At 54.6% G+C, this 55962-nt stretch overlaps 4 protein-coding genes across 10 annotated transcripts in view; 2 read left to right on the top strand and 2 right to left on the bottom strand.

Moving 5' to 3' along the window:
• Window positions 1–20957: 20957 nt before the first annotated feature.
• TBX2 (T-box transcription factor 2) lies at window positions 20958–31344 on the bottom strand. Its single transcript, XM_056506762.1, has 7 exons — window positions 30261–31344; window positions 29333–29600; window positions 26758–26904; window positions 25565–25641; window positions 25314–25483; window positions 23460–24073; window positions 20958–22616 (listed from the first exon to the last, which is right to left on the bottom strand). Exons 1-7 carry the CDS (start codon window positions 30623–30625, stop codon window positions 22170–22172), a joined length of 2088 nt encoding a protein of 695 aa, XP_056362737.1. The 5' UTR covers window positions 30626–31344; the 3' UTR covers window positions 20958–22169.
• LOC130261094 (translation initiation factor IF-2-like) lies at window positions 30674–36052 on the top strand. Its single transcript, XM_056507002.1, has 4 exons — window positions 30674–30679; window positions 31539–31920; window positions 33332–33635; window positions 33796–36052. The coding sequence occupies exons 1-4, from the start codon at window positions 30674–30676 to the stop codon at window positions 33800–33802; spliced, it is 699 nt and encodes a 232-aa protein (XP_056362977.1). The 3' UTR covers window positions 33803–36052.
• A 97-nt stretch (window positions 36053–36149) lies between these two features.
• Window positions 36150–39366, top strand: LOC130260722 (uncharacterized). Its single transcript, XM_056506362.1, has 3 exons — window positions 36150–36515; window positions 36960–37149; window positions 37871–39366. The coding sequence occupies exons 1-3, from the start codon at window positions 36384–36386 to the stop codon at window positions 38335–38337; spliced, it is 789 nt and encodes a 262-aa protein (XP_056362337.1). The 5' UTR covers window positions 36150–36383; the 3' UTR covers window positions 38338–39366.
• A 4676-nt stretch (window positions 39367–44042) lies between these two features.
• Window positions 44043–55962, bottom strand: part of BCAS3 (BCAS3 microtubule associated cell migration factor) — a 292590-nt gene continuing 280670 nt past the window's right edge. For 5 of the 7 annotated variants that reach the window (XM_056506355.1, XM_056506359.1, XM_056506353.1 and 2 more), the window contains one exon: window positions 44043–44894. In XM_056506355.1, coding sequence (XP_056362330.1) covers window positions 44871–44894 — 24 coding nt within the window. In that variant the 3' untranslated portion in view covers window positions 44043–44870. The remainder of the gene's footprint in view (window positions 44895–55962) is intronic. The other 2 variants (XR_008841832.1, XM_056506356.1) reach the window with 1 other exon arrangement.

Here is a 55962-nt window from a genome sequence, read left to right as displayed (position 1 = left end):
GATCACCCAGGGCAGGTTTAGGGGTGTGAGGCTTTCAGAGCCGGGATTTCAAAGGGCAGAGGGGAGCAGGGAGCAATCGGCCAGAGAGCAGAGGCTGGAGCAGAGCACAAACACTCATCCGGATGTGGAGCTGCTGGGGAGGAGGCGGCACAACGGGATGGAGGAAGGTGAGAGGCAGACGAGAGCAGAGAGGAAGGGAGCTGTGGGGGTCTGGGAAGCAGGAGGTTGGGGGAAAGGGGCCACCCTGGGGAAGGGTTTTGCTTCCAAGGGCAGCACACACCACCAGCCAGCTCTGGGATGTGGCAGCTCAATCTCTGCTCAGTCACATCCCTCCCATGCCTCCATCCCACTCCCTGGACACTGATGTGAAACACATTCCTTGGGCTGCAGTGGGGCAGGGCCAGGCCTGGGATAAATGCTCTTCTCCATTTTGGGGATTTTCCTCCCTGCTTGAAAGCAGGACTCAACCTCAGGGGTGCCATTGCCCCCCCCCCCAGTGAAGGGACAAGATCTTCAAAAAGGCCCCACATTCCCATTTCTGTGGAAGGTTCTCAACAGAAGCAAACAGGAAGGGAAATGATAGCCAAATAGGATAGAGCCAAAAGCTGGGAATTTCCTTCTCCAGGGACATGACTTGCTGTGGGACCCCAAATTTGCTGCAGGTAGAACGAGGAAAACTGGAGAGAGGGAAGGGATAAAATGTTGGAGCAGCATCTGCCCCTGGCTCCAGCAAGGAGAGAAAGGATGGCTGAGATTCATTAAATAAAGAGACAGGAAAACCTTGCTTAAGGAGCTGTCTGGGAAAGGGGCCATTTCAGGCCTGCTGTATACAAGTGCCAGTGATTTGGGGCCAGAACAGACAATTGCTAAAATTTCCTCCAGGCTCTGCTGTGCAAGGCGCTGCTCTCAAGCAAAGCAGTTACAGAAACTCCTGGGGAGCTTTCTGGTGCTTCTCTGCTTGTGTTGAGGGACCAAGCTGGCTCCATCAGGGGGAGACAAGGAAAAAGATCTCTCAAATTAGGAATTTTTTCCTCACACACAACAGCTGAGAGCACTGACCTGGAGGTGCAGAGAAGACGAGGCAGCTCCTGCTGGAGGAAGGACACAAGTGTCTCAGCATGCACTGGGAACAGAGAGAGGGATGGAAAAGGGATTTTGTGGTCCTCAGCATCAGTCTGCACCTGTTACAAACCAACAGGGTGAAATTTGGGAAGAAGCAGGAGCAGTGGGGGCAGCAGGAGATGCTCCCACTGAGGTTTGCACCACTGAACTTCAGCACAGCCACAGCTACAGAGGGAGTGCCCCAGGTGATGAGGCTGCTGCAGGTCTGCCAGCTGGTCACAGGGCTGGCCTGGCTGATCTGGGACATCCTCAAGATCATTCCCCACCTCTTCCACATGATGTTCATCCATTTCCATGCTGGTAAATGGCTGGGAAATGCTTGCCTGGGTTGGGAACATGGACCTGAGGAAGCACCTTGGCCAGTGGGGTCCAGCACTGGCCAGGGAGCCTCAGGGACTGTGGGGACAGCAGGCACAGAGCCAGCAGCAGGATGGTCCTCTCTGATCCTGACACAAAAAACAGGAGCTAGGGCAGGGTCCATCCCCTCTCTTCTGTTTTGCCATGTTCCTGTTTCGAGTTGAACCTAGAAAGTGTAAAAAATATGAGTAAGAAATGCTGGTCAGTGCCTTCCATACCAGCATCCTTCATGTACAACACATCCTCAGCACTTCCAGCCAAGGAGAATGCTGTGGTTTTGTCTCTGTGGTGGTGCCACCGACAAAGTGCAGAAAAGCCTCAGAGCTGGAGATAAATGCCCTGAACCAGATGAAATCAGCCGGGAACACCTGATCCTCATTCCCACAAGGTTATGGTTAAGGTTGCGAAACGAAGGAAGTGCTGCACTGGCATGCTGGCAGCAAATCAAAGCAAATGACATTAATTAAAGCATATGTTAGGAATAGGAAATTAAGCTAAAGCAACATTTCATCTGCAGCGTCTTCTCTGGGCACTTTAGAAAGGGTATAAGTTTACTGTAGAGAAAGAGAAATGAGGAGGCTGGTGCAGAGGATAGATGTGCGGGAAGTTAAAAGAATTAGAGGAGAGTTTTAAAAGCTTTAGACTATACACTCAAGGTCATGTTCACTCTCTGTATTTATTTTGAGTTGTGAGTGAGGGGGAAGGCTGAGAGTGCTGGCTGGCACTGTGAGAAGACTCAGGCTAACATGGACCAATCCTTGACAAGGGGGCTCTGTCCCAAAATTGGGACCCTCCACACTCCTCCCTGCATGGCTGCACCAAGCACTGATGGACCTTGGCATAGGTTTTGAAAAAATAATTTCCGAATTTTGCTTTTCTCACTTCACCCTGTAATTTACCAAAGCTGAGGGCGTTTCTCTGTGCAGCTGGGGACAAGGGCACCACCGTCCCCTGCACAGAGGGGAAACTGAGGCACGGCACGATTTACAGTTCTGGAGCACAGAGCGCGCACAGGGCTGGGAGCGCTGAGCAGAGCTGCACTCCAAGCCCGTGAGGAGCCATGAGAAGCCCCTCAGAGCCTGTCCCACGGTCTCTGTCAGCCGGGGGCCCTTCCTCCCGCTCCGGCCCTCGGCGCTGGCGGCGATGCTGCACTCCCGACCCATCGGGGGCGTTGCTGGGGCTGCGCTGCCGCGCCCGTGTCATCCCAGGTCACGCAGCTTTTTCCAATCAGGGCCACATGTCTGCGCTGGGGCCGTGGCCACTTCCACGTGGCCTCTGTGCCAGCTCACACGGGGCACGTAGATGGCACCGGGGCTGTGTCCCCGTGGGCAGGGGTGACATCCCCGCTGTGCCATGAGCAGGGCAGGTTTTCCCCGTGGGCTCCTCGCCCTGCCCTGAACCTTTGCCGTACCCTGGGGTGACCATGGCATGCACAGGAGCGCAGTCAAGGTGTGAGCGAAAGGAGCTGGGCAGGCTCCTCGCCGCGCTGCTCTGCTCCCGGACCGGCTGCCGCCTTTCCCCTGGAGCCATAAATTGCTGGCCGGGCCCAGCCCGGGCTCCCCACGGCGGTGTCTCCGCGATGAGTTACGAGGAGCGAGCGGCGCAGCCAGGGCTCCGCTCCAGGGCGGCTCCCTCCTCCCGCACACCCTGAGCCCTTCCCTCCTCTCCCACCCTGAGCTCCTTTTCTCCTCTCCCACCCTCCCCACGCTGTGCCCGTCTGGGGTTCACCCCACGGGACCCCCGAGCTTCCCTCTTTTCCGAGCGGGGCTGGCTGGAGCGCGGTGTTTACCCACGGCTTGCTGACAGCTTCAGGAACACCTTGTAGCAGTTGCGGTGATTCCCGAGATCCGTTGCTTCCCATTTCAATTCACACATCATGATTTCTAAACCTCAGCTTGTACCTTCCCAGCAGAGCTCCCCACCTCCAGCCTGGCTGCACGCAGTTGCTACCGGCTCGGGAATGACGGGGAAGGGGATCCTGTGGCAGCAGCAGCCACCCTGACACTGCCTAGGGCAAGCCCCTTAACCTGCCAAAGAAAGGGCCACAAGCAGCACAGAGGCTGGAAATTACTCTGAGGATGTAAGCACTTCTTAGGGATGAAGAATTATTTTCCCATCCCCTACCCCAGCTGAATAATTGTTGTAAATGTATGGACAGAAAACAGTGTAGTGGTCTGAAGTTGGATGTGTGAGTCTCCTACTTTTGGTGTGGAGCATCTGCACTTGGGATGAGTCCCTGCTGTGGACCAGCACTGTCCCCACTGGGCTGTGGGAGCCCCTGGTGCTGTTTGGGAGCTGCTCACAGAGGCAAAACTGAAGCTGGGACTGAGCTTGGCCATGGAGGCTCCTATAGACAGCAAAAAGTTTGGTCAGCAGGAGGCTCACACCCAGCTTCCCCACCTGGAATGGCTGCTGGCCCCCACTTTTCCTCGAGGAATTGCTTTCTGGGCCTGGTTGTGGGGACCTTTGTGCCCCCACTGAATTCCCCAAGCAGGTGTGAACCAGAGCATCTCGCACTTGTGTGCATTCCCCTGCCCTCCTCGTGCTGCTGTGGCAGAGCCTTGGCCTCAGGGTGACCAAAGGAGTATGTTTTTCCAATTAAAAGAGCCAAATGTGTTTTCCTGCCAGTATTTAGTCCAGCCTAACATGCAATGTCTACATTTTAACCTTGAAGAAGCCTCTGGAGACGCTGCAAAATAAATCAATACTAGTCCATGTGCTGGAAAACAGAACCAATAAATAACTTCAGAGCAGTTTTTCTGTTTACCCTGTGAAATTCCCACTCTTGGCCGTGCACTTCAAAACAGCATCTCAAAATAAAATAGAAAAGAAAAACAACCCCCTGAACCCTTCATTAGTGGCTCAGCATGAGGCTCTCCAGCCAGGCAGAGCTGGTTTCAGGTTGCAGGTGCAGGGCCAATTCTCCACTGACCTCTGGGCTGGGATTTGGGATTGAGGTTTCCTGTGCAATGGTTTAAAAATATTAAATAAAACATTAAAATATATATATATATATGCTGCATGGTTTGTTATGGCATGGAAGGTGCTGGAGGAAAACAAGCACCTGGGTTCTTGGATATGAGAGTCCCCAGTCTGGTTCCTGAGCCTGATCCACAGCTCCTGCAGCCAGAGTCCATCCCAGGCGTGGGGATCTGCACCCCATCAGCAGCCCAAGGTTGTTACCTGGTGTCATTGCTGTGTCCCCAAAAGATGAATGATAACCATGGCCCTCAATCTTCTCCCTCTGCTCTTCCCAGTTCACCTGGTTTGGGGCCAGTCAGGAATTCACCAGCTCTTCCTCCTTTCTGATGATAATAAACGTGTCTTTGGCTGTAGCATAAAATAAGATTTACAGGAGCTATTAAAGGCAACTTAAAGGCATTGTTCTGCATCCTGCTGAGGAAAGGTCTCATGTGGGAGGCAGGTGGGGACACACAGGGATGTGTGGGGCCCCACCTGAGCAGCACTGGGGTGAGTCCCAACAGCCGGGGCCGGTGGCACCAGCGGTGACATGAACACACAGCAGGGTCAGGATGCTCAGGGACATCCCCTGCACAGGGCAGACCCCACAGAAAGTGACCCTGTGCTGCCCTGGGATGGACAGACGGACACGCAGCTCCAGGAAGGGCGGCAGGAGGCAAGTCCAGCTCCCGAGCCTCCCACCGAGCAGGGATGTTCCACAGGGAAAGCCCATCCGCTGGCCAGGGGACAAATGGAAGCGATTTCCCTGCCGCCCCTGTCTTTGTGCTCGCCTGCCCTGAGGCTCGCTGTTGTCAGCGTGCATTATGCAGGCAGGACAGCTCTGTTAGTCATGCCTTAAGGACTGGAAAAACCCACGGAGCAGCCGGGATCAGCAGGGCTCGGCCGCACACGCACGATCCCACCGGGAGAACCAGCCCTGGGGCTCGGGGCGACCTGCTGGAAAAGCATCCGAGGGAATCAACCTCAGAAAGAAGCAGAAGTTTGTTTATGTGGTGATTCAAGAGCAAAATCCCTGCTGTCCATCCCCACTCGGGGCTGCTCCTCCTGCAGTGGGATGTGTGATTCCTGGGGGGCAGAAGCAGCTGACTCCCAAAGCACTGACCACATCCCAGGAACTCCAAATCTCCTTTCCTGAGAACGAGCAGGGAGGAGCAGGACCAGGAGTTACTCATGTTTGAAAAGTTTAACTTCTCACTGGTTTGGCACCCACCCCTGTGGCCTCAATTTTCACTGAGGCACTGGAAGTGTCCGAACTCTCAGGGACCAGCAGCTCCAAAAAGTTTCATGCTCCAAAGCATCCACCAGGAGAAAGTGGAGAGCACCTGAAATCACAGCACTGCACCCGCCTGCAGGGATTTATCCCCAAAACCAAGGTCAGCAGGACATCATCAGCTGGAGTACAGAGCAGCAGGACACATCCCCACCGTGGAGACAAAAGTGGAAAAACTTCAGGCTCTTGCACCCAGAAAGGTCCCTGTCCCTGCAGTGACCATGGCAGAGGATCTGAGCATGGGGTGGGTGTGAGCCTTGCTTTGAGCAGTCTCCAGGAGTTCTGTGGGAAATGGGATGGAGGCAGTGTTGGCTTTTTACAGTTGGACATTGAGGGTAATGCAGGGGAGAAGGGATGCACAAACCTGCAGCTCATACAAGGCAAACACTGAGTGCATCCCAGACTGCAGATCACACATCCACATCCCTGTCCTGCTTTGGTGCAGCCCCAGGTCCTGGTGGCACCACTGCCACCCCTCTGCTCCTGTCCCTGTCCTGGACCCTTGCAGGGTGTGTGTCACACTCATCACTCCCTGTAAAACATGCTGTGGGTATAAACTGTCAGATTTAGCCACTGTGGGGCCTTCTGTTCTTCCTTACATCTCTGGACCATTTCCCCACCCCTTAAATGCTTTACATTATTTATTACATTTCATTTAACCCCAGCCACGTCCTCCAAATAAAATTTATTTTGCAGCTGTCATTCAGGTTTACTCCGGCCTTAACCCCATAATCCTATTGATTCCCTCATTATTCTCAGAGCTTGGGATTGATTTCATGCCTTCTGTGTTATGGAGAAACCTTTGCTCATTAATCTCACACACATTTACAAACATCCCTCCTGCTCATTCATTATTTTCTCATTCCTTGACTCACAAGGTTCTCAGCTTGTCTGCTTTGCCTGCTGATTTTGGGGTGTGGATGGAGAGGGAATGTAATCCCTCTCCTAAAGGGCATCCTTCCTGCATCCTCCCAGCCTGGATCTCCATGCCCAGAGGCACAGGGTGATGGGCTCCCAGGCAGGGAATCTCCAGAAAATCCCCCAGACTCGTGCTGTGCATCACCTCTGGGACATGTCCTGCTCAGGAAACCAGTGAAACCAACTGGGCTGGGAAAAGCAGAGATCCAGAACAAATCCAGCTCAGCAAGATCTCCAGATGAATGTCCTGCACACCCCAAGGAGAACCCCACAGCCAGGCCAGGCTGCTCAGGACCCTGCAGGGCTTTGGGCAGGTACAGGCAGTACCTGTTGCTGCAGTTTGCTGATGCACACACGTGTGCATGCCCCCAAACACACCAGAAGTGTGTTTATAGGCTGTGATTAATCATCCTGAGCATTTAATAGAGCCCCATCACTGTGCACAGCACTGTACAGTGTATGGAGGAAGACATGACCCCTGTCATAGAGGCTTAGAATAAAAAATAGGCAGACACTATAGTTCAGACACGTAATAAATCCCCCAGAAGGGCCAATCTCAAATATTTCAGCTCTTTCTTCCTCCCTCCCATAATATATAATTGTCTTTGTTGGATCAATACAGAGGGGCTTTGTGGAAGGAGCACGTTTTGAGGGAAGATTAATGTAGTGAATTATATATGCAGCAAGGAAGAATTCTAATATTCAACTTCCAGGAGGAGGAGGAAGGTCTGTGGGATCAAATCCTCCTTCCAGGGTGGGAGCTGTGGACCAAGGTCCTGCTGCTGTGGGATGGTGGCAGGAGCCTTCCTGAAGGGGTAGGTGGATCTGGCCAGGGTGGGTGATTCCATAGGTGGGATTTCAGCACAAACCAGCGTGGCTGGGCTGCATCCCTCAGCCCCACCTGGGGTCTGGGGCAGGGTTTGTGCCACTCTGGTGAGCAGCCCCAGCAAGGTGTGCATCCTGTGAAGCACAGGGCTATCATATGGAATAAATTTAACTGAATCAAGTTTTGATTAAATGCCATAAACATGATTGATTTGCTTACATACCCTCTGTATGACGGTCTCTTTAATTTATTTTTTCATTCTGAGAAGGGATGTTGCATTGATCCCAAACATTAGCTTTGACTGCCACCATAAATTCCCATTTTAGGGCGACCTGCAGCAGCCTTATTAATATTTTTACACTTACCCAGCAGTTGGTTAACCCTTCCACAACATGCCCAAATTGTGCAGTGCTGTGGGAGCAGAGGGGTGACCCCAACCAGAGCCAGGGGCTGCAGCCAGCAGGGGAAAATCACCTGTTTTAAAAACCCTGAGGCAGCATCTCCACAAACCCTTTGGCAATGAAATTGTGCCCCATAGATTGTCCAGAGTGGGCTGTTTGCTTTCTGAAACCCCACAAAACCCAGCACACCTCTCACCCTCCTCACCACACCATCCTCTACACCAACACCACCACAAATTTCCTCACAACATCTTCTATATCTTTCTTTTTATCAAGGGTGGGGGGAAAAAACCTGCCCAAATATTTTTTATATTGGTAATAAATTGGAAGAATGCTTTATGTTTTCAATATATTTTCAATTTACTGCCATGGTCAGTATCTTGGTTGCTATGTGTATTTTATAAGCAGTGTCAATGATAACCAGATTTAGCTGTTGGTTTCTCCATAAATACTGTGTTATCCACCAAAAGTGATCTCTGGTAACACAGTGTCATTAAAAATAATGCTGAAAAGCATCAGGGAAACACCAAGAGCAAAAAGAATAAATCACTTCCAAGCACATCTTGGAGATACTGGAATTTTTGAGGGTTTATTTGGAAGATAAGCTGATTTTTAACACATATTTTAGACAGATCCTGCAATCCCAGTATCCACAAAACCCTCAAGTAACACATGAGCTCATTGCAGGCTCTCCCTGCCCAAAGCAGAAAGGGTTTCTATGCATTTGCACTCAAGACAGAGGCAAAGGAAACTTTGAGCCTGCCCAGGTCTCATCCTGGGGCTCCATCAGCTGGAACCTACTTGACATCATTCCTCTCTCCTGTGTGCTTTTGTGTCATTCCTTTCATTAAATCCCATGATGGTTTGGGTTGGAAGGGACCTTAAAGATCATCTCCTTCCACCTTCCACCATCCCAGGCTGTCCAAGCCCCATCCAAGGATCTGAAGAGCTGAGCAGGGCCTGCATGTGAGGGTATCTCTAAATACTGAATTATTCAGCAGAAATCAAGCTGTATTTAACTGCAAAGCACATCCCCCTCATTGTCATATAACAGTGGGATCTGAGAGCTGGGTTGGTGATTCTTAGGGAAAAGTCAGATGCAAAAACTACTTTTGTTAGAATTAAGAATTTTTCCTACAAGAGTACAGCCCAAAAAGGGGTAGAGCCAATGGAGTGACCTGACCTCAGGGAGCAAAGCTGCAAAAGTGATGCTTTGTCCAGGCTGGGGCTTTGTGCAGGAACAGATCCAACACACTGACACCTTCCTTCTTTCTGGAGGAGAACAGCACAAATTCACCCAAACCCACCCAAACCCACACATCCCCATCAGCCAATTTTAGCCTTGTTGCAGGCAGATCTCTCACTCACCTCAGCTCTCTTTTATGGGCTGGACAGTTTGTTCTCTCAGAAGTCAAGTCCATCTTTCCAGGGTGCTCTGCAGTCAGGGAGGTGGAGGGAAAACATCCAAACCACTCATCAAATGACCCAGCACAGCCTGAACCAACAGAGCTCCATGGCACCTCAAATGCCAACAGCCCTCAGCTCTCCCAGCCAGCACCTGCAGTGGGGCTATAGACTTTTAATTAATGAATTAATGAATGATGTGTGGTAAATCCACGAATTAGGAGTGCCAAGCTTCCCAGGACCCTGCAACAATCACATAGAAGATAAATCATCACATCACCAGCCACCAGATACACAGAGGGATGGGTGCTGGCACCCTGTAAGTCCAGTGAACCATGAGCTACAGCCCTGGAAACACAAAAACCAACACAAAGTCATGGCAGCACAAGGGTTTGTCTCCCTTCACCCTTGGAGAAGCCAGGAAAACCTCAACTCAAGTATTTTCCCATGGTATTTTGGCTTAGGAAAAAAAAATATATATTTAAAGGTTTCATAGCCTCTTTTCATCTAATATTTAACGTGCAAGAGTTTCTGCATGCCTAGGTTAGGTAAACATTAGAGAAGATTGTTTATAGAAATTATATACAGAGCGGTGCTGGTTTAATTTATCAAAAAAGGTTTTGTTGAAATAAATTCATTTTACAGTGAAACCCACTTAAACCTGTTAGAGGAGTGACCTCGTTGCAGTGAACCTGTTTGTGCTTCACCTCCAGGGACAGCTCGAGCTGCACCACGATAGCATCTTCAGTGTAAATATTCCCTGCTCTCCCAGAGTGTGGGACAGGGAGGCACAGAAAGTGTGTGACACACAGAGGAGAGGAGTGCCAGGTGCCACAGGGGATGGCAGGATGTGGTCCCAGACCTCACAGGGAAATTTGGCCACCACTGCAGTGGTTTGATAGTGCATCCACCCTGCTCGGGGGTGACAGGCAGTGGCAGCAGGATTCTAGGGCTGCACCGGGATGGTGCAGGAGAAATGCAGGAGAAATGCAGGAGAAATGAAGGGGAAGTGCAGAGGAAATGCAGGAGAAATGCAGGAGAAATGCAGGAGAAATGCAGAAGTGCAGGAGAAATGCAGGAAAAATCCAGGAGAAATGCAGGATACATGCAGGAGAAATGCAGAGGAAATGCAGAGGAAAAGCAGGAGAAATCCAAGACAAATCCAGGAGAAATGCAGGATACATGCAGGAGAAATGCAGAAGTGCAGCTCTCAGCAGGGATAAAGGATGGGGAAACCCTCCAGCCTCTTCCTGCCCCTCAGCTTGATCTGCCCCTGCTGCTTTGCCATGGCATGGATTGCTATCAGCACCACTGCTGTTATCAGCTCGGCCTCGCTGCTCTTGTTTTGGGAAATGACCAGAAATAACCCAGTAGCCATTTTTCCCTTTCCCCTGAAATTAATTGCAAAGTGGAGAAAGGCAGAATCTCTGCTCTCTCCTCCCCTCTGCTGGCTCCAGCAGCACTTGGCTCGTGGCTGGGTTTGCTCCTCTGCTTTCAAAGGACAAAGCAGGACTGCAGGGAATAGAGGAGGAAAAGCCCACCAGCATTCCTCCCTCGTGGCACGGGTCAGATTAATGGGGGAAATTAATGCTAGCAGGTTTAATGGAGATGAAATGCTTCAGGAATGAGCAGATGCATTAATTTGGAGCATGTGGCTTTAAGAGTTAATCTCAGTCCAGAGCAATACCGGGAAGCACATTCATTCATTCCTCCATTCAGGAGGCATCAGCCAGGTACAGGGCTTTGTGCAGTTCCCACAGTCTGGCCTAAAGGTATTTATAGTCTAGAGCTGGGGGAAAGAAAACACAGAAAAAAGGGATGGGATAAGGGAAACTGTGCTTTGGAAGCAGTCTATGCAAAATCCACCAAGGCAAAATTAATATTGTCTCGTTAACAGAGGGAGCAATTTCAAATTATATGGGAAAGGTGGATAAAACCTGGAAAGCATAAGAGCCAGCTCTGATTTCAAAGTCCATGGGAGCATTCCAAGGCAGGGCTTTAAAATTAGAAACAGCATGCAAAGTTACTTTTCCATTGAAATGTCATGTTTTCCTTGAAAAGAGCTTTTTCCATCTTGGGAACGCGTTTTGTCACCGAGCAGTAAGTGCACTTCCCACGACAGATCTGCTGAAGCAAAAAGTGGGAGAAAAATGGAGAATCACATCCGGGGGCTTGGCAAACAAATCAAAGCTGAGAGAAGAGGACACACATTTCCATCAGGGAGGTTTGCAGCTCATCCTGGGTTGCTGACACCACTTGGCCCCTCTGCTCTCTGCTGTCTGTCCTGGACCCAAACTCAGGTGCTGCCTCCAGCTCTGCCCAGAGCAGCAGTGGGGTGAAATCACTTGTGCATGGTCCAGGAAGGAGCAGATCCAATTCCCAGCTGTCACCTGGACACAGGAGAACCCCAGTGCTCCAAGCAATGGTCCCCTTGTGGTATGATCCACCAGCACCCTCCGAGCTGTGACAGCCACAGCCACAGCCCTGATGGCCAACACAGCCCCAGCTCTGATGGACACTGCTGTTCTCCAGGTGGTCCAAATGCCAAACCCCACAAACAGGCTCTGTGGGACCTCCTTGTGTCCCCACAACACTGGGTATGTGACGCTGGTGTCACCAGTCACTCCACGGAGAGACGCAGGGACGAAAGGAAATTTAGAAAAGTGGGAATGTAAAAAGTGGATGCAGAACTCCAAGAGGTCACTGATCCCTGGCTCAGCAGCGATCCCGCTGCAAGGCTGAGCTCTGCAGCTGGACAAAAAGGGTCTGGAGAAAGAACTCCTGTGCCATGTCCCCCACAAGGATCCCTGTCCCTCCCGGCTTCCCAGAGCGGCACGGACACACGGAGGGGACAGACCCGCAGTGCAGGGGGCTGCTGGAGGGCAGAGCCACCCGTGCCGGTGTCCCGGGGCTGGCAGTGCCGTGGGGACAGATCCTGTGCCCGTGTTCCGGGGCTGGCAGTGCCATGGGGACAGATCCTGCCCGTGTCCCGGCCCCAGGGCTGGCAGTGCTATGGGGACAGATCCTGCCCGTGTCCCGGCCCCAGGGCTGGCAGTGCCGTGGGGACAGATCCTGTGCCCGTGTCCCGGGGCTGGCAGTGCCGTGGGGACAGATCCTGTGCCCGTGTTCCGGGGCTGGCAGTGCCGTGGGGACAGATCCTGTGCCCGTGTTCCGGGGCTGGCAGTGCCGTGGGGACAGATCCTGCCCGTGCCCGTGTCCCGGGACTGGCAGTGCCGTGGGGACAGATCCTGTGCCCGTGTCCCGGGGCTGGCAGTGCCGTGGGGACAGATCCTGTGCCCGTGTTCCGGGGCTGGCAGTGCCGTGGGGACAGATCCTGTGCCCGTGTTCCGGGGCTGGCAGTGCCATGGGGACAGATCCTGTGTCCGTGTCCCAGGGCTGGCAGTGCCGTGGGGACAGACCCTGTGTCCGTGTCCCACAGCTGGCAGTGCCGTGGGGACAGATCCTGCCCGTGCCCGTGTCCCGGGACTGGCAGTGCCGTGGGGACAGATCCTGTGCCCGTGTCCCGGGGCTGGCAGTGCCGTGGGGACAGATCCTGCCCGTGCCCGTGTCCCTGAGCTGGCAGTGCCGTGGGGACAGATCCCGCCCGTGTCCCGGGGCTGGCAGTGCCGTGGGGACAGATCCTGCCCGTGCCCGTGTCCCGGGGCTGGCAGTGCCATGGGGACAGATCCTGTGCCCGTGTCCCGGGGCTGGCAGTGCCATGGGGACAGATCCTGCCCGTGTCCCGGCCCCAGGGCTGGCAGTGCTATGGGGACAGATCCTGCCCGTGCCCGTGTCCCAGCCCGTGGGGACCCAGCACAGGCGGCCCCGCTTTGAAGCCCTGCCGAGGCTGGCGGCTGCAATAAGATGGCTTTTAAACTCGCAGTGAGATGAAAAGCAGCCGGAAACGCATCTGAAGGGTGACTGGAGGGCTAAGCCTGCTTTTCTCATGCTCGCTTATCCCGGGCTGCTCCGCCAGAGACCGAGTCCCGCGGGAGCTGCTTTCTCAAGCTCTGCTGCCTGCCCCGGTCCTTTGCTGCTCACATCTCTCCTCTGCCGAGAGGTGAAGCAGCAGCAGACTTTCAGCTGAGATGTAAAAAACATTTTTCTTTTCATCATTAAAGGTCCTGTTGTTTCCTGCCACAAATCCCAGGAGCCCAAGCCTGGTCCTGAAGCAGCAGCCAAGGTGCTTCACCCCAGGAGCAGCTGTGGGTCTGGAATAAGGGAAACTCCTGTGCTGCTTCTTGGAGTGATTTGGGAGGAGAAATGGGAGACTGGAGGGTGGCACTGCCCAGGAGTGGGCAGCACTCAGTAGGCATGCACAGCACCAACAGGAGAAAAATAATTCCCTTCCCCAAAGCATTCCAGGCTAAATCTACTATTCCTATGTTTTCTAAACACTGACCACCTCCTCCACCACACCCCTAATGGAACAAGCGATAAACCTGTGCCCAGACAGCCCCATTCCCCATGGTGCCAGGCCTCCAGGCAGCCAAAAACAAGAGCCAAGGGAAAGCAGAGCTGTCTGGGGCACATCAGAGCAGGGAAATCACCCTGGGCCTGTTGCTCAACAGGAGAGACACCCCTGGGCATCATCAGCTGAATTATTGCTCTTACAGACCAGCCAAAACTTTAAATCAGGTTTAAAATACTCAAGGACCTTGAATGGCTTTTTACCTATTAGATTTCTGCTCTCCTGTACATTAAGTGTAATGGAAATGGTTCTGAGAAAAGCAAACCCAAAATGCCATGGCTCTTCCTTCTTGGAAAGAATTTCTTCTCTTGTCGCCCGCACAGAACCCCTGTGAGGGGCATTAGGAACACAGGAGGCCAGGAGAAGCACGGATCTAATGAGATTTGTACTAATTCATGTGATTGTTTATAAGAACTATGCTGCTCTAAGCTGTTAAGCCACTCTGGCTGCCCAGGACTATCCCAGCTCTGGGCTGGTCTGGCTGCACACCCTCCAAAGCCTGAGGTTTGCTCAGAGCAGCTGGGCACACGTTTTGCTTGGGAGAATACAGAGAAATCTTTGGCATTTCTCCTAAGCAGAGCCCTCAGAGCACTCTCAGAAAAAACCTCCCTCTGTTTTGATGAGGATGCTGCTGCTGCACAGCACCAGGCTCTGTGATCCAAGTGCTGCAGCCGTGTGAGCTCTGCATGTGCAGCCAGGACAGCAAAGCAGGAGCAGCCCCAGGGCTTTTCTGCATCCTGCAGCTGCCAATCCACCACCTCTGGCCTTCTCACTGGGTTCTCCATCAAGAAATTCCAGTACCAAATGGTTGTTGGAGAAGAACACAGGGACAAACCCTCCCAGTAACTCACTCCCTGCCCCAGATTACACAAACTGGGAGCATCTCAAAGCTGTGCCTGAATTTCCTCCCACCACCCTGCTGGAATAAACTGTAGTTGTTGTTTGTTCCCTTCTCTTTTTCTTTTTTTCTTTCCTTGACTGAAAATTGTCTGAACCTTCCTCTCTTCTCCCAGCCAAGCTAAAGGTTACCCCAGCAATCAGCCCCGTGGTGCCAAAGAGTCTGCACAGAGCTCAGCTCCAGCTCTGGGGGACCAGACATAAAGAGGGGTCTTTAATCTCAGACATGCTCGCTGATAATCTGCTCTGCAATTTGCAGATAGCATAGTCTGGGCTCTCCCAGGCTCCAGGGACATGCAGGGAGGGCAGGGGGAGGCAGGACCACGTCCCCTTCCAGGCCTTGAGCTGCTTTGTGCATCGTCCCTCCAAACCACCCACAGCTCGTGTGGCCACCAAGGCACCCGGACATGATCCTGTGCCCCCAGAAGTGGGAGTTTTGGCCTTGGATTTGGGAAATTATAAACAGCCTGTTCCCCTTCTAGAAGGATCACAAGCATTGGTGGAGTCTCACAGTGACTCGCAGAGGGGAGCAGTGAGTGGGGAGGGTGGGATCACCCTTCCTGTCCTGAAATGGGGTCCCAGCAAACCATCCCAGGCCACAGGGTGGGTGTGTGAGCTGCCAAAGGCATTTTTTGCCACAAGGAGCCACACTGGGGTATCCCAGGGTCAGGGATATCCAGCCAGGGTCAAGCACAATCCAGGGCTCCCCACGATGGGTGGGGACTTGGCTGCTTGTGCTGTGCCCCACACTTGACCAAGACCAGTCACAACACTCCCCAGTCATCCCAGTAAGAGGGATTTCTCCTTTTTGATAAAGCCAAAAGGAGGGAAACTTCCTCCTGTTTACATGGGACAGAACATACCAGCCAGGAAGAGCAGAATTTCCCCTCAAGGTACAGCACATGGCACTACGACAGCATGAGAACTCTTCCAGGAAAGCTGAGATTTCTGCCCACTTCTCCCCCATCCCAGGAAAACGGGCATTTCATGCAGGCAAAGGACTCAGACAGCCAGAGGGATGATCTGTGCTTTAAAACAACAGGGGAAAACCAAAACAATCCAGCTGGAATGAAAATCCCTGCAAACGCTCCCTCTCGTGGAGGCTGCCTGCTCTCCTGCTGCCTGGGAGACCTGGAGAGGTCTTATCCCAAAACTTTCCAAGGATGAGGGGCTCTGCAGGGACAAAGAGGGGCTGGTGACACCCTCCCCTCACAGCATCCTCATGGTGCCAGCCCTTGGTGCCCAGTGGGATCTCTGGAGTGAGTGGGACACGTCTGGGATGAGATGGGGTGAGCTCAGATCTGGGTCCATCATCCAGAGTCCTCGATGCCTTTGAGGCTTTAACAGCCAAATTATTTCCCCTTCTTGCTGATGTGTGCAGACAGGGGTGCAGGGGGAGCAGAGAGAAACCCCAGGATTACCCACATGGAACTGGCCTCTTTTAAACCATTTTGAGGGTGTCCCTGATGCTTGACATGGTCTGGAAGGGGAGGACAGCTCGAGCTGGCCCAGCACTGCGGTGTCTCCACCAGCTCATTATTTCCCAGCCTGGGGAATTATTTCCCAGAAGTCTTTAACTGATTCCCCCCAGCCACACAGGACTTTTGCACTGACAACACCTTTCTGCTGGGAACCCAGCCAGGATCTCCACAAGGTCATTTTGCAAAGACAATTAGGTAGTCCCTCGACAGCGCTGTCTCATTTTAATTAGATCTTATTTCCAAAGAATTACTGAGCGTGCCAGGCCCAGGGCTGGAGGCAAGGGCCATTTACAGGAATCAATGGGAAGCAAAGGACAGATGTACCTGTGCTCACGTCACCAGCTAGAGCAGCGCCAAAGGGAGAGGAGCCTTTCCTGCATGATTTCATCCATTAATTCCTCAGGCAATGTAAGACCTTCTGTGCAGAACACAGAGCATCACTGCTGCAGTGCTGGTTGGGGTTCAGGCGCCTCTGAGTGAGTATTCCCTGCGTTCTGGGAGGCTCTGGAGGTGTAGTAGGTACTTTTTTGGCAGAACTCACAAAACATGAATGATACCAGGTTCTTCACAATCCACTGGATGGCTGCTCACATAGACACATGAACAGAAAAAGTGAACAGACACCCACACAAACACCCTCAGAAAGGTGCAACGTGGCCATGCAGGCAGCAGGACACAGGGGGCAGATGGACTGGAGGGCGAGCACAACGTGGGGTACCTGCACAGATCCCGCACTCTGTGGTCTGTAGGGAGCCAAACCCCTGAGACCCCTGACAGTGCCACCCACAGGGGCTGCTGCCTTCGGGGAGCCCTCTGGGGACCCGCGAGAGCGGCTGCACCACCAGGGAATCCTCTGGGGATCCCCGGGACCCTCCTGGGATCCTCTGGGGACCCCCGGGGCCCTGCCGGGACCCTTCTGGGACCCTCCTGGGACCCCCCGGACCCCGTTCCCCCCCGGACCCCCGGCACGGCCGCGCCCCCGGGGCCGCCCCTCGGCGCGGCGCCGCTGCGCCACCTGGCGGCCGAGCCGGGCACAGCGCCGCGATCCCCCGGGTTTGGGCGCATCGCGGGCAGGGAAAACCCCGGCTTTGGGTTTGGGTTCGGGTTTGGGTTCGGGTTTGGGTTCGGGTTTGGGTTTTCCTGCGGCCCCACAACCAGCAGTGCCGTTCCCGGCACTGAGGTGCGGGATGGGAGCCGTGTGCCCCGCTAGGAGCCCAGCGAGGGGGCAGCTGAGCTCCCCCCGCCGGGAGGCTCCGCTCCATCCCGTCGGATGTCCCGAGCAGAGCCTCCTCCCTTCCCGGAGCGGCTCCGAGGAAAGCTTGGGAAAAGATCCGGGCGCCGAGGAGCGATGGACCTGGCTCTCCCTCGCCATCACCCGCCGTTGTAAACAACCGGAATAAACCGAGAGCCTCCCCTTTCCCCTTTCCCACCCTGCCTGAAGAGCAAGGACGGAGCAAACGGTGCCTGCGGCTAAGAACCGGCTCCGTATCAAAATAAACAGCTGCTTTTTCACTGATAAAGTTTTTAACCCCCCCTCCCCTCCACCACCCAGACACCCACACGGATCAAAGTGGCTCTGGGAACCTTGTGGCAGGGAACAGCCTGGATGGCGGGTCCTTCCCACAGCCCCGGCCCGGGACAGGGAGCGTGCCCCCCGGGGATACCGGGCCAGAACCGGATCGGGGGGCTGAGAAGCCTTTGAGATGCCGGTGCCCGAGGGAAGAACCCAGGCAGAGGCTCGGAGGGCTCAGCCCTGGAGCAGGCAGGGAGAACGATCACGGGCAGAGAGCGGCCGGACTCACACCGGGGGTCAGTCCCACAGCCCCAAAAATCCCGTCCGGCCGCAGGTGCGGAGCCGGAGCCGCGCATCCCGCAGGTGCGCGGGTGTGTCCGGCCGGGATGGGGGATGCGCAGGGAGCGGGGGCGGGTTCGTGCAGAGCCCCCCGGGGCCCCACGCTGCCCTTTGTCTATTGATCCGCCATCGGCAGCCGCAGACAGAGCGGCGGCCCCGCGGGTAATTGGGGCTCCGGGGCCGTGACCGCCCCTCGCCCCTGCGCTCCGCGGGGAGCGCGGCCCTAACGGGGAGCCGGGCCGGGGCTCGGGCAGCTCCGCTTTGTCGCGGGTGCGGGGCCAGGACGGAGCCAGCCCTACAGAAGGAGCTGCCGCCCTCCGCTGCCACCCCGTCACACCGGGACTCCCCTTCCCCGACGGCCGCACCCCGCGCTCGCACGGTCCGGACTGGCAGATACTCGTTGAAAAGTTCCACTGGGGGGATTTGATCCCTGTGATCAAAATTTGACCCTTTGATCAGGCCCTGGTCTGGGAATAACCCCTGATGTGGGGTAGGATCGGCATGCCCAGCTCCATGGCATCATTCTCAGACCCTCACCCCTTCTGCAACTTTCAGTATTTAAAGGGGGCTTATAAAAAATGGAGAGAGACTTTTTTAGACAGACAGGGCAAGGGAGATCATTTTAAACTAAAAGACGTGAGATTTAGATTAAATGTTGGTAGGAAATTCTGCCCTGTAAGAGTTGTGAGGCCATGGCACAAGTTGCCCAGAGAAACTGTGGCTATTCCATCCCCGGGAATATTCAAGGTCAGGTCGGACAGGGCTTGGAGCAATCTGGGATTGTGGAAAGTGTCCTTACGCACAGCAGAGGCTTGGAACAGGATGGGTTTTAAAATTTCTCCCAGCTATTCTTTGGTTCTCTTATTCTGCCCCACATCCATGACCCAAAATGCGCCGTGGCCCTGGGACAACACACGAACACAGCCCAGATGAGGGGTCCTGCAGAGCCCCCCTGGGCTGCACAAGAGCCGTGGCGGCGTTCCCCCTCTGCAGGGCTGCGAGATGCTCTGGCATGAGCTCATGTTCCTGTTTACAAACACCCGCCCATGGAGCCCTTCCAGCAGCGCTATTGTGCTGCACGGCAGCTCAGCGGCCAAGGCAGCCGGGTTTGTCCACCAGGCCCACGGAGCCCTCAGGGCAGCTCTGCTATTTTTAGTGTCTGGCCAAGCACCTCGCTCGTTTAGCTGAAGAAATTCAGAACTCACCACTAACCCTAGCGAAGACTTCGGTGTTTGAGGACCTCACAGCTCTTAGGTGGTAAAACACCAGCTCCAGACATCACCAGGACACCCAGAAGTTCATTTTGGTGGCTTGGCAGTGATCACAGTGGCATGGGCAAGCCAGGTTTTGCCAGGTGCAGAGCAGCAGAGCCATGGGGGTGCTGTGCCGGGTGTGCCCCCGCGGGGCCTCCCAGCGCCTTTTCACAGCTGAGGAAAAGAAATCCCAGCACAGTGCGTGACTAATCGGTAGCTGCTCATCGAGCTGCCTGAATAGGGTTTCTCAGAGCGGCCAGGGCAGGCGTGGAGCAGCTCGGCTCCTGCTGGAACAGCCTGGCTGGGGGGCCAGGCCCTGCTCCCTGCCCTCGGGCACTGCTCCTCAGGGTCACCGCCATGAACCCACAGAACATTTTTCCCCTCTCCATTGAAGAGTAGCTTTGTGCTCAGCGGGCAGGTTGGGATGTCCCGCTGGCCCCCAATCCAGGATGGGTGACAGGGCTGTCCCCGACCCACCAGGATGGCAGGAACCCATCATGAGGCTGCCCCAGCGTGTTCTGCAGCACCCCCACCATTACTGAGGTTTTCCCAACCACCTCAGCCTAAATCCAGCACGGCTGGATTGGAGGGAAAAGGGCCAGAGGAGCCCCCACAGTGGCACAGGTTGTGACCCCCTCACTAAAAATATAGCCCCTTAAATTGCTGCTCATCCTGAGTGATGTTGACTCAGAAACAACCCTGCAAGCCTAACTTTAGTCACCACACATCCCTCCTCCTGGTGGGAAGGATTCCCACCCAGCAGAAATATTCACAGAGGCAGCATCTCTCCCGCCGTCGAGGAACCCGGCCCCAGCCCCTCTCTCCAGACACGGTCCGGGGGTCCAGAGCCCGTTCCCTGCCCGCGGGAACGGGAGCGCGGGGAGGCGGAGGCGGGCCCGCCCCGTCGGGGCAGCGCCAGCGCCAGCAGAGGGCGCGCGGAGCCCGGAGCTGCGCCCGGCCCGCGGGGCCGCGATCCCGCACGGAGAGCGGGCACCGGGCAGGAACCGCGCTGCTGCTTCCTCCGTGGCCGCGCCCCGCGACACCCGAGCGGCTCCGGGCACCGGGAGAGACGGGGGGACTTAAAGCCCCGCGGCGGCCTCATCCCCGACGGTACCGGCGTGCCCAGGTCTCTCCATCCCCCTCCTGAACGGTACCGGCGTGCCCAGGTCACTCAATCACCTGAACGGTACCGGAGTGCTCAGGTCATCCCTTCCCCGTCGCCCTCTCGGGCGGTACCGGCGTGCCCGGGTCGCTCTGTCACCCTCCCGGGCGGTACCGGCGTGCCCGGGTGTCCCTTCCCCGCCACCCTTCCGCACGACCGACGGTGCCGCTCTGCCCCGCTCCCTCCATCCAGTGTGAGCAGCGCTCCCCTGTCCCCGCCGGTCCCGGGCGTGCCCGGTTCTGCAGCCCCGGTACCCGCGGAGGGTCCCGGTGCCGCACCCCCGCCGCACCTGCCGAACCCCGGCGGGTCGAGGGGAGGCCCGGGGGGCTCCGAACCCCGGCGGGTCCAGCCCTGTGCCCGTGACTTGTGCCCGTGACTTGTGCCCGTGCCCTGCGCCCGTGCCCTGCGCCCGTGCCCTGCGCGGGGCCGTTTCCCTCTTTGCCCATCAGCCACGGAGGAAGGGGCGGCTCCCCCCCAACGCTGCGCACCTGCGGAGCAGCGGCGGCCCCGACGGGGCGGAGCGGCCGCGGGAATGAAACAGGCGGGAGCCGGCCGGACCTCTCCGAGTAGATTTTTTTTTATTGAAAGATGTGAGAATTCATCAAAACTGAACAGACAAGATACCCGAGTAACCAGCACGTTGCAAATCATGTATCTTTTTATTTTAAAACAAATATAGAGCACAGTCCTGTGATATTTAAATTTATTATACTTTTTTTTTTTTTTTTTTTTTTTTTTTTTTTTGTTCTGGAGTGAAAAATAAAAACCTGAGGTTTATTCCTGCATTCTCTATACCCCGCACTGTAGCAATATTTTAGTTACGTTTTGGATTCGTTAGTTTATTTTTTTCTCTTGCAAAAGTCCGTTAAAGGATTGAAATCTTAGTTTAAATGACTCCAAAAATTGTTTTATCAGTGGCACATGATTGTCCTAGAGAACAGGCGGGATAAACAATATTTTAAAACACAGAGAAACCGATATCTCCTTCAATCACAAAGAGCTAAATAGTTTTCATTTACAATATATATGTTCATGTAAAATGAAACAAAAAAAAAAAAACAACGAAAAAAAACTTAAATGCGAGGAGTTAAACTCTAAATATTATGTACACACCAATGTACAACTCTGAATAAATTAATACCAATTTGCATATTCTGGGATCCTTATAGCTTATTTACACAAATTACCATTTATTTCATAAATATCTGCCCAGGTACCCACGAGGCTCCCCCCGCCGTGCCCGCTCTGCACAGCGGCAGCTGCCGAGGCGGTTTGGTTTCCATCTTCAGTTTCTTATCTCTATTTTCTTTCTTTCCTTTTTTATTTTTATTTTTAGATTTATTTTTTTCTTCCCCCTCCCCTTGCACAGATGAGGGTTTGGCCCCTCTCACTGCCCACCGAGGCAGGCGCTGGGGCCGCCCCGTCCATCAGGTGTCTCGGCACCAGCTCATCCCCCTCCCCCGAGCTGCCCAGTGCCCGGAGCGGGGAACTGGGGGGTCCTGGGGGGTCCTGGGGGTTCCGTGGCCTCGCTGGGGCGGGGGGAGCCGCTCCCAGCCCCGCAGCCAAAGGGGTGGGCAAGCCCAGCGCTCCAGCCGCTCCCTCCTGGCTCTGGGGAGGTGGGTCCGCTTGGCCGGTGGGCTCCGTCCCTCTGATGCAGCACCCCGCTCCCTGCCCGCTCCCAGCCCTCGCTCCACAATAAATATTTATACTGTGCTGTACAAAATACCAGTGCTTCTCCGCCCCGCCGGGAGGGCTCGCTGCCCGCCCCGCCGCTCACTTCGGGGACTCCCTGCCGGGTGACAGCTCCCGCTGGCTCTCCAGCCCGCTCACCAGTCTCTGGATGTTCTGCAGTTCATTGAGGGACTCCTTCAGGGAGCCCTTGGGGGAGGCAGCGGGGCGCTGGCTGCCCCCCTTGTGCAGGGGCACCTCGGGCAGGGGGCTGGACTCGCGGCTGCTGCCGGCCTTGGAGCCCTCGGAGGCGGGGTTGAGGCTGGCGGGGAGGCCGGTGGTCAGCAGGTTGGTGCTGGGCGGGATGGTGACCGGGAGCTGGTAGGGGCTGAAGCGCAGGCGGGGCCGGCTGCTGCCCAGGAAGGGGTTGCGGGACAGCGGCCCCGCGGCGGCAGCGCTGGTGGCCGGCATGGCCGAGGCGGCCGCCGCTGCCGCTGCCATGTAGGTGTAGGGGTAGGGGAAGAGTCCGCCGAAGGTGGGCATCGGGATTCCCTGTGGAGAGACAGAAAGGGAGGTCAGAGGGTCAGAGCTGTGCTGCTGCTCCGCTGCGTCCCCGCTCCTGCCCGCCCCACCCCGGCTGTGTTCCCAAAGGCAAAGATGAAACAGCACAGGGTCACCCTAAATCAGAATGTGGGGGTATCCATGTGGAAAAGGCTGAGGAAGGGGGTACAGCTCCATCTGCCCCATCCCAAGCCAGGCTGGTGACACTGAGCACAAATCCCTGTCTGAGATCTGTCCCCTCCCTGCACGCTGTGTGTCCTTGCCTGTGCAGCACCACAGCCCCTTAACCACATTAAAACACATTGTTAAGCAGGACGGATAAATTAGGGGAGTTCAAAGACGTCTCTATGTGTTCCATCAGAGGAGATGGGAAAGGCAACACCAGGGCAGGCGCTGTGGGAGAGCTTCAGAGCTGACAGGAAGACTGGATGGGGACAGCCAGGTCAGGCAGGGCCACAGCTCCTGACTCTGCCCTTGATTATGAAGGAGCCATAGCAGCTGCAAAAAAATCGAGATTCCTCCTCAAATCAACCCTTGAAGCCACCTTCAAAATGTCCCGTGTTCTGCCTGTGACACAGATGGTAACATGTCAGGGGTGTGTCACCCCCTTGTTCCTATGGGCTGCAGAGGGCCTGGGGGAGGCTGGGGGCACCAACAGCTCCTTCCCTGCAGTGGGGCCACCCTCCATGTCCCCACACTGGGGTGACACTGGCCAGGCCTGACCTGCATCCCCAAAGTGCTCCACTCGCTCAGGGAGCTTTTTGGTAGGACATGTAGAGGAGATTTCAGGGCCCAACTGCACAGCAGGGATAGCAGTGGGCACACGGGGCTTACCTGAGAGGCCAACATGTGCTGGGAGAGGTGGAAAGGGAAGGGGGTGGCCGTCCCTGCCGCGCCCGGGGCGGACGAGAGGGCTCCATTCTCCAGGCTGCCCCCGCCGGTCACCGAGGCCAGCAAGTGTCCCATGCCCATGGCAGAGAAGGCGCCGGGGGCCATGGCGAACTGTCCTGGGTGGATGAAGAGGGGCTGCCCGGCGCCCAGCGGGCTGAAGAACTGCTGCCCGTGGAGGCCGGAGAGCGCCAGGCTCTGCAGGTGGCCGGCGCTCAGGTGCGGGGGGCTGTCCGTGTGCACCATCAGCGGGGCGAAGGCCTCCTTGCCCAGCCCGCCGCCCTCCGTGTCCTTCTTGCCCGCCTCCGTCTCTTTCCTCCGTCCTTCCACCTTGTCCTTCTCCAGGCCCCGAGTGCCGAACAGGCTCTCGCCAGGGCCCTCCCGGGGGGATGCTCCATCCTTGGCTTTCTCCGGGCTGTGCCTCTCCTTGCTCCGCTCCTCCGGGCACCGGGGGCTGCCGCGGGGCGTCGCGTCCTCGGCGCTGGGGCTGGCTGCTGCCACCGGCCGCTCCTCGGGCACCTTCTCCACCTCCGTGTCGCTGTCGGCCCCCGGCTTCTCCTCTGCGAGGGGATGGAGGGCAGAGGGTCAGAGCAGAGCACCCAGGGGAGGCGGGGAAGGGGTCACTCACAAGAGCCCTGGTGTCAGGGAGAGGCTGCGATCGTTATTAATGGGAGAGAGTCATTTTGGGGGCAGAAACGGGCCCTCGTGCTATGGCCGCTCTGGGGAAAGGGGATTAACAGCAGCAAGTCCTGTGGCTGTGCCAAACAGGAAAAACATGTTTGATGGAGAACCAGAATCTATTCTGTAATAGATCCTCAGCTGCAGAGTCCAAGCGGGGATGAGGAGAGCGGGCAGTGGACAGAGCAGGAGGAAATGGTCCTGCGTATATTTAATTACATGGAGCTGATCGCCAGCGAGCTGTGGATTTATTCCAAATGTGCAGGTTGAGACAGGTTAAAGAGGCAGTTTTAAGGCTATGTGTATAGTACAGACTTCCCTAAAAAGGGTTTTAATTTAAAAAACCCCATTGAACTCTCCAGAGGAGGCAGGGGATGCGAGGCGAGGGGCTGGCGAGGGCGAGGGGAGCTGAGCCCCTGCCTGCACGGCTCCACTAAACGAGAAAAGCCTTTTGGTGCGGGTGAGGTGAAGCTCTGCAGGCTGGGGCAAATATTCGGGGAAGCCTTTGAAAGTGGAGAGGGGTGTAATAAACCCTCCCTCCAGCTCGGGGTGGGGGTTGCAGTTTTGATGAAGGTTTGCAGGGAATCGGGTTGGTGGAAAGTTTAAAGAGCAGATTGATAGTGCTGCAAGACAAAACCCAGCATCGAACCACTGCAGCGTGGGAGCTGCTGGCTTATTTTCATTTACCAGCTTGCAGCCTTGGAGTTACAACATTTTTTTTCCTCTTTCAAATGTATTAATTTTTTTTCTTTTCCCTTTTTTCTCTCTTTTTTTCGGGGAAGTGTGAGATTCCCATGGAAGGCAGGGCACACCGGGCGAACATGACAAGCACACAGGCTGCTTTGCCATTTCTTCTTGTATAATATAAATATAAGACATCAGGTGTATAGAGGATCAAATATATATTCAAAATAAAATACGCAAAGAGAAAAACGTTGCAACTCGTGAATACCATTCGCGTTTGCTCTGTTTTTGTCCTTTCAACCCCTGGGCTCCCCTGTACGCATCCTCATCTTTATTTTCCCTAGTGTTTTACCTCCCTGCCCACAGGAAATCAGCACGCAGCAGCCCCGAGGGAAAAGAACATTTGGGGACATTTTAGGACCGCGATTCCTGCGTTACCTCTGCCGCTGCCCTTGAGGCGCAGGGGGCTGGGGATGGCACCCACGGGCGAGTGCAGGGCATCACGGACGGCCGAGGGCTCGCAGGAGGAGGCGTCCGACTCGCCACCGTCGCGGTCGGGCTTGCAGGGCTCCTCGTACATCCGCAGGGACGGCAGCGAGAGCTGCTTCCTGCGGGGACACGCAGCGTCGGGCACCGCTCGTCCCCCCGCGGAGGGGGCGCGGAGCCGGGGGGACGGGCGCACCCCTTACCTCTTCTCCCTGCGGCCATTGCCCGTGTCCCGAAAGCCCTTGGCGAAGGGGTTGTTATCGATTTTCAGCTGCGTGATCTGCGAGGTGGGGAGAAGGAGAGAAGGGGCGGTGTGAAGCCCTGGCCGCTCCCCCCTCCCCGCCGCCGTCGGGGAGCGCGGGGTGCGGAACCCGCGTTAACACACCGCATGCTTTATTAAAAATGATGCTGAGGTTTGGCCTTGAATTATTAATAGCGTCTTAATGATAGGAAGTTATTTTTCACGGCCCCCCGGAGGGAAGATGGCGACTGAGCTGCGCGGCGCTGGTTAAAAGCTATTCTTATCCCTCCCTGCCACGGGCTGCCGGGGCCGGCGACATCAGGGCGCTCAATAATGCATGGCCCTGAAACACGGCCCCGAGAGGGGCTCTGGAAAAGGCCCGGCTGCCCGGCCCCGCCGCGACCCCCGGCCCGAGCATCCCCCGGCCCGAGCATCCCCCGCCCGACGGGGCCCACGGCCGGCGGCCGCCCCGCGCAGCTTGCGGCGGGCGAGCAGACAAAGTGCTCTTTAATCGATTGTGACTCTTCGCCATAAACTTTACGAGGGAAACAAGCCCACCAGGACCCTCAGACAGAGCTGTCAATTAGCATCAGCAGCCAGGGGTGGAGGTGGGGGTCAGCTTTTGGGTTAAAACACACACACAACTCTTGGAAGGGGACGGCAGAGGCTCTCTGCTCCCCACCGTGCTCTCCTGGCTCTGCCTGCTCACGGGGCAACACTTGCTAAATCACGAAAGCAACTAAAATTAGCTTATCTGCCTCTATTTTTTGGCTCCTCCAGAGCCCTGAGCACCTCCTCGGTGAGGCTGCCCAGGCCTGGTGCTGCTCTCCACAGCCTGGGCCTGCAGCAAAGACCCCACGGCCCAGAAAGGAGCTAAAAACTCCACGAGAGAATTATTAATAGTAATAATAGAAATACTGCCAACAGCATTAATATTAATACTAAAAATAGCGATAATAATGCAAGCAGTATGAGGGTGCATCCTACTCTGAGTGCTCAAGTTTTAACCTTTCTACTGCTGCTGCTTTTTGCCCTGAAATATCCTCACCAACACACAAAAATACACTGGTACAGGGACAGGGATGGGTGAGAACAGGGAGAGGGACAGGGATGGGCACAAGGAGAGGGACAGGGACAGGAGGTGCCCGGCCGTACCTTGTCGTTCTGGTAGGCAGTGACGGCGATGAAGTCGGTCTCGGGGAACACGTAGGTGCGGAAGGTGCTGTAGGGCAGCTTGAGGATGTCGTTGGCCCGGACGATGTGGAACCTGGGCTGGTACTTGTGCATGGAGTTCAGGATGGTCTGGGATGGGCGAGAGAGCACAGCCCGCGGCTGCCGTCAGCCCCACGCCTCCCTAAAAACCCCCTTTTCTCCCGAAAACAACCAAAAAATACACCCCTCAAATTCACCGTTAGGAAGGAATGCCGGCGGATGCCAGAGAAGGAGATTACTTTTAATTTCTTTTTCTTTTTCTTTTTTTTTTTTTCTTTCAAGATTTGTCCCCAAAGAAGGAGGTCAGGGAACGCAGGCAGAACAGCATCTTTGCGGGTGTTAAGCACGGCAATAAAGCAGCGAAAGGGATCTCCCACTTTTATTACAACCCTGCAAACGCGAGGCGACTTTTCCACACGTTTCTCACCGCTTTTCATATTTCCGTCCTTAAAAATAAATTACTATCCCTCACCACCACAAAAAAAAAATAATGTTAAAAGCCTCTGGGTGAGTGTCGGGGGCGGCAGGAGCCGGTGCCAGCCCCAGCCAGCGCCTGCGACCTGAAAGGAGCGTTTCACCACGAGCCATAGCAAATTTATGTCTCGGAGCAACGTTGCAGAAGGAACAGACTTTTTTTTTTTTTTTTTTTTTTTTCCAGCCAGGTGTCTGAAAGCCTCGCCAACACTCAAAACCGTTCTCTATCCTTTCGTTTTATTTTTTGAGTTTGATTTGCTGTTTTTTTTAAATATAAAACCCGAATTCCCCGCGATTTGGCTGAGGATTTTTGGAAGCGGCTGAACACCCCAAGCCGAGCCCCTGGGGCTGTTTCGACCCCTTGCCCCTCGCTGCCTGCTTTCCTGCCCGATGGCTTTTAAATAATTCCCCAACCTGCTGTGGTCGGACTGAAATGCAGAATTCACTGCCCAGAATTCGTAGAGGGATGGCGAAAGCTTGAGTAATTATTGTCAAATAACGTCGGCCAAATGGCTAAATAATTATCACTTCATTTCGGTTTAGAAGGTAATAAAAAATATCCCCCTCTTTTTTTTTTTAACCCAAGCAATAATCACCTGCTGATGAACTGTCAGATTGCTGTTATATTGATATAATCTAGACGGGATTTATCATGAAAATGGTGCAAAAAGTCTCATTCAGGCGTGCAAATCTGCATTCCTTAAAAAAAAAAAATAATCATCCCTTTCTGACCAGATGGGCACTGGCTAAACCCTCATCTCCCAGATTTAACACAGTCCGGATTTTGGACAACGACAGATACCAGAAATCTTTAATTGAAGGAGGCGAACCGTTAAAAGCGCTGAATCAAACTAGTTTTTCACCAGTACAAAAAAAAAAAAAAAAAAAAAGAAAAAAAAAAAAAAAAGAAAAAAAAAAGAAAAAAGGTATTTTTTAGACTCCTTCTCTATCGATTTACCTTGCTGGCTATAAATAACATCGCAATGTATTATTTAACAAAGACACTGTTTCCTGCCTTAAGAGAAAAAAATAAAAGTGAGAGAGAAAAAAATGGAGAAAAAAAAAATAAAAAGAGAGTGGAAAAAATAGAGAGGGGAAAAAAAAAAATAAAAGAAGAGAGGGAAAGTTCTCCGGGAGGTGCGGAGCTGCTCGGAGCGGGGTCCCGCAGCCCCCGCGGCCCCGGCTCCCCGCTAATTACCGTATCAGCAGCGCTGCGCCGTCAACTTTCCCTTTATCGCCCTAAATGCTCGCTCAGAGGAAGGAGAGCTGGCTGGGGCGCTGGGATTTCCCCCTCCGCGCATTCCCGCAGCATCGCGCTCTGACCCTGCTTTCTGCGGCTCTCTGCAAATGGCCAACACTCTCCGCTGTCTTTCTTTCCTCTCTCCCTCTCTCTTTTCCTTATCTTTGTTTATTTTGCTTTGTAGCTTTCTTGGCTTAATTTCTTTGTTTTGTTTTACCTCTTTTAGGTGATGCAGGTTTCATCAATAGGGATATAAACAGGGGTTTTTTTTTAGAGGCAGATGGTGCCAACGACTCCAGCCCTTCTCTCGGCTGCGAAGCCCAGCGCAGGTGCCACGGCCCCTGCCCGGCCACCGCCCCGTCGGGGCTGCCCTCCCTGCAGCCCCTGCACGGCCTCGGCCCCGCACATCCACCTCCCTAAATTCTCTCCCCACAAAACCTCCAGAACTGGGAAGAAGCAGCAGGACAGGCCGTGGAGGCCCGGGATGCGGGAGTCAAGGGGAGCCCGAGGCTTCCTGCAGCCCAACCTTCCTTTTTCCCCCGGAGATCGGTAATTGCTCCCCGGTGCCGGGCAGGACCAGGGGCTGGGGCTGCGGGACAACCAGGCCACCGCAAGGCCCGGCCCCGCCGCCCGGCCAGACCCGGCTGGAGGAGGCTCTAAAGCACTGCGAATCCTCCGGGGAGGTCACGGGCAGACCCCGCAGCGGGCAGACCCCGCACCGGGCAAACCACGCAGCGGGCAGACCCCTCTCCTGCCCAGGATCCCTGCCCGCAGAGCTCCGCTCTGCCCCGCAGCCCAACTTACAAAGCCGTGCTTATCCGAGATGTTGTTGGTGAGCTTGAGCTTGTGAAAGGCAACAGGTTTGGCCATCCACTGCTCGCCCGTGGCCGGGCTGTCGGGGTGGATGTACATGCGCTTGGGCATCTCCGGGTCGGCCTTGCCGGCCACCATCCAGCGGGAGTTGTGGAATTTGTACCGGCAATCGTCGGCCGCCACTATATCCATCAGCAAAATGTACTTGGCCTTCTTGTCCAGGCCGCTCACCCGCACCTTGAACGGGGGGAACATCCTCCTGCGGAGAGACCCAGAGCAGTTCAGGGCTGCCCCCGCCCGCCGCCGACCCCCGACGGCTGCGGCCCCACCGAGCCCCCCGCACCGCCCGGCCCCGGCTGCTGCTCCCAAACCAACATCGCTTAGTTTAATTCGCTGAGGATTCCCAGCCTTCCTCACGTCCCACCTCTTCTCATCCCTCTCTGCTGCCCACACCGTGGCAGAAAGCAGGGAAAAAGCTAAAAAATCCCATTTCGGGAAATAAAGGGAGAAAACATATTCTTGTTTTCCCCTATTTTTCTGCCCTTCGCCGATCCGCTCGCTCAGCACCCGCGGCGGCCTCCCCCGGGCCCGGGGCCACGGGCAGGGCCGGGGACGACCCCGGACGTGGGGAAAGTTTGGCAGGAGGGAAGGAAGCGGCGTAAACGACGGGAGCGGGGGATTCCGAGCGCTCAGTTAACGTGCACGAATTTAATTTTGGATCGCGCTCGGAAAAGTAGTAATGGGAGGGGGGAGCGGTGAAGGGAAAGCTCGGAGGAGCGGGGGGAAACACCTCCGAAAAAAGTACAGGGATCGAAACTCATGGGGACGGATGGAAGCGGGATGGAGCGGGGGGCGAGGGCGCTGCGCGGCCGCGCAGGTGCGGGCTGGGCTGGGGGGGCTGCGCGGGGCCGGCTCTTACCTCCCAGACTTGGTGATCACCATCTCGGTGCCCAGCTTGTGAAACTGGTCCCAAAGCTCTTTGGCTTCCAGCGTTACTTTGGGGTCGTCCTCGACCTCCTCCTCGGGCTCCAGGCTTTTGAGCGAGCGCAGATGGGCGGCTTGGTGATGGTGTCCCAGGGCCGAGACGTGCAGCCCGGCCTCGGCCGCCCCGGCCAGCCCCGGGTCCGGCATGGGCTTGGCCAACGCCGCCGGAGGCAGAGCCAGAGCCGGGAAAAAGGACGGCTGGGCGGCTGCGAGGAAAGCGGACATGGGGAAGTCAGCCGGCCGGGGTGCGTGGAAGGGGTGGTAAGCCATGGCAGTCCCTGGGAAGGCTGGATCTCTCATCGGTGCATCCACAAATCCAGGAGAAAAAGAGGGATTCCCTTTACAAAAATGCGTGTGTGTGTATTTGTTGGGTTTTATTTTTTTCCCCTCTCCTGCCCAGCGAACTCGCTCGAGTCTCTGGAAGAGGAAGGAAAATCAACAACACACACACACTCTCAAAGAAAAAAAAAAAAAAAAAAAAAAAGCATTAAAAAAGAGGCGAAAATCAGCCGAAATAGATTCGGGAAAAAAATAAGAAAGAAAAAAAAAAAAAAAAAAGGAAAAGCGAGGCAGTTCCCGGCTCCTGGGACTCCCGGTCTGCGGAGGGGAGACAGTAGGTCCTTATTTTTTGTTGTTGTTGTTGCAGCGAGGGAGAGCGAGCGAGGGAACGAGCCCTCCCAGGAAAGTCCTTCCCGACACTAAAATAGAAACAAAAGCCGGGTCGGGGCTGCGCGGGGCTGCGCGGGGCGCGGCGGGGCAGGGGCGGCCGCGCTGCCCTCACACCCCCGCGGGCCCGGGCTGCGCCCCGGCGGGGCCGCGCCGGCTCCGCGCTCCGCGCTCGGCGCTGCGGCTCGGGCTGCTCATGGCCAAAGGAGCCGAGTGGGAACGGTGAGATCTTGTCCTGATCTCTGTAAAACTGTGACTATCTCACATGTCCTTCCTGCTCTGATCCGCCCGCTAATGAGCCAAGCCCCCTTGATTGCTGATTTTACGCGTTTCAGACCAATTGTGGATCTGCATAGGCGGGGTTTTGACAGCTCCGGCCAAGCTCCGGGCGCGGGGGGGCGGGGGGCGCGGAGGGAGGGAGGAAGGGAAGAAGGAAAAAAAAAAAAAAAAAAAAGGGAGAAAAAAAAAAAAAAAAAAAAGAAGAAGGTGTCGGAAGCATCGGCAGTAAGAAAACATGTCAACAGAATAAAATATTAACCAATGACAGAGAAAAGTGCTCGAAATCCCACCCCCGGCTCCTTTCCGCATACCGGGTCAGCCCCGGCTGCGCCGCCGGTGCGGGGCCAGCGCGGAGCCACCTCGGCGGAGCGGGGAGCGGAGCCTCGGGGGCGGGGGGCGGCGGCAGAGGCCCCCGCCGGTCTCCGCGGGGGCGGCGGGCCGGGGAAGGGGGGCAAGAGGCCGGGGGGAGCCCGGCGGCGAGCGCCGTACGCCAGATCCTGGAGAGCGGATCGCGGTGGGGCGCGCCCCGCCCGCCGCTCCGCGCACAGCCGCGCACGGCCGCGCAGCGCCGACGGGGCGGCCGCCGGAAGCGCGGCCCGGCGGAGAGCGGCGGGCGGCGGCGAGGCCCCGAGCGGCGACCTCCAGCGCGGGTGAGTCGCTCCCAGCCGTCGCCCCCCACCCTGCCCGCAGCCGCCCCGACCGGGAGCGGGGGGGTCCCGCCCGCAGCTCCGCGCCCGCGGCGGAGGCGCAGACCCCCAGACCCCGCCGTCGAGGCGCGTCGGGTACGCGGCCGGGGGCCAGCGCGGCGGTGCCCGGCCGGAGGGGCTGTTTACCCGGGCGGGGGGAGGCAGATAAGGAGGAGGGGGGACACTCCGGGGCTGTTTGCTGAGGGATTAGGGCCGGTCCCGCCGCGCCGGGGCTCGGGGGGGGCGGCGGGCGCGGTGGGTGTCCCCTCGGAGAGGCCGGTTTGGAGATCTGCGCTGATTAACTGAGGGCCGCGGTGGCTGAAGAGGGCCCTGGCGCCAGGCGGCTGAGCCCTCACAATAAAGACCCGTCTCTTGTCACTTCATATTTACCCCCAAATCTTCAAAAAGCGCCCTGCCATCCTTCCAAGGCTCCTGCCCCCGCCGCCTGCGCTGCGACCAGCCGGGACGGGGGGGTGGCGGCCGACCCATTCCTCTGCCCCCCGGCCTGTCCCCCCCGCCCCCGGCCCTCCCGCTCCGCGGATGCGCAGCGAGGCGCGGCCGCAGCAGCTCGGAGCCCTCGTGGTCCTGTGTCGCTGCTCCCCGCGCAGGGTGCGATGCGGGGACCCCCGGGTGCCTCCTTCCCATCCCGACCTCTCCTCCCTATTCCTCCGCCCCGGTTCATCCTGCTGGTAGCCCCCGGCGGACCCCATCCCCATCCCCGGGCTCTTCTCAGCCCGATCGCCACCTGCCCCGCGTCCCGCGGCAGGTTCACCTCTGCCCGCACCGCGCCCGACGGGGCGGGCACCGCGCGTCACCCGCCGGGGCTGCGGGGCCGGGGGGGTCCCGCTGACCATTGAACGGGCAACGGGGACTGAAATTTAAACCCAATTTGGACTTTGCTTCCTCGCCGCCGTTGAAAACTGCTGACGGCAGCTTTGGCAAAAGTGGGGCTTGCTTGTATTTTTTTTCCCAATTTCCCCCCCCTCACAAAGAAAAAGTGGAGCCTTTCATTGCCTCGGGGTGAATCTCCCCACGCCGGGACGGTTCTCCCGCGGACACCCCGCCCGCTGCTCCGCGGGAAGACGCGGGGCCCGGCCCTTCGGGGCCTGTGTCCCCGCCGTGTCCCCGCGAGGAAAGGTCACCTGTCTTCCGGGCCACCGGCCGGCATCCCTGCAGAATAAAACCGATCCAGAGCAGCCTCGTCTCCCCGACCTTCCCTAGCGCCGGCGGGGCTGCGGGGATGGGGGGCTGACGGGGACCGGGGGTTAACGGGGACCGGCGCTTAACGGGGACCGGGGGTTAACGGGGACCGGGGGCTAACAGGGAGCGGGATACAGCGGAGACCGGGGTACCAAGTGCGCTGTCACCCCTCGAGGCCCCGGTCACGGCGGAGCCTGCACCCATGGACGGGCCGTGCCCGCGCATCGCCCGTCGGTGACCGAGCACCGGGCAGGGAGAGAGGAGGCGACGGCCCCGGTTCGCGTTCCGAGGGCAGCTGCGGACGGTGACGAGGAGTGTTCCCCTTCGAGGGAAGGTTTTCCAACCTGCCCCAGGCTCTGCAGCGCTCGGGGCCACCGTGCCTGGCTCCTGCGAGTGGTCGCGTTCGCCCGCGGGCCCGGTCCCCGATCCCCGGTTCCCGGTGCCCGGGATGGGCGTATGGAGCCCGGATTGTCTCGTAGGTTGGTCCCGGGGATCCGCCCTGGGGATCCGTCCCCGTTCAGCCCGGGGACACCGTCCCGTCGGGCCGCCCCCACCCCCACCGCCCCGCATCGCGGCCCCGCTCGCTCTTCCCCTTTCATCTCTGCCCATCTCCACTCATCATCCCTTTTCTATTTTTAGCCGGTAGACTTAGGCCTTGGCGCCAGGCCGTTTAAGACCTGTCAAAGTCCTTCATATTTCCCTCACGTCACATGGACCTTTCGCTCTCTTCCCCGCGCCATGCGAGGGCCGTAATTTGGATCTGTGAGCTGGTGAGCAAATGCAATTTGCTCTTCTCCATCGCTGTGTTGTCTCCGTGACCCCAGCCAGCAGGACGGCTGGTGTCCTGTCCGGGGCACTTACACAAATTGCGGGTGATTGATGAAAAATAACAATTCTCACAAGCAGCCGGGCCTCCGCCTTCCCCTCCTCCCGGCTCCACCGGGCTGCGGCGGCCCCGCGCCCCGGGGAGCGCTCCCCCCGACGGGGTGCACCAGGCCAAAGGGGTTTTCTTGTGCCCCCCATTCCCGGCAGCGATGCCACGGCAAGAGGAGACCCCCGGGCCCTTGGGGAGGGCGGCTCGGCTGCTCGCACCTTCCCAAATTGGGGTGGAAACAGGCCGTGGCGTGGGGGGAAGGACTCGCTGCCGCAGGGCTGCGCTCCACTGTCCTTCCCCGGGAGCAGCCGGACAGACAGACAGACAGAGCTGGGGGGTCAGACACTCCCCGAGCGAGGCCGCAGGTGCGGGGTCGGTGGTTCCGAAGGGAAGCGGGACTCGGTGGCCCCTCCAGCCCCGGGTGCATCCCCCGGTCCGACCTGGCCCTGCAGCCTCAGCCGGGCTTGGGGCAGGCGGGGAGGAGGCGAGGGGCGGCCCCGCAGCCCCAGCAGCTTCGTCGGCCCCTCTTCTGCGCTCCACCTAGAGAGGAAAAGAACCCCACGTGTGACAAAACTGTCCTCGTTTGATCTCACCCACCCGCGCCCAGGACACCCCTCCTCCGCCTTCCTTCTCCGGGGCTCCGCATCTCCCCTCGCACCCTTCTGCGGGGTGGGAATCCCTTCATCCCCGGGAGATCCCGGGAAAACGATTCTGCTCCCCCGCCGTGCTCCGGTGCCCGCTGGAGGGGACGGGGAGGGGCCGCGGGGCACCGGAGCCCGGCGGATGCCCTTTTATCGACAGCAGCCGCGGGGATGCTCCATCTGACACCAGCCTCCCTCCTCTTCCTCCCGCTGCGCGCCCGCGGAGCTGCGCGCCCCTTCCGTGCGCAGGGAACCCCCGGGCCGCTCCCCCCCACCCCCCCGAGATCCCCCTGCCCTCAGACTGTTTAGATTTCTCTCCAGCTTTAAAGAAAATATTTCCAGTAATCCAGATTTCTGGAAAATAACAACATGCGGGGAGACGCAGACACAAACGCCGCTGAAGTTTATCCAGAGTTTGAACAATTTATAAACACATTTCCCAGCCTGTTTGGCAGGGCGGGCGGCGAGTGACCCCGGCCCGGCCGGGAGGAGACACACGCATCCTCCATCCTCCCGTTACTCCGCGCCGCTTTGAGCTGTGAACCTGCACTTCATTGAATTTTAAATTATTCTTTTTTTTTTTTTTTTTTTTTTTTTTTTTTTTGAGTTACGGAGCGCTCTTTGAGTTAGTGACCCCCTCCAGCCCCGCGCCCCCGGCGCTCTCCACGTCGGGGCGCGGCGCCGAGCTCGCACCGAGCCCGCTGCCTTAAAAGGAGACGGGAGCCCCGGTCCGAGCCGTGCCAGAGCGAGGGGACCCGCCCGGAACCGGGGCTGGCACCGAGGATGGGGATGGGAACGGGCGCGGGGATGGAGGGGCGCGGTGGGGGATCATGCAAATCCCTCTGTTTAAAAAACTTCCATCTGAGAAGGTGTGTCACATCCCGGCGCGGGCGCGTAATCCCGGGCTAATGGCATTATCGCCGCCTCATCGCCGTCATGGGATGGGGCCGGGGGCGAGCATCCCGCCCCGCCCGCAGCCACGCGTGACCGCGGCTCGGTTGTGCGGGGAACGGAGCCGCAGATCCGCCCGCTCCTTGTCGGGTTCGGTGTCGCTGCCCCTCCCGGCTCCCCTGGCTCCCCCTCGCAGTTTCTACCCGCGTCTATCGATAATCGGGGTCTGCCCGCATTTCCCGAGCTAAGCCGGGGTTCCTCTCTTAAATCAACCAGCTCCAACAAACGGCAGTATTTGATAAAATGATGCTGTTGGGGTCCCCCCTCTGCTTCCTCCCTGGATTAGCAGGGAGGATTTGGGGTCGTTCTGCTGCCCAGTGCTCGGAGCGGCCGGGACGGGGCTGCGCGACTCCCGCAGCCTGAGACGTCCCGGCGGAACAGGGGAAAAGCGACGGAATTGGCTGTTCTGGGAGCAGAGAAAAAAAAATAATCACTGGGGACTCCACACCCTTGGCGACTTCCCCAGTCACCACCCCCACAAGAACCCCTCCGGGGAGGGGACCCTGCCTGTACCTGGGCAACAAAATCCTCGAGGACAGGGGACGTCCCTGTTTCTCTCCTTCCGTAGTTTTATTTTCAAACTGTGCCGGGTGGGTGCAGTCCCCTCCCGTTGTCTCTGGAAGGAGGAAGGTTCAGAGCAGTCCCAGCCCCACGAGGGTCACTCAGCCGCCCTGGTCCCCAGTCCCTCTTGCATCCCCAGAATCCCTTTTCTGCCTGTTTGGGGCCAGGAGTTTGGCAGAAGTTACAGGATCAAAGGAAGGATGAGTGAGCCGGCCCTGTGTGGGCAGAGCCGCCAGGGTCTCACATCTTGGCCTGTTTGCTTCAGACGGGATCTGGGAACTTGTCTGGAATCACATCTAAGGCAGGATCTGACGCCGCTGGTCCCACATCACGTGAGTTGTGGTTTTGGTCTACGTTTGACTTTTAGAATTGCAGAAAATCACCGTCTCGTGTTCATAGAGAATGAGACCGGCCAGAATAAATCATGAGCTGGTCCCGGGCAGGAGTAACACTTTTCATTGCATCTGTCCCTTTCCTGGGTGTTTCACCATGGACAAATTCGATGTACACCAGCACTGCACGGAAGGGCCAACCCTCATAACCTTGATTTACATTTTCTCCAAACCCAGTGCTCCTCCAAGCCGCTCTTTGCCAGAGGCAGAGAGGTGGAACACAGCCCTGCAGGCAGGACAGGCTCTTCCCATCTTTCAATTCTTGAAACCAGTCTGAAAACTCAAACTGCTCTGGGGCAAGGCCTCATCCCAGCCCCGTTCCCGGGCACTTCTGCATTGCACTTGTTTTTCTCATTGCTCAGATTTTTCCTCACTTCTCTGTAGGTGCTGGGCTCTTGCACTGACCATTCTGAGGAATTTGGGGATTTTGGCACGGGCAGACATGCTGGGACCCTCAAGCCCCTCTTTTCCAGCCTCCCAGCTCCTCGCCCACACGAGCTCTGCGGCGCTGGCAGATTGCTCTCCAGGGCGTGTTTTCCATGGATACCTCGACGGAGGCAGCACCAAATAACAAGTAAATAACAGCCCCGACGCCGGGCTGCCGGCACAAAGCAAGCAATTGCCCTTCCCGCAGGTCACTAATCTCTTGACACATGGTCTTTGAGACCTGGGCCACGGCGAGGGAGGCTGAAAGGGAAGAAAAGATAGTGGGGACAATGGCAGGGCCGCCGGCTGGCTAATAACCCTTCTCCCAGCTTTGTCTGGGGACACTCAAAGTGACGCTGGGATCAATTCATCTCCACAGAAAAAAACACGCTCCTGCCTCGGCCGCGGTGCCCGGGAGGGTCCCGACTCACCGGGCTAAGTGCAAAGCTGGAGTTGCTGCATTTTGTAGCCAGCAGTAATTCCCCCCCTCTGTGTTTTCCCCTGTACGCTGAAAACAAACCCTTCACTTGATCCGTTTGTCCTCTCCAGTTGCCATCTGTCTTCCACCCTTCAAATCTCACCTTAAAAACAGTGCCTCTTGAGCAAATCCTCCCCGCCAGCCCCGCGTGCGGCTCCCCCGGGCAGGCCTGACACTACAAGCGCTCATTGAAGTGAAGGGGATTTGAGAGCGCGCAGGACACGCCGGGATTAAGGGCACAGATTGTGCTCCCCCGGCCGCAGCTCTGCCTGCCTGGGGCTCTGCTGCCTCCCCTCTGCATCAGCAAGGTGGGATGCGCGGGCATCCCCATCCCTCTGCCCTTCAGGATGCAGGAAGAACCTGAGCCAGCTCCAGGTGTTTTCCTCTGCAGGTGGAAGCAGGAGAGGTGACACTCTGTGCCCTGGTGGGGAGGTTTCACACACGGGGTTCGCACAGATGTGCAGGTGCTGTGTCACCCCATCCCATCCCATCCCATCCCATCCCATCCCATCCCATCCCATCCCATCCCATCCCATCCCATCCCATCCCATCCCATCCCATCCCATCCCATCCCATCCCATCCCATCCCATCCCATCCCATCCCATCCCATCCCATCCCGTCCCGCACACCCCGGGGCAGCATCTGCGGGGCGGCCCCGGCCAAGCCGTGAATCACCCGCACATCAAAGCGCTCACAGCCCCGGCAGCCGCTCCGAGAGGACAGTGCCTGTGCAGATGTTCAGCGGCAGCTTTTCTCAATTACAGAGAGCTGCAGAATTTACCAGAAAACGCAGGGAAAGGAAGGGAAAGAGTCCTGGCCAGTGGAGGGCTGGAGGAAAGAACCCACGCATCCCTTGAAGCTTCAGCCCAGCACATCACCACGTGCTCCGTTTTAGCTCCAGTATTACATTGAATTATCTCACATTCCCCTCCAGCCCTTGCTGTGGTGGGGATCACCTGCTCCCATCAAAATATTTTTCTTCTTTAGGAAAGCCCCTCCTTGCTGGGCTTCACGGGCATGAGGGGAGCTCAGGCTTCTGATCCAAGCCTTTGGAGCTGGTGAAATTCCTCCTGGAAAATAGATGATACCGAAGCTGGCCGTGTGACCCACAGCAGGGTGACACACGGCAGTTTTTGGCTGAGCCTGCCCAGCTCCCACGGACACTGTGGACTAGCAGGAGTCTCATAGTCCGGTCAGTCACCCGGGCAGGACAACGGCATCACTCCCACATGACAGCTGGACTTTCCCCTTTCGACAGCAAAAAGAGCAAAATTCAGTGTACCTTGAGAGCACAAGTGGGACAGTGGGACGTGCCTGGTCTTTCCTCTGGGAGTCACAGAACGGGTGCAAGGTGGGATGGGGAGCAGGGTCCAGGGCCAGCTCCTCTCCCCAGGCTGCAGGTGCTCTCTCTGGTTTTCTGTTTGAACAAAGCTGCTGCTCTGAACGTGGCTCACAACCTCCAGCCCACAGCAGACCCTCCCCAGAGTCGTCTGCCCAGGTTGCTCAGGAAGGAATGTGCTCGCCCGTGGTTCCCCCTCATCCCAGGAGAGTCTCCTCCTCCCTGGGGATGCAGAGATGCTGTGCTCCCTCCAGAACACATCAGGGTTCTCCATCTCTTCAGAGAACTGTCCAGAGGAAGAGGGGCTAGATGGGAGTGGGATTAATCCCCACACAGGCAGTGGCATCACCTTTTATTAATGTCCTGTAATAATATTGTAAAAATTCACTGGGAAATAATTATATCCTATAAAAGGAGCAGCAGCCCGTGGCTTGAGCCAGAACTGGTTCGTCACACTTGTTTTAAAGAGACGTTTCATGTCTCGTTTATAGATTAGATTTTAACCTGACCACCTTTTAACATTGTATTAAATTAGAAATTAACTTTGTATGGCTGCTCGCTGTATAATTGACCCACTGATAGGCTGAGTGCTAGGGAATATTTCAGATACCTTTCAGGCAGCAAAGTTCCCAAGAAAATTCAGAGCCTCCTCCTTGATCTAGACCAGGACTTTGCTATTAATTAGTATTTACTAATCAGGTGGCAGGAACGTTTTCCATGGAGCAGCATCCCTGCACTGTGCCCATCCCCAGGGATGTGATGGAGGTGACAGAAAACGCTGCAAGCCCTGACCCTGCTGTCGGTATTTTACTGTAATTTCCTGCAGCAGAAATTCCCAAGAAAGGCAAAAATTCAGCCTGGGAACTCACGGACAGATGCACAGCTTCAAATTACATCTGAGACAAGGAGGGATGGGTGGCAACTGATGGGACGGTGGCACAGCCAGGAATGGCCGCGTGTCCCCAAGGCCGGGGGACGTGTGGCATGTCCTGGACAGAGCTGGGTGCCACCATGGGGACAGGGGGACACTGTCCCTGCCGTGTCCCCAGGGCCGGGGGACGTGTGGCGTGTCCTGGACAGAGCTGGGTGCCACCATGGGGACAGGGGGACACTGTCCCTGCCGTGTCCCCAAGGCCGGGGGACGTGTGGCATGTCCTGGACAGAGCTGGGTGCCGCCGTGGGGACAGGGGGACACTGTCCCTGCCGTGTCCCCAGGGCCGGGGGACGTGTGGCATGTCCTGGACAGAGCTGGGTGCCACCATGGGGACAGGGGGACACTGTCCCCGCCGTGTCCCCAGGGCCGGGGGACGTGTGGCATGTCCTGGACAGAGCTGGGTGCCGCCGTGGGGACAGGGGGACACTGTCCCCGCCGTGTCCCCGGCCCGGCCCCGCCGCTGGTGACTCGTACCCGCCGTGTCCTGCCCTTTGCTCTCCCCGGGTAAAGGCATTTTGTGGGATAATTGAAACCTGTCCCCAGCACGTGCCGGAGGCGGGGGCCGAGCCGGGACAAACCCGGTGACATCAGCCAGAGGAGGGCTCACCCTGTTGGGCTGGGAGGACTCCAGAGCCCAAATTTATCCTGGTATTCAGTCAATGTCAGCCTGAGCAGCCGCTGTGGCTCTGTGTCACAGGGGGATGCTGTGCCCGGTGCGGGGCAGGGACAGGGCAGGGGCACAGCTGAGCTTGTCCCTTCCCAGTTCTGTTCCTGCAGCTCTGCCCCTGCGCTCGGAGAGGGGCTCCTGCAGTCCTGCCGCAGACAAATGCTTGTCCCGGTGCCTTTTCCATCTGTGAAACAGGCCAAGCAGTGGATTCAATTATTTTTTTTTTCCTAGCACACAAGCCACTAATCATTTCTTGCATTAAACCCCCCCCCCTCGTCTCCACAACTTTTGTTCCCGTTTTATCCAATTAAAACTCAAGGCAAAAAAAAAAAAAAAAAAGAAGTTTCGTTTTCTCCTTTTTTGCAATCACAAAGACCCGATCTCAGCCCCATTGACTCGCTAATTGTAAGCACTCAAATGGTTGGGTTTAAAGTTACACTTAGCAGCTGTGAAACATTAGGGTGAAGTGATTACAACCTACTGGAGGATACCGAACATTTTTACAATATCTCAGGAGCATAAGGGAAAGACAACAGGAAATGGCGCAAACTTTCCTACCCTGCACAGCAACAAGCCAGAGCAAAGGAGTGAGAAAATAAATGTAGAGACGTGGCGCAGACGTGGTTTGGATGCTCAAAAAAATTACTGAGGAAGCCCTGGTGAGAGCAGCGTGGATTTATCCCCTCGTTTGGGCAGTGAGAGAGGATGGGGAGCAGCGTTCAGGGATTTCACAGCCAAACTCGGCTCTGGGCTCTCTGCTGAGGAAGGAGGATGGAGATCCTGGCAGCATTTTGCCCTTGGCCAGTCCTTTGCCTTGTCCCAGCAAATGTTCAGGGCCTGGGGAACGCTGCTCAGGGCAGGACGAAGCAGAGTGTGTCCTCCCAGAGGGACAGGGACAGGGACAGGGACAGGATGGGTTTGCCTGGGCTGGGGCTCAGCATCCCCGGCAAAGCCAAATCCTGAGCTCCACGTGCTCTGCAGAGCACCAGGAAACCCTGATGGTTCCACCCAGGCCCTGCACTGGTCCTGAGATTTGATTTCATCTGAACTCCAAGCTGTCACGTTTGGAGAACCTCTGACTTCCCACTCCCTTTCCAACATCCCCCTGCCATGATTTAAGCCCTCTACACGCGTGTGTTTATTACAGAAACCAGGGTAGGATAAGAAAGCAATATTTCACGTTAATTCATGAAATCTGAACTCAACTTTTAATAGAAGAGCCCCACTTTATGCCCAGAGTGATATACAGTCTGCCCTGCTTTAAATGAGACGTTTTGCCTTTTGAACTCAGCAGGAGCCCTCTGCTTACGACTACTGGAAACAGTTTAAAAACCTGCAAGTCCCCGTGTCTCTTGGGCTCTTTGGTTTACATCATGGCACAACATTCTTGCTGGGCTGCCAGCTGCTGTGTTTGAGAACCTGGCGTGTCAGAAACTCACCTGGAGAATTTCCACAGTGGCAGGAGCCGAAATCCTGCAAAGGCCACGAGCCTCTGGTTATTTTTAAGTGGGGCTTGGCTCAAGTTCCTAGACAGAAAACCTGCTTGTGTTAAAGTCAGGGGCAAACCTCCCTTAAGAGCAGCTTCTAAACTTATCAAGGAAGAGAATTATTCTCTCCTGGTGCCTGAAAATGAGTTCTCCTATGGCTGCTGAGGTTGAGGAGGAGGAAGGGTGGTGAGGCACGAGACCACCTGGCCCCAGTTGTAATGGGGGGTTTTAGGGCCGTGGGTGGGAGCAGGAGTGTGGTGTGGGTGAAGGACAGAGTGCAGGGATGTGCTGCATCAAACAGTGCTACTGATGAATCACACCCTGTAGAGTTATTATTGAACCAAATCCTATAAAATTTATCATTAAATCAGACCCTACAGACCTTAGAGTTAGTGATAATTCAGACCCCATGGAGTTATCAATGAATCAGATCCTATACAGTCATCACTGCAACACACTCAGTTTTCTCTGGCTCACAGAAGAGCTGGAACTCAGTAGTTATTCTGCTGGGTCATCTGTGAAAGTATCAAATTAAAGTTAAATTAGCCACCTCATGGCAATGCTTATTTTTTTTTTTTAGGCTCCAGGCTTTCTTAACAGTTTGGCTACAGGGCTATCAACAGCAGGGAATTTAGGACATTCTTTTCAATGAACCAGACTGAAAATATTTTGGTACAGCCCCAGTTTGTAGGGTTTTTTTTGAATCTCTTCCCCCCCCCACTTTAAACAAAACATCTTGATTCAAAGGAGCTTCTTGCAGACTGGGAATTTCCACATGGCCATATTGCAGCACTTATAAAAAGTGATTTAATGCCTGCCAACAACAAATACATTTGCAATGACACCACTCTGTGTTATGTGCTATCCTACTCTGTGTGCTCAGCCAGAACCAGGCAGGCTGTCCCAGGCAGGAGGGAGAAGAGCTCCTTCCTTCCTTCCTCCAGGAGAACTTTGTCCCTCACCCTCCTTGGGAAGCCTGGAAGGAAACAAGCATCACGGTGACAACACAATCCCTTCTGTATGTGTTAATCTGGATTTTGTTTGAACTTTTGGAGCTGACCTTGGCTTGAACTGTGTTAAAAACCCTGACTGGTGTGGACTGACTTGACCCTGCGGTCCCATTTGTCCACGGTGCCAGTCCTGCCCTCAACCCTGTACTTCAAGCCTTTATTTTACAGACAAAAAGGAACATAACATTACAGCAGATATAGCCAGCAGGCCAGAGCTGCAAGTACTTACTTAGAGGCAAAACTCTCCTCTGATTTCATCCCAAGGAAGTTATTTTTTTTTGCTTCAGAAGAGACTGAGTGAAAACCAAGCAAGAAACTGAAATTATTGCTGTAAACTCTCGCTTTTTATTAGCGGTTTCCAAGCCTGAAGAAAACAAAACCTTCTGAGTGGCTGTGTTAAAGTTAAAAGAAAAAAAAAAAAATCCAAACCAAGCCCAAGACTGAACTGGGTGTTTGGGGATGGAGTAGGAAGAGGGTGGTTGGTTCTGCATCCCTTGGTGTGGCTGGCTGGAGCTGTAAGATTTGTGGGTTTAGATAGTTTCCTCTCCCTGCCATGACTCAAACAGCTTCTATTAAAAACAAGTAGTGGGAAGGAAATTTCATAAGCTGACAGTCCCATCTTACTCTGCTTCTAGACACAAGTTGGCTGAGATGTAGGAATTCGTGTGGTTAGGATGTGTGAGCCCAGGACTGTTTTATCAGCAGGGTTATGCAGTGCTAGCTCTGACTGTGCACGTTCAGAAGGGTGCAGAGGTTCAGGCTGTTCTGCAAAGCCTCTGATCCACAATCCTGCCACAGAATGGATGGAAATGGGAGCCTCTGCCTCCAGCACCTGGTCCTTGTCCCACTGAACTCAGAGGGATGAAGAAGCAGGGCCCCAAGCAAAGCAGGGAGCTGGGTGTTGGTTTCCAGAGGAGTGCAAGGCACACCACTTAAATACCTTGTTTTTAAAAATCCTGTCTGTGCACACGAGGACAAGGAAATGGGGAGGCAAAGCCATGCTAGACATAACAGCCACTGATGGCTTTAATTAAAGCCCTCAAGTCAGTAAATACACACAGAGTCTGGTCCAGGGAGATACACAAAGCCCACAGTCAGCCCAGTAACACTCTGTGAACATTGCCATTGAAGCAGTTTCTTGTTTAACTTAGATTTATTCAATGACACATGCATTTCTGGACAGATATCTGAGTTCCAACGAACAACTTTTATAACGAAATATGAGAAATCTGTGACTGCAATTAGTCAATTAAGTACATTTCTAAAATACATGACTAGAAGAAAACCGGAGCAAGAGAGAGAATTCTTCCAAAGAACAAAAAGAAACATTTCCATTTGTAATACTCCTGGCATCGATGAGTATCAGAGGGGAAGAAGGGCAGCAAGGAGACGCAATGAGGAAGGAAAAACATCATCAACCCTGTCCACAGAAAGTCCTCCAGTTTCCAGTCTCTCCAGTTCATCCATTAATGCTCGGCACTTTCATGGCAAGAGCTCCTCTGAGTTTAGGAGATTCATCTCTCAGCACGAAAAAAGCAGAGAACAGTTGTGAAACCATGTGCTTGACCCAAGATGGCTTAGGAATATTTCTCCTCACCCAACCTCTTCCTGAAGACAGCGAGAAAAGAAGCTGCAGAGCTCTCAGGACTGAAGATGGAGCCTCTTTGTTCTGCACAGGAACACAGAGTCAAGGTTTCACCAGGAAGGTTTCAGAGCTGTCAATATTCATCAGGGTAACGAGAACCATCCCGGGAGCTGGCAGGTGACACACAGCAGGATTGCTGGGGACAGGCTCCCCTGTGTGGAGGTGTCCCTGAGGGTGGCTGGCTCAGGGGAATCCCGTGGGGAACAGGCTCAGGGGCTGGTTCTCGTTGGTGGGGAGGGGGGATCTGTAGCCGTCGAAGTTGCGGGGGATGCTGCCGCTGGTGGAGCCCGAGCTGTTACTGAGCGTCTCTATGCTTCCCTCTCGCTGAAGCTCTGCAAGGGAGAGAGAGCAGGTCCTGTTAGAGCTTGGGATAACCCCCAGTGTGCTCAGACAGATGCTTTACCAACAAATCCCTCTGCTCTTGCATTGCTCTAACGTTCGTCCTTTCCTGATTTGGGATTCGCTCCCGAGGAACTCCAGCTCCTGGTTCTACCCCTCTCCAGCTGGACCAAAGATGGAGAATTACCTGCTGCCCTTCCCTGGGGCCAAGGCTGCTGACTCAGGACATGACAGGATTCCAGAGTGGGGATCTCATGGCTGAACTGAAGGGGATGGCTGCAGGTGATGGAAAATCTTCCAACCATGCTGGAAGAGTCTGCACTGCCATTCCCCACCTTGGGAACACCAGGGACTTTCCACAGCCCTTTATCCTGCCCAAATGGACATAAATAACTCATCTTTTTCAAGCCTAAGAGAAAATACCCCCTTTTTCCAGCCATGCCTCAAAGCAAAACAGAAAGCAGCCTGGCTGTGGCTCTCCCTCTCCTGGTCACACCCACCCAGACATCTCCCCTCTCTGACCTCCTGAAGCCCTCAGTGCTCCCTAATCTCCAGACAGGAGGATTTTTGTGTGTGCAGGGCATCGTTTCCAGCCGTGGCCTCTCTGTGAGCCACTTGAACCCTGCAGTTGACTGGGTGGCCACGTGCAGGATCCCCCTGGCAGCACTCAGCAGTGGCATGCAGCAGGGACATGAGGCAGAGCCCCAGGGATGGCACAGGAATCCTCCCCCAGAGTGACAGTGGTGACAGGAGACAAGAAATATTCTGGGGAGTTGTGATTCATGACCCTGAGCATGACTTTGTCTGGGCAGCCAGATGTGGGTGAGGACAGGAGTTTTGGGCAAATTCCTGTGCTGCCAAGGGGGAAGCAGGACCTGGAGGGGCTACAGGAGACTGGAGAAGGACTTTTCATAAGGGTATGGAGTGACAGGACAAGGAGGAATGGCTTTAAATTGGAGGAGAGATTTAGATGGGATACTGGAAAAAACAGTTCCCTGTGAGGGTGGTGAGACACTGGAACAGAGAAGCTGTGGCTGCCCCATCCCTGGAAATCCTCAAGGCCAGGTTGGATGGGGCTTGAAGCAGCCTGGGATAGTGGGAGGTGTCCCTGCCCCTGGCAGGGGATGGGATGAGATGAGCTTTAAGGTCCCTTCCAACCCAAACTTTCTCTGGTTCTATGGAAGACTTGTCTGGGGTGGAAAGGAGCTGCAGGAGCTGGAGAAGCAGTGCCTGCTCTGATCTCTGCTAAATATTCCTGCACTTCCCCTGCCTCACTGGGACATTTAACCTCCTGCAAACAGCACAGCAGTCCTTTGGCTGACTCTGTGATAAGGACAGATCTATACACACAGTATAGGGAACAGCAAAAAGTCTGATTTCCCCTAAAACAGAAAACATCCCACCCCAGCATCCTCTGGCACGCCCTGCTCCCCTCAGCCCCTGGGCACTGCAGCCCTGCACACACCTAGCAGTGAGGGCTGTGGGATTTAATCCCTCATCCTGGAGGTAACCTGCCATGAGATAATCTGCCCAGGATACAAGGAAAACAAATCAGCAGGAAGCTGATCACCCTGGAGCAGCGCTGGTAATGACCTCAGCCGTGCTCATCACCGTTCCTTGCCAGTATTTGGTGAAGGAATGTCCATGTCTAAACCTCTTCATTTTCCTCACATCCTTACTCTCCCATGAGTCCAGGAAGTAAAAACAGTAATTTAAATCAGAAATGAGTGGCATATCCCACACTAATACTGTGCTTATCCTGTCTGATTTGGGGCTTTTATCTCCCTCAGCACACAGCTGGCTTTGCTTAAAGGTCCCACGTCAGAGCTGGGGGTGCTGGGCAGCATTGCTGGGCTCCCCCAAACCCCCTCCTGGGGTGATTCCACTCTCTGCTCCAGCCAGAATTGATTTCCAGGCAAAATATTTCCAGCAAGACAAGGGAGAGGGACAGAGAGAGGAGTTGTGTTTCCCTGTGGCTCCTGTGTGGTTCCTGCCCTGGGGACTGAGCTCCTGCCAGTCCCTCGGTGCTGCTGTGGGACCAGGCTGGGATTTGGGGGGATTCAGGCTTTTCTGGGCTCTGCAGGGTTTCTGCAGCTCCTGTCACCTCTGCGGGGGCCTGCCAGGGGGTGGCACTGCAGAGACTGATGCCAGCCAGGGAAGAAGCAGGCAGCAGAAGCCAGGGATGTGCTGTGGAGTGGTGGGCACAGGGATGGAGCGAGTCCTGTCCTGGCTGCGTCCGAGCGCCGCTGTCCTGAGCTCCCCTTGCTGCTGCCAGCAGGAACACCTGACAGGGAGGGACAAAACACAGGGTGCAGGAGGGCCACAGGCTCTGGAGGGACTGGAGGGGATTTCCCAGCCCAGTTTAGGTTAGGGGGTGTCAGACTAAAAGCCGGGGAGCTTGCACATCCGAGCTCATCCTCGGGCACACATTCCCCAAGGAATACGAGTGCTCTCACACAGCCCAGCTCGTTCTGGAACTAATTAGCCAGCCAGGCAGACGAGCAGTGTATTCTGATACCCGAGGAAGCCCTGTAGAAGTGCTGGGCTGCCACACAGAGCTCTGCTGTGCTCAGGAAATTGGGCTCTTGCCCTCGTCCCTGGCCGGCTCTCGAGCACGGCTGGGTCACACGAGGGGGGCAATTAGCCTTGACATGGTCACCAGGGACTACCTGCCCACACAGCTGACCCCCAGCACCACAGGCAGCACTGCCTGCCTTCCCCCAGATTGCTCTGTTTCATTAATAAAAAATAAATTTAAAAAATCCAGTGTATGTTATTATTCTTCCTCCCAGCCCTCAGAGCAGACTGGGACACAGCAGAGGAACATCAGTGAGATTCCCATGGGAAGCACAGACAAGACTGGGAATGGCTCCATGACATGGGGACACCCTTCCTGTTACAGAGGGAAAACTGGAGGACAATTTCTCACAGATCTGGATAGACCAAACAAGTGGAGCTGCATGGTGGGGCTGTTGGGCATCAGGAGGTCCCTAAAGCCACCCTGGGATGGGACAGCAGAGCCCCTGTGGCACAGCTGAAGGACCTGAAACACCTCCCAACACAAAACCACACATCACACAACCAGGCAGACCACTGATACCCTCTGTGCTGGGGACAGGCTGAAAAACACAAAACAGGAGCAAATCCTTATGGAAAGATGGGAGTGGGTGGCAGGAGAGCCCAGGGCAGCAGGATCAGGATCAGCAGCACCCAGGGCTGCTCTCCATGATTCCCTTCTCTCTGGTGGAGTTACGCCAGGAATGGACTTGGCCCCAGCAAGTCTGAGGGTTATTGTATCTGCATTCCCCCATGCATACACTGTCGAGATGTATTAACTTCCTTAAATGTACCAGTAAAACAACCTCTTATGATACACTTTAATGAACTTGTACAGTAGCCAACAAATTGTGCATCATATAAAACCCATTCGGCCTTATAGACTCTCTGGCTATTTTGTAATAACTGCAATTTGCTACTGCTGAAGCAAGATAACCAGGGTTGAGAAGTCAGGCTTTGCAGAAACCTAAATATTTGATTTGGGGGGGAGTGGGTGGGAGAAGGAAGAAAGGGGCCTCTGGGAGCTATTTATGGGGTCAAAATAACATGAGACCTGCTCTTCTCGCAGCGTTTCCACCATCAAGGAAATGAAATACTGTGAGAAGACCAGCACTTGCATTATTTTGGCCCCATAAATGGCTCCCTGAGGCTTTCAGAAGCCCGTGAAAAACAAACACAAATACAAATAAATGCTAATACTGGAAACGTAAATACTAAAACCTGCCCATGTCCCCGGAGGAAAGGACTCACAAAGTCCTGCCTGCCCTAAAAAAAAAAAAAAAAAAAAGGAAAAAAAGACGAAGGAGCTGGAACATCTGCTGAAGCCATGAGGAGAAAGTCACTTCAGGGGAGCTGGGAACAGCCCTGCCTGTGCTTTTGACAGTAACAGTAATGGGCACCGCTGGCATCACCCAGGGTCCCAGAGTAACAGGATTTTCAGGGCACACACACATTTCCACCGTGGTGGAGGCAGCAGCAGCAGTGAAAGCCCTCGTGGCTGCTGGTGTGGGATGGCAAGTGGCCATCCTGAGTCCCTGGGCCACCCCAGGGCAGCCATCCCCTGTCAGGGCATGGCTTGAACACTGGGACAGCAATGTGGCACCAGAGGAGCTGGGAGCAGATGTTGGCTGCTCCCTGCTTGGCTCCACGAGGAATTGGAAGGGAAACCTTGCAGGAAACATCTCTTTGTGCCCATATCCCACTGCCATGCTGCAAACAGCCTGTCCTGCCCCCTGCTCCTCGCTGCTCTCCCTGAGCTGGCTGCCAAGGGGGAGGGAGCAGGAGGAAGAGGAGGAGGAAGAGGAGCAGGAGCTGCTCTGGGGACAGCCTGGGGTCTGCAGCTCTGGGAGAGCTCGAGGTCCAGCTGCACCCTCCATTCCAGAAAGCTCCAGGAACTGTCAAAGGACCCCATCAAATCCAGCAAGGTACAAAGCCCTGCCAAGCCTAAATGTGAAACCATTTTATAGGGCACATTAATTCAATGCCTGAAGAAAATCTATATAGCCCTCTTTTGCCCGGAACACTCATAAATTATGCTGCCTTTCTTAGCTGAGCTCTCCTGTAGTGGTCCACTCGAAGCCCTGGTATCTCCTTTATGTCCACTCAAAAATCTCCTCTCCAGTGCATTATTATTCCTTCTAATGGTTTTTCCTTTCTCTCTGTTTGCCTTCCCCTCTTTAAGCACAGTTTCAAAATATCCCAAATCATTTGCTGGAAGAGCTGACCCTTTCCTCTTACCTACGGAGGGGCTGCCCGGGATAACTGATACAATGACAGCAGCCTGATGTGTCAGGGCAGCGGGGAAGCGGCAGCAACTCTGAATACAAGAATTATTCTTCATCATCTCAAACTGTCACAACACATTACCCTCAAAGCCGCAGCTCGCTGAAGGAGTGACCCTGGACTGAATGGGAGAGTGCTCGGGGAAAGAACTAATTGTAGCCTCTTTTCACACGTCAGTCACTTTTCACAGCACCAAGCCTTTCAAGCTCAACTAATGTCAAGTTCCCTTTTCCTTTTGCTGGGCTGAGTATTTCTGATTTTTAAGGATGGCATTTTTAAAGGAACAAGGTCTCTGGTGAGGGATGAGGCCAGGGAGGGGAGGGAAGGAAGCGTCGGAGTGAGCACGCATCAGAAAGTCCATCAGAGGCCCGAAGACTCGTTAGGAATTAGACAATTAACAAGTAGGAATGCAGGAAGTGGGGTAATGGCCAGCAGAGCTCGAATCTCCTCGATTTCATTTCTGTCATTCACAGCAATTATTTTGGGGAACTTTTCAGGCTCTGCCGTGCTCCAAGGGTGCCACAAATGTGGGAATGCGCTCGGCCCCTTCCCGAAATGAGGATGTGGGACAGGAATTTTCCAGGGGTGCTGCTCCCTAAACCCACCTCTCCCCATCCATGGGGGCTTCTAAATAAACAGCTAAAAGGCAAAAATTCAAGCCTCTTTTTAAAACCAAAGACAATTCCCTTTCCTTTCGGAGGAGATTCCCTGCAGAGAGCTCTGGGAATGCCAGCCTGGTCCATGATCATAAGGGCCCTTCACAGCTCCTTGTCTTTGACTGAAATCCTGACAGATTCTGTGGCAAGGACTATTTTTTCACCCTTATATTTACACAATGCCCATCACGGGGGACTTGCAGAACTGACTGGGGCTTCCCGAGTGTTATTTATTAACTGTAATGAATAATAATTATGGAGCTTCTGCCATCTGGATTCTCACTCAAAAGGGCCCTATTTAAAGGGAATGCTAAAAGGCAATTTGTATTAACACAATGGAAGTCTTGAGGATCTCTTAAACTGTTTGTAATTTACACAACGCTCCCCAGTGAATGGGTGAGTTAAACATTTTAATTTCACTGATTGCTGCTGAAGGCAGCGGGATGTGCTCCCCCTGAGGAGCTCTTGTACATGGAAACATCTTCCAGGATTGAGACAGCATCCCAAACTCTGCTGGGTGCTTCTGGCACTTTTTTTCTGCAGGAAACATTCACTGTGAGCATCACCTCTGGTGCCCAGCAGCGAGTGCCTGGGACACACAAGGTGGAGCAGAGCTCAAAAGCCGACGTGAGTTTGGAAACCGCAAAGGGATGAGGAAATATTGGGGTGCTTGGAAATCACATTGCTGCTACTGCACTTGGAGGTTTTTCTTATTTTCCCCCACTTTTTTTTTTTTTTTTTTTTAAATTTATGAAATGCAGTTATGCTAATGAGGGAGCTCTAATTATAATCCATCCCCAGCACCCTTGGAGCTGCTCGGAGCGAGGGGCTCCAGCCCTGCTGGCAGCTCTGGGATCTGCTGGCAGGGAGGGCACAGGGGGGCACTGCACCCCGGGGAACCTGTGCTTTTGGGGATTTGGATGAGCAGAAATCCTTAACATCAAACTGCAGTGAAATGAAAGCACTGAGTCCTCATTAAAAATCTTAATTTTCCAAGTTGGTTTTGATTTGCAATGGCTGAAATTTCTGGGCAATGTGTATTGCTCCTTTCCAGAGGGAACACAGGCAAAAAGTCAGTTCCCAGTATTATATATTGCTATGATTACAATTTCAGTTTATTATGATAATGTTTAAAAGTCAATTAAAGCTGCTCTCTGCCCCAAGCCTTGTGCCTGTCCACTCAGCACCAACCTCCTGCCAGGCCCTTGGTGGCTGGGACAGACCCGCTCCTCAGAAATGTTTCTTTTTCCCTTTTTAATAAACTCAGCAGTTCCACAAAAGAGATTTTAAACTCTTTTCAAATGAGGAAATAAAAAAAAAAAATTAAACAATGGCATCTGAACATCAAAAATCAATTCCTGTGTTAAAACTGTCTCATCCTGTCACAACCTGAAAGATGCTGAGATGTCACAAAAGCAGCTCCATTAAATTTGCAAGTAAAGAAGACTGGGAAACATTGGCTGAGCAACTTCTGTGAAATCAGGATTCAGTGGCCGATGTAAAATATTAGTTACTGTCAAACTACCTTACAATAACTCCAGTGCTGAATCCACACAGAGCTGGCTCATGCCATGCACTCGGAGATGAAACCTGGCACCCTGGAACAGGATCCAGCAAGGAGATGGGGAGGTACAGGAGGAAGGAGAGAACCAGGGGAATGAAGACAGAGCATGCTGAACATCAGAGTCCCTCTGAGAGCCCAAATCTCATTTCTAGTGCCTGATGTCACTGCAGGGATGCCAAACAACTTAACACTTGCAGAACAGGGAGGATACCTGAGCTTACAGAAATGTCTGGGTCTGCTTCAGGCACAAAGAGAGACAAAGGCAAAACATCTTCCTGCATGAACTTCTGAACAGGTTGTTTACTCCTTTAAAAAGTGCACCCAGAAAGCTCCATGTGACTGGAGCCCACGGAGCAGGAGACCCAAGACTCTGGCATCTGGCCAGACTTGACTCTGAGCATTTTATGGAAGGTTAAAAGTGCACCAGATAAAGGACTGGCATTTAGAGGGAGAATTTTCTTCCAGATAGGCACTTTCACAATGACTTCCAGTGCTTTTAAAAAATAATCTCAAGTTTCCTAGAGCTGTATATTTTTGTAAAGAGGTTTAGGATGTTTTCCTACATAAATGACTCTTCAGAAGGATGAGTTGCCGATTCTAGCCAGCATATGAAATCTCAAAAGCTATGACAGTCAAATAGAAAATCATTTCTGCAGCCCATCACATCCTGCAAGCCTTGTGCAAGATTTACAGATGAGGTTTTTGAATGAATATGCAGCAATGGTTGCTTGGGTTTAATGGAATTCTCTCTTACCCCATCCTGAAAGTTCCACTATGCTGCTACTCCACATTCCTGTAAGATATCCTATGTGGAATACATGATTTCCTGTTCCAGCCAGTGTGTGTAGACAAGTTTTTAATGCATTTAGGCAGAGCTATCTTGCATCTTTGGTTACGCAAGCAGCACATCTGTGTATATCAGACCAAAAGCATTTGCAGAGAAAACACTGCATTAAAATTCCTGGGTTTGGTCTCTCATTCCCAGGGTTATGGGAGTGCCTTGGATTGCTCAATACTGACCCCTCTGTCAGCCTCTACTCCACGAAGGAAATTACAAATTCAAAGTAAAATGCATGTTTATGACACCTACCACGTCCTGCACCCACTGAACTCTGGGGATATTGCTCAGAAATGCTGGAGGCAATGCTCCTATTCCTGGAACATCTTCTGTCCAGGGCAGGTGTGGATCTGAGCATCCCCTTTCCCTCCAGAGCTGGAGCCACAGGTTGTGTCCCAGAGGTGGCTGCAGCAAGGACAGGGATGGCCAGGAGCCCTCAGGGAGTGCTGGGGGTCCCTCCTCCTCCTCCTCCTCCTCCTCCTCCTCCTTGGGCTCAGCTAAACAGTTCCAGCAAAACAGCTGGGTAAGGAAAAGCTGCCTGAAAGTCAAACCCACGAACCTGGTGATGACCTCAGGGTCTGGGCAGTGGCTGCTGACACTCTGCATGAGGATTTCACACCTGACCCTCCACATTTCAGCTCCTTTCCCATCCAAGACCCAATTCTATCCTCTCTGTGATGCCACCTCAGCATTTGGCCTCCTCAAAGCCTCAGGTAGGAAGAGAGCCCTGGGCTGGACTGCAGTGCTCCATGTGCATCTCACACATGTGCTCCCTGTGCTCCTGACACACACACACTGCCAAGCTCATTTTAAAAGTATAAGATTACAAAGCAAAGTCATTCTGGCACAACTTCTAGTACTTCTGACACAAAGTGGCCTTTTGGGCCAGTGAGAGGCTCTGGGCTGTTCCCCTGGTGCAGATTGATGCTGAGGAGGAAGCTAGACCAGACTGGAATTTGGGTTGGATTCAAAGGAAAAGTTAAAAAGTTTGGGGGGGAGCAGATGCTCAGCTGGTCCAAATCAGGAGAGTTTTGTTGAAGCTCACGAAATGATGTCACCACAGCCTCAGCCCTGTCTGCTCATCTAAACAATTCAGGGCTCTCGAGCTGGGAGAGCTCAGGTGGGGATCAGGACCAGTCTCCTCCTCCCACTTCCCTGGCAGCAGTTCAGTGTCAGGAGCTCCAAACCCATCCAAATCATCCTAGTTTCAAATGCCATTTATTTAGTCTATTCACTCAAATTTTTTGAAATATTATGTTGACATGGCTGCTTCAAGCAGACCAGCTTTGTAAACACAAATTTTACAAAGCACTCAGAGCTTGAAGTCCTTCCCTTAAAAATCACAGCTCTACCTTGACTGAGTATTAACCCAACCTGGCAAAACAACAGCCCAGTCTCATGGGTTCACTCTCTGCAGGGCTGCTTGAGGCTCTTAATACACTCTCTTATTGATATGGCTCCAAATTCTGATGTTAGACATAAATATGAAAGAGCCTTGATAAAAATGACATTCAAAGCTTAATTTGTCCCTTTGTTAATGGAGCTGTTGAACACAGCAATTCACATTTGTGTTCCTGAAACCAGAAGGCAGCTGGAAATAGTAAATTCAACGTTTTTGCTTTTTGAAAGTCATATTTTAAAAATTTTTCCAAGCATTGATTCTATTACACTCTGTCTTTGTAGCTGCACTCTTACTGGATGAGCTGCAGCTGGTGGAGGAGCTGGAGGAAGGTAACTCTGTGTGAAATCTGAAAGACCTAATGGCAAACCAAGGCATTCCTCTGGTCACATCCCCCAGAAAAGGCAATTTAAATCAAGATTCTGCCCTGTGTTTAGGCACCTGGCAGTGACTACCTGCTCCTCTTGTTGTGCTCTTCTGCAGACTTTTTGCTCACATTTTGCTGGGTGACCAGCCACGTTTCCAGAAGATAAACCATAGAGACAACACAGTCTTGGCATGATATAATCAAAATATTTTTTTCCAGTGGGTGTGGATAAAAGCAGCCCTGAGTGGAGGACAAAAATCCCCCCAAATTTTACATTAGGGATCTGTCCCTGCACAATTCACCTCCCACTGCTGCCTCCATGGCTGCAGATGAGGGAAGAAGGCTGCAAGGTTCATTTGTCTCTTGATTTATGCTTCCAGATGTCATTTCCACCCAAGGAGGTGGGAGCACCCAGCAGGAATAGCTGTGGCACGTGGGATTGGAGGGGAGATGCCATCCATGGGAATGCTGTGCTGTGCCTGAGAAGAATTCCAGCACAGCAATGTGTGCAAGCACCTCCACAGCACAGGGGTTGGAATCTTTTGAGGAAAACACCATTTCCATGCCACTCACCCCAAGCAGGGCTCTCCATCCCCAGCCCCTCTGGCTCCTGGATCCCCTGTTATGCCACTGAGCTGGAGCAGAGGCAGCAGGGCAGGTCCTGCCTGCAGCATTCCCAGAAAAACATCTTTGGAAAGAGTCAGAGAAGTGATACTGACCCTTTGTCTTTCACAACACCATCAAATTTTGGTGTAAACACAGAGTTCATGTGTTGGGCAGTTACTGAGAGAGTCACTGAGCAAGGGAACAACAAATAAATATCCAAAATAAATAAATAAATAAATAAAGAAGTGGTGTTTCAGCTGTTTGGGGCTTTTTGGAAAATGGTATAAAATGGGTCATAAAGAAAAAGGCAGCAGCAGTTTGTGTCCTGAGGTGGACTCAGGGAGGTGACACACCACCAGCCAGCAGCATCAGGAGCTCCCAAATTCAGGATCTTTCCACAACAGCAGAGATTTGCTCCTAAAATTCACCCCCTATCTGCATGGAAAAGGAATTCCCCCCCTCCCCAGGATGCAGAGCAGATGAAGGGAAGCTGCTCCTGCCTGTGGTGGGAAATGCCTTGGAGGGCTCTGAGGAACACAAAGCAAAGCAGAGAGCACCAAAGTGCTGCCCCCTCAATGAAAGGACAACACTGAAAAGCAGAATAGAAGCAACAGGAGTGGGGGAAAAGCTATTTACTGTTTTAGCAGTTTTGACTCTTTTCATAAGCTACCTCACGTGTTCCCAGGCACAAAACCACCAGTGATGTCATTTCAGAGGGCACCAGCACCAACACACAAAAAAGCAGCTGCTTTATGATCTTTTTGTCTTTAATTTTTGCCTCAACATCTTTTC

Source organism: Oenanthe melanoleuca, chromosome 19 (assembly GCF_029582105.1).
Source record: "Oenanthe melanoleuca isolate GR-GAL-2019-014 chromosome 19, OMel1.0, whole genome shotgun sequence".
Taxonomy (NCBI): Eukaryota; Metazoa; Chordata; class Aves; order Passeriformes; family Muscicapidae; genus Oenanthe; species Oenanthe melanoleuca.
This window is presented reverse-complemented; position numbering and strand designations above follow the sequence as displayed.

Bases quoted from the DNA above. Each gene is read 5' to 3' on its own strand.
- TBX2 (XM_056506762.1), bottom strand. From the start codon at position 30,625: ATGAGAGATCCAGCCTTCCCAGGGACTGCCATGGCTTACCACCCCTTC. The intron at 29,601-30,260 runs GTAAGAGCCGGC...GTCTCTCCGCAG, and splicing joins GTGATCACCAAGTCTGGGAG to GAGGATGTTCCCCCCGTTCA. The intron at 24,074-25,313 runs GTAACGCAGGAA...ATCCCCTCGCAG, and splicing joins CCTCAAGGGCAGCGGCAGAG to AGGAGAAGCCGGGGGCCGAC.
- LOC130261094 (XM_056507002.1), top strand. The intron at 31,921-33,331 runs GTGAGTCGCTCC...TCACCCCTCGAG, and splicing joins AGCGGCGACCTCCAGCGCGG to GCCCCGGTCACGGCGGAGCC.
- LOC130260722 (XM_056506362.1), top strand. From the start codon at position 36,384: ATGAGTGAGCCGGCCCTGTGTGGGCAGAGCCGCCAGGGTCTCACATCT. The intron at 36,516-36,959 runs GTGAGTTGTGGT...ACTTCTCTGTAG, and splicing joins CGCCGCTGGTCCCACATCAC to GTGCTGGGCTCTTGCACTGA. The intron at 37,150-37,870 runs GTAAATAACAGC...TTTCCTCTGCAG, and splicing joins GAGGCAGCACCAAATAACAA to GTGGAAGCAGGAGAGGTGAC.